The sequence below is a fragment of the Zosterops lateralis genome, assembly GCF_965231275.1.
Source record: "Zosterops lateralis genome assembly, chromosome: Z".
NCBI classification, from domain to species: domain Eukaryota; kingdom Metazoa; phylum Chordata; class Aves; order Passeriformes; family Zosteropidae; genus Zosterops; species Zosterops lateralis.
In genome coordinates, this window is record NC_139800.1 from 43230591 (window position 1) to 43302679 (window position 72089).

A 72089-nucleotide genomic window follows, 5' to 3' on the forward strand; every position below is an offset into this window, starting at 1 on the left:
TTAAATGCTGCCTACATGACCTGGTAGTCCACCTCCAGAACCTGCAATTTTGCCTAACAGATTGCCTGTGGATAACTCTAGACTGGCAATCTGCCTCACGAGCTAAAGAGACATATTTTTCTTCTTTATCCCCTAGTATGGGAATACTTAGATTGCCTTCAGTAAGACTGTTGACAAATTTGAATGCAGACTGATGTCCTGCTGTGCATGGAGAAGAAAATACAAAGTGCTGATACTGCTCTATGTTGTTTCACTTCTCTGTCTGATAGAACAATTCAGATTAAGAGTTTAGTGTTGTATTGTTATTTTAAACTCCAGTATGAAGAGAAATTAATTGTGGAGAGAAGAAGCATTCACTCCATTCAGAGTTGAATTGCTGAACATGAGAGGAGGCTCAGGATGTTGCAAATGTTTTAAGTCTTAAAATGTCTTGTTGCTATCCAGAAGATTTTACTATGCAAATAAATACTTTTCCTGCCTCATGTAATCTGATGTACTTTATTAAATGTCTAAGTTTAACAAAGCTATTTTTATTTTCAGGAAGTCATAGTCTATATGATTTAAAACATGAATGCATGGAGGACAGCCCTGGGGAAACTCAGCCCATATCTGGAAATGCAGCAAAAGATCACTTGTGCCAGTTTTTAGTTTAGCAAATTCTGTTTGGAGAAGCCAGAATGAGTAGTGTTCATTCTCCCAGTTTACTCAACATAGGGGTCTCTCAGCACTAAATGTCCTACGTTTTATTAATGATTTTAGCTTTGTTCTCATAATTTACTATTTCTTATAGTTCTCTTTTCCTGTAATTAATCATTATTAATTGTAATTATTAATTATACAAAAAAACAGGTGTGAATAATAAGATGCCTTCCAAAGGGTGTCACTTAGATCAAGGTCATGAGAATTAGTCTTGAAATACTCTCAGCTCCACCACCAACTTTATCTGAGACCTTCAATAAACCATTTAACCTCTCCACATCTGTTACTCCACCTGTCAAATGAGAATGGCAATACTTTCCAAACTTGCCAGATACGTTTTACTATGAAAGTACTTTTGAAATTCATTAGTAGAGAACATCTCTCAAGAGCCAGGAGTTGCTGCCCAGACCTGGATGGACTCAGCACATGTATGAGGAATGGGCATAACCCTGGTCTGAGCTGGGGGTTTGTGCAGGTCGCTGACCATGGCTACTTTGCACATTGATACTACAGTGATGGCTTATAATCACTAATTGTGGAATTTACCTCATAGGTTTGTAGGTCTGAGAGTTATTTTAAAGGTAAATTTGTTGGCAGATGTCCTACACTAATCTGGCAGAGATTAGTTTAGAAACCCCATAGTAAAAATATAAGCAATTAATTTTTTCCCCAGTGGTTTTAATCAATTAAAATTATCTGGCTCATTCTTTTTGGTGTATCTTGAAAATGAACACAATTTTTAGTATATATACAATTTGACTCTTGATTTAAAGATTTTCTGAAGTTGAGAAACGTAGAGCATTTGGGAAAAGTGGAAAATGATCCTGAGAAGAGGTGCTTGCCAATCTCCCCTTCCCTTCCCTTCCCTTCCCTTCCCTTCCCTTCCCTTCCCTTCCCTTCCCTTCCCTTCCCTTCCCTTCCCTTCCCTTCCCTTCCCTTCCCTTCCCTTCCCTTCCCTTCCCTTCCCTTCCCTTCCCTTCCCTTCCCTTCCCTTCCCTTCCCTTCCCTTCCCTTCCCTTCCCTTCCCTTCCCTTCCCTTCCCTTCCCTTCCCCTCCCCTCCCCTCCCCTCCCCTCCCCTCCTCTCCCCTCTAACTGATGGTACAGTTCCCTTTTGCTAAAACACTGCCAATCTTCCTGACATTAGCAATTAGTTTCAGCTGTTAGGACCTATATTACCCCACTGTGCTACAACACTAGGGGGTAACAGCTGGCTGAATAAAGGATGCATCTAAATTTCACCAATTTTTTAAACTAAAACAAAAAGACAGTTTACATGTGGGCTGTTTTATGGAAAGGAGTCAGGAGAGGTAGATAGTTTCTTGAAGGTCCAGTGAAAGATAAAAAGTCACCTAGCTGAAAGGAACAGCCTAACCTTGGCACTTGGTTTCTTCTTATGTAATTCTGTGCTGAGAACTTACTAATGATGGCCTCTCTGAGCCCCACTTTTTAGCCCATAGTTTATCTCAAGCAGGGATGAGAAAGCTGAGGGTACAAACTCCATTCCACCACTAATTACACATCAAATAACACAAGGGATACAAGATTCAGAAGTGCAATATCTTTGTCCTTCTGTCTAGATGCCTCTAGTTTTTTCGAAAGTGGCAATAGCTGGAATATCTCCATCAAGCAATCTAGGCCTTATTTGGGTACCTTATGATATGGAAGGGAGGAGAATAAGGAGAAAAAACCAATCACGTATCAGTCATCAGAGTAATAAATTTATTTTTATAATTGATCTAAATTTCGTATTATTGGTATTTAGTACCAGTAACTTCTATATAAAGAAGCAGCTGTTATTTCCTTTAATGGGCTTATTTTACTCCTCTGCCCACATACTTCCTTTGCCTCAAGCATGTCTTCCTGGCAACACTGATTATGAATCAGTTTACTTCTGACAACTATTCTGAGTACAGCTTTTAGAAAGTCATGAAATCCTTCCTTTCCCAAGGTGTTTTAGGTACAAAACAAGTGCTAATAACATAAAAAATGATGGTTTTAACCAGCTTGTCTTCAGTGAATAAAGAGAAACTGGTTCATACTGTTATGAAGGCAGAGACAAAGTTATTTTTGTTCAATGCTGTTCACCACAAGGTAAATGAAGAAATTTTATGTGATAGATATCCATAATAATTCTCTGGAACCAGGCAGGCAGAGGACATAAAGCAAGATATCAGCTCCAGAAAAATGTATGCTCAGATAATTTTAAAAGGGAGTATGAGTTGTGACAGCTGCTGGGAGGGCCTAGATCTAATGTTCATTTACTTTCCTGCCTTTGTTTTCCTTCAATAATGAGCATGCAGCAGTACCAGTTTAGTGAAAATTTCCATGAAGACTACTAGTAACTTAGAGGACTTGAAGCCAGTCTGCAAATGTCCCCATCTATAACTTAAAAAAACCCCAAACCAACAAACCAAAAAACATTCAATTAATGAGAGTCACATCCAATTCACCTAGGAAAAGCAGGGGCATAAATTGTCTGTGGCTTCTTTAAGACTTTTTCAACCCAAAAGAGAGTTTGCCCCTATGAAACAGGACAGTAGCTCTTTCTGTCTACGTGCTCTGTTATCCCAAGAGTCAGCATTGAGTTGATCCTGAGTGAAGCTCCGATTTCAGTGTCACCCTGATGTCATCTTAGGCCCTGTTGCTGTTAAATGAAGCAATTCTGCTTCTCCTGTGCTATCCAGCTGCTCAAGCTTGCCATGTTTTGCACGTTTGTAGGCATGAGACATCAACTCTCTGATCTTACTGAAGGAAGATATTTCTTTCTTGAAGGCGCAGTTTTCAACCAGATCCACAGGCTTATTTCGCTTGCCAAATAATTTCTAATTTTGACAGGAAAGACAATGTATTCCTGAGGGCAAGGCACAGTCCCCCTTTTCAGTGGCAATTCCATCATGGAGAAGCTTAACCCAGCAATGATAAGTAAGCATCTTGGACACATTTTGCACCACGAGAACCAATTGGTTTTATGTCTTCAGTGTTTCCTTATGGAACTTCCTTTATCATTATGGGTGTTGAAGTGTAATTTTGTCAAACACAGCCTGCCAGTGTCAGCAACTGGTTAAACCAACTTCAAACACAACTATCACAGTTGCATGAGAACTCTGCACGTTGCAGCAGGGAGTGTTTGGGTCTGTCCTTGTGCCCCTGCGAGAGCATCAACCCTATACTTAGGCAATGTCCAGTTTGTGCTGTGGGGCAAGAAACACACAGACACAGTTCAGACCTTGTGCTGAGCTCAGCACTGACAAGAGCAGCTACCCAATGTTAGAGCCTCATGGTCTAAGTCTCGCCTGATGGCTCAAGATGTTCAAGCATTACCTGTATATAAACACGCAAACACACAAGATCATGAACCGTAATCTAGGCATTTTATTTACCACACATCATACTTTTCAGAGCTTCTTCTAGGACAAGCTGAAGGCAATCAGGCTGTGGTTTTTTTCTTTATGTTGTAGGAGTGTATAACATCAAACACAAGCACACACAGCAATTATTACAGTGATTTATAAACTTCTCACAATTTTCTATAATCTTTCCTATCTTCTTGAGGAAACCAGCAAATTCTCCTCAACTTTATTCTGGATAGTGCATGTCTAACAGATAATTATTGCTCAGAAAATACATTCCATGTAAAATATTTTGTAGCACAGTGATGCTGTATGCAGTTCATCAGAGAATTGTAGCATTGCACTGGGATTGACTTTAATAAGTGACTTCTAACAAAAATTTCTGCTGTGAGAAGCAGAAAAATTGGAGAAGTATCGGTCCCTGCAGATGTATTCGTCAGATCCCAGACTTCCTATTCCAGATACAAAGCCCTAAAAAGTAGTACTGTTTCATGTAAAAAACAGTAGAAAGTAACTTTTCAACTTTATCAAGCCTGACCTATGACAGGATGACATTAGGGCTATCAAGACTTTTCCTGTATGTGTTTGTGAGTGCATACACAAACATGCAAATAACATGCATAGGTATCAGTCTCCTAAAATAAGGGAGGAGGGTTCTAAAACTGGGCACTACAAAGTGAATAAGACAAGGTACAGTTATTTGTACAAGAAGTAGACTAAAATAACAAAGATATGACCTATATGAGTGGGGCCTTTCTCCCTCAATAGTATTGTTACGTCCATCTCCAACACACAATATGAAAAAGAGGACTTGACTTCCACAACATTACCCAAAGTCCTAGACCTTTGCCTTTCCTCCAGATCTTTATATGCCGGTTTTAGGTCTACTGAAATGTCATGGAAAATCAGGTTAAAGAGGCAAAGGCAGGTATTCTCTTCTTACCAAACTAGTGAACCCCCAAACCGCCCACGTCCCCCTCCCCCCCCCCCCCCCCATTTTTCACACATTTTTCCTCTTTGGGGGCAAATTAATTTAGAGATGAGATATGGGAGCTGCTTCTGCTGATATGTCTTCACAAAGCTGTGCAGAGAAGGCCACCCAGGTGCATGAGTGGAGTGCATAGTGAAAAACATCACTTTTAAAAGATAGCCTTATTCCTGTGTCCTGGAGGACCAGCCCCTTGATTCCATTAATATGGAGGAGACATTTCCCCCTATGGAAACTCTGCAATGCCACTATAACGTTTCTCTTTTTCCTAGCCCCCTTTCACATGTCTACTTGTAGCCAGCTGGAAGGTGGTGCTATTCTGCTCCTTTGGCTATTCATGTTGCATATTCTGTTCTGGTTTAAGAAGTGTCCTCTTTGTTGTGATAATGTGCATAGATGCTGATCACCCATACTCCCTTTTCCTTGGACTATCTCTCACCCCATCTCACCCGTGTGCCCTGACATTGTACAGGGTATTTGGTGAAAACCAGAGCAATCTCTGGTTATTCTCTACAGTCACTGTTGTGGACACTCATCACACTTCTGCTTCTGTGCTGTGGATTCAAATGTACACCCTACTCTGCTGACTTTTGAAGTGGTCCTGTTCCTGCAGCTAAATGCAGAAGACAAAGTGAGATACAGTCACTCTGGAAAGCAACTGTGGTGTCAGGCAGATGGCAAAACCTGACTCTCTGGCTAGCTTTCTCTGCCTTTGGGAACTATAACCTGCTCTAGTCCTTTCTGCTGACAGCATCTATTTCTTTACCCTCAGTTGCCTCTAATGCATGGGCCATTAATGCACTGCAGATACGCAGCCAACATTCATCTGCTCACTCAGCCAGACATCTGGAGCTCAGCAGCATTTGACCTCTTCCTCACTCTGGACCCAGCAGCGTGAGCAGCTTTCATTACACTCCCTGGTGCCTTTATGTTGCCACAAAGATGGACACTCCAGACCCTGACGTGGATAACTCAGTCCTGCCTTGGCTCCAGATATTTTCTTCAGACAGTATATATAAGTAAAGGAATCAACAGCTAATTTCATGAAGGGAGGATAGGAGGGGAGTTATTACTATGAAAACAATATTTTGCTTGCAGGGAAAATACTTTGGACATAGGAACTTCAAAGTAGGACAAGAGTGATAAGAAGCAGATCTCAATCAGAGCTTAATTTCCGGTTTTCTATTCAAAACAGTCTTATGTCATAACCAGTGCAATATTTTTATCCTAGCTACATCAGGGAGATTTTATCCTAAACACTACCAATTGCTATGATCAGAATGTGAAGAAATAACAGCACACAAAGTATTTTTTCTACAAAAGATTTTGATCTGCTCTCTTTCTGCTGTTCTGGTAACCCAGATGTGAACATGGATTCTGACAACCTACTATCATGATTACTAAAACTTCTTTCTCTTTGGCTCCCCACTGTCTCTTAATCTATAAAGGAGATCTTAAAACTGTTCAACTTGTCTATCTATAAACCTGGCTTCGTCAAACCTCTTCATTAGCTTTAGCTCAAGACTGCCATTCTGATCTCCCAGTTAAGAGAAAACCAGCTCTCCTCTAGGAATTCAACCTCTAATGTATCTCATCCTCTACACTACCAGGCTGCTACCCTCACAGCATGGTTTTCCCTCTCTGGAAGTGCCCTCAGTCTCTTTCTGGCCATCTCTGGGTTCTCCATGAAAATCACAGAATCACACAGAATATATTGAGTTGGAAGGGACCCATAAGAATCATCATGTCCAGCTACTGGTCATGCACAGCATGTTCCCAAGAATCACCATGTGCCCTAGAGCATTATTCAATTGCTTTTTGAATTCTGTCAGGCTTGGTGCTGTGACCACTTCCCTGGAGAGAAGTTACACTTCCCTGTTCCAGTTCCCAGTCACCCTCTGGGTGAAGAACTTTTTTCTAATACCTAACCTAAACCTCCCCCAAGACAGCTCCAGGCCATTCCCTCAGGTATCCCTGTCCCTGGTTGAGGAGAGGAGAGGAGAGGAGAGGAGAGGAGAGGAGAGGAGAGGAGAGGAGAGGAGAGGAGAGGAGAGGAGAGGAGAGGAGAGGAGAGGAGAGGAGAGGAGAGGAGAGGAGAGGAGAGGAGAGGAGAGGAGAGGAGAGGAGAGGAGAGGAGAGGAGAGGAGAGGAGAGGAGAGGAGAGGAGAGGAGAGGAGAGGAGAGGAGAGGAGAGGAGAGGAGAGGAGAGGAGTAAAAAATAAACCAAAATAATTTCTATCCTAGAGTACTGTTCCTAGCAACAAGGAAGAATGAAGAAATTATCAGTATTCTAGAACTGCCACTAGTCCTCAGTCTCTATATTGGCATCAAGATGCAAATGTAATCTGCATAGTTATAAAATACTATACATGTCTACAGCTAATGAAATAACAGGGACAAATCTGGGCTTCCTGAACTGATTGTGGTTTGCAAGCAGTTCAGCTACAGGCAGTACCTGCTGCTGACAGATTGTTCAACAAAAGAGGGCTCTGTAGGCCCAGAGGCTGTTGGATCACATCAAATTCTTTAGCCAAAGGGAAGACTTTCTGTGGCCAATATAAATAACTTTTCCTAGCTCTTCCTCTGGTTGTTGCACTCACCTGGAAATTCCAGGCAGGAAGCTCTTATGCTACTGGAGGGAATTAAAACACCCCTGTGGATTTACAGGGGTCTGGAGGCAGCTATTGAGGAGCATTATGATCTTTCCAGAAATCCTCTGCAATGTTTTCTTACACAGCTCTTCACGTTGGGGTGATGTCCATCTCCCACAAAACACCAGTCACCTCCCATGCCCTCCCCAGTACCTCCTCCCTCTGCTCATGCTCAGGCACTGGGAATGGCCAATGACCCTGAGGCTGGTCACTGCTACCACTCCTATCTTGGCCAGCTACTGACCAAGGCGCTAGATGATGCTGGGAGCATCCAGTCCTTCCTGTTACATTATGGGAGAGGCAATCATGGCAGCAGCATTGTTTGAGATATTGAAAGTCTGGGGATGACTGTGCAAGGAGGTCAAGACCCTGAAAATTGCAGCACTACCAAGTCCTGCACAGCCCACTCCCAAAGTGCCAGTAAGAGCAGCTGTGGGCTGAGCATGGGTACAACTATGCCTCCCTGCTCCCATGCCATGCAGTTCCCTGAGCACTGCCCTAGGGACTGCCTCAACTGTCCCTCAGCTGGTTTCATTCACTGGGCTCCTTAGGATCAGCTAGAAACACACAAGAGTACTGTCTGCCATTTGGAGCTCTGAGAAGGCACTTCTCATGGAATCAGGCTTGTCGGAGTCCAGGGCATCCCTCTGGGCACTCTGGAAGGTCACAGACTTTGGTAGAGAGGCCTGGGACCTGAGAAAGAGAGTCTGGGGTCTGTGCAGGGGGGTTTGCCTGGCACAGAGCCCAGGAAGACACAGACTTTGATTTTGATCCATGAGAAAAACTTCTAATACAGAGAAGAATTACAAGTCACAAATGTGTAACAGACAGTAGTGTAGTTATCACCAGATAGAAGATTTTGTAGTTTGGGGTTTTTAGAATGTAGGTGCAAGGGGACAAGATGGAAGAATTAAGGTGTTGCCCTGAGTTCTTCTTCTTCTCCCTTGGAATCCATTTTCCGCAGTGATGTGGGCACAAAGTAGTTTGAGTGGGTTGGGTCAAAGTAGAAATGATCAATTCTCCAATTACATCTCTAGCTTTCCTGTCTTTCCTGCAAGGACACATTATTACATATAATAAAGGAGTCAAGAACACAGGTGAAAGCCGTAAGACAACTATGTGTTAGTCCAAATGTCCATCTAAGGTAATCTAAGGGTGTTCAGGTACAGAGATGGGCAGAAAACTAGAATACTTTATTGTGTCAAATGTATGGTTCATAATAACAAACACATTGTTCAAACTACCCTTTAAGTCAGGTGATATCTGTTAAAGCATTAATATGCCATATGTAAAGGCATAAAGATGAGCATAACAAATGAGGGAAATTAGAACACTTGACACAGTGTCTAACTTGGCTTTGAAGCAGCATGTCCACAGTTGCACAGCTGTGCAAGCATTCTGTAGTGTGAAGCTTTGTTGAGTTTCTTGGACAATTTTTTTTGCTCCATACCAAGATGCTATGGGTAAGTACAGGTTAGAAGGTCTGCAAATGGCTTGGTTGGTGCTCTCTGCAGTTGAATCTATGACTATCTTTTTGGACTGATTCATTATACACACATATCTATATATATAACTGTATTAAATATACTTCTTAGATAACAGCCACATTGTCAGTAGAGATGAAACAGATGAGATATGAAGCACAGAGCTGCTTTCTTTGAAAGTAAATCAATCACTGTGTTGAAGATCTATAGAGATATTTACCAGGGTAAAATTTAAAATGGCTTCAGAAATAAAATGAGTGATTATGTATTCTTTCTATTGATTTCTGTATTGCTTTTAGGCTACTGCATACCCAAAGGCATGCAGTGCACACAGGAGCTTGGCATGCTTTGAAGATTATGCCAAATTTTGCTTGCTTTATGCAAGAAGGTGAGTTCAATGATATTGCTTCTGTATGTAAGACAGAAAAAATTTAGTCCTAAGTTCCTTATTTCCTTGGCAAACTGTCCTTATAAAGCATGCTGCCAGTTCTGCAAGCTTTTAAGCAGCAGATTTAATTAGGCAGTTTATATAAGTGGAAGCATGTATTTGTTCAAATGCTGCCCAGTCCACATTCTATGCCACAGCTGAAATTTTCATATGAAGGCATGCTTTAAAGTAGACAGTTCTTACTGAAAGCCCTCCCCCACTACTGTGGCAGTAATGGTGTGGGTGAGGGCCACACAACCAGAGGCTTTAAAATTGTATTTCCATACAGCACCTTTCTTCCTCCTTCTTGTGAGATTGATAAGAGAAAGATAAGGCAACAAGAAGCACCTGCCTTTCTGGTTTTAATGGACTCAGGATATCCACAGTGATTTACATGTTTCATATACAGCTATCTGGCATGGAGTAAGCTGCTGTTAACTCTTTTCATAATTCAGCAGGGGTAGCAGAAATCATCAAGCACTTAAAAAGGATAATTTGTGATATTTGGTATATAGTTAGCATCAGTCCCTATATATTGAAAAAAAAGGGAATTTTGGTTCTCAGCAAGAAAATTATAAAAATCTTGACAGAAGAAAGACAAAACAGTGACCAACACACAGAAAAGATAGAGGAAAAAGACTTCTCTGTACATAGTCTAAGTCTGTTCTGATTATTGTACCCAAGTTGTACCATCTTTTTTTGTTCTCTTTTCTTGTCTCCTCATTTTCTTGTAAGCAATGGTGGAGATGTAGGAATGTCCTTCCCTTTCAGCTTTTGCTGCCTTCAGTGTGGTTGAGCACATTGCTTCTAAATTACTTTAACAAATATATGATATAGCTGGTATAATACATTGTTTCCCAAACCTCCAGCTGAATCCTCATTCCTACTCAATCTAATGTTCTGACTGAACGTGCTCTGGCACTGTGGGTGTTAAGATTTCAAACATCCTTACAAAAAGGGTGTCTGCTTTACAGGAGACAATACTTCACTGTGAGAAGTCACTTATGACAGTCTAATTGACATCAGTGAGAACTGTGTTTCCTGCTCTTCCTGATATTCTGGCTGCATTTTCCTCTTAGTCCTGCTTATAGCTATTAAATTGTCCCAGCATTACCTTACTTTCTGAGGGCATATATTTGCAGAATAATCGTATCACACGTGTGCTATTTTACACCAGCCAGCACTACAGCTTATTCTTCTTCATTTCCTTGTGTATATGGAGACTGCCTTGGAGATTTATTTAAAAACTGTTTAGTTTATCTTAGTGTATTTCTAAATTCAGATTGGAATGAATACAAAATTATTTCTTCACCTGTTTAATAACTTTTAAGGTAGCTTTTCCACCTCTATTTAATAGCCTTTAGCAATTTTCACATATTAAACAATCCTATAAATAAAACAAAAATAAATACATAAATAAAATTAAACACAAAAATCCTAATTTTTTTTTCTTGTTGCTAAAATTTGCAGAGCCCCATTACTTGCAAAAAGGTGGGGGTTTTAGAATTAAATGGAATTTTAGTTTCAAATCTGTTCCAGATATTACATCCGGTCCAAAGCCATCCAGTTCAAATGCTATTGCAGGGGGTTTTTGTTTTGTCTTTTTCTTTAAAATTTTGTCTTTCCGTAATTATTTTCTTTCTTTGATATGGAGTAGAGGAAACAGCACTTAGGATAAGTCCTTGAGAGACCATCTGATTTAACTTTTGTGGTTTGAGTTACTGTATATTTGATAAATTACTTCACCTGTTAGAAAAGTGAGTTTTAAATGAATGGAATTGTACAAGAACAAAATTATGAAATCTGCAGCAAGCTTTACTGGATGTCTTGATCACAGACACAGTGTTGTTTACTCTTTTTCCCACGTTTGGAAGGCTTTTTTTGCACTGCTTTTCTCCTGCATATTTGAGGTTCTGCCCTGAAATGGAGAAAAAACTTGTGCCAACATTTGCATGTTTCTTCTCTATTTTAAGTGTTGTAGTTTCAAGTACTCATTGGAATGTGATTTAGCACATAGTGAAAGAAATCGCAACATGCATCTTAAAACAGAATTTCAAACAAATCTCTCTTAGGGCAATGGAAAGTACATCAAACAGTATGCTTTAAAGTATGATTCATCATTTGATGTAGCTGGTGCATCATATCATGTTTTCCATCTGACAAAAGAAGGTAGTGCACCCTTCACAATTGTGTGACAAGTGTTTTGTCACTGGAGCCACAAATTCCCTCAATTTTGCCTTTTGCCCAGCAGCTAAAGCAAAGCAGTACTGAGAAGCATACTTGTCACAGTTCTGCTGCCCACCTGAGACCTTTCTACGTGGCTTCTTCTCTGAGCACACATTAAAGGCATTGCAAAAGGAACCTCACAATTTCTAGTCTTTTTTTCTTTTTTTTCCTTTGCATTGTTAGTCTGACATAAGTTGACATGTTTCATTTTCTCATACCTAACAAGCTTATAATGATTTAATTATGTATTTTGATGAAATTGTGAGAAGCTGAGAACTTCCTACCTAATGTGTGCTTATCTACAATATTATCAGAAAGTAATATGGGTAAAGTTTTGATATCATCTTCCTCTTTATAACATATAAGAGGTTTATAGTCCCCTTATAAGGGAAATTTTCTTCCTTAATTCTCCATAAGGAATAAAACATACAGTCAGAAATCTCCACAAGTCATTGTAACTGAGTAGTTGTCTATCTAAGTCCCACCGAATGCACCTGAAATAAAGCAGAAATAGGCAAAATTACCCAGAAAAATTACTGCAAAACAGGTAATTGACCCTCAACCTTTCTGCTCAAAGAAATTACTATCTGAACATGCTGTACTTCTAATTATGACTGCAATGAAACCAGACCAAGAACAAATTAATATACTCTTTGCCTTCACTATTTCTATATTCAGTTCTCTCTTCCTCCTTAGTCCAAACATAATCAGTCTTCTTTTCACCTCCGGTCTGCACTGCAGACTATAATTAAACAATGAAAATCTGACATTCATCTAGAGACAAAAATTGTTTAAAGAATCACTTAGTACATGGAAATTTTTGCTTCACTCTTGAAGAATTAGTCCTTAATATTCCTTTGTTCCATTTACTCTTCCTTCTATGCATTTTAACGCTCTTGCTCTCATTCCTATGCTCATTCATTTTGGGCTTCATGTATTGGTTTGACAGAAGCCAGACTTATCTCTGTGGCTATTGGACAATACTGCAGGGTCCAGTGAGACCATTTGTCTGCTTGTATTTCCACAAAGCATGCTTGGAGGAAAATTACTGAGGAAACCACATGCATAATTAAATAACAATGACCAAAAAATTTAAAAATCTGGCATATTCTTAACATTAAAGGGAAATTCCTTCAGGGGCTATTTTCAGCTAGATAAGAATTCCTTCTTTGTCCTCTCTTGATACTGTATCTGAGATATCCTCCACTGATACAGTGTGATATGTTACAGAATAACAAGGCAAACTGCTACAAAGTACTATATATATTATGTAGCCTTTGAAATATTATCCAGGGGCATCCTGAAAGCCACGCTCTTCCCCTTGCCACACAGATAGACACTGCTATGTGTGAAAAATGCAGGCTCGTCTTTCCCTTGTTCTTAAAAGCACTTTTTTTTTTTTTTTTTTTTTTTTTTTTTTTTTTTTTTAATGGGTAGTTTGTGCTGAGTCTCCAAAAACCCTCCAAGAAACTGACTTCAGACTGTACCTCTAAACTTCAAGAGAAAATCTGAAGCAAAGGATAGAGGCTTTTCCCAAGGACAAAACACACAGATTGATGGACAAAAGATCCACACAGCAACATCAGTGCTGGCTCATGTCCAGGTGGACAGCAAAGCAACAGACCACTTAATAAATGCACACTTGGAACAGTAAGGAAGCATTGCAATGACCTTTTTGTTTTTCCTTTACAAACTTACAGGGAAAAGTGTAACAGGTCACTGCCTGCTTGTTTTGACTACCACAGTTCTGGTGCACAGTGAGCAGAGTGACAAAATTCCCATGCTCAGTTATGGAGATGTCTTTCAGCTGGAAAAGGTGGTTCAGGGTGGCTGAGTCAATCTTCACCCACAGCCACCGACCCCAGGGAACAGGGCTGCCACTGCTACAGCAGCAGGTGTAACAGCAGAACTCTTCCTGCTTTTATGGCCTAACACAAAGGATGCCATCCTCTCTCCCAGGTTCAAGAGGCCATCATTTCACCAGCTATTTAAGCCTGACTAATCCTGGATTCAAGCCACAGCCTTTTATGTAGATGAGATGAAAACCTGAAGGATGTACCACAAGAAAAAGGAAAGCATAATTTGAAAAGAAGGTGCTTTTACTCCTCCATCTTGAGGCAAATGAGATTACTGAAGCTAAATGGAAATATTTGTTTATAAAATGAGCAAATTATTTAAACTTATTGCTATTTTTCAAAGTTTAAAAACATGACCTTCCTCTTTTTTCCTCTCCACAGACTTATTCTTGCTGGCAGAAAAAAAAAAAAAAGTCATGGCATACAAGCTTCACTAGTGAATTCATTCAACGGAATTAGGTATTTGGATATCTACGCCACAGATTTAGTCTCAAAGAAGCTTCATATACTTTATGCTCAAAGATGACTGGATTTCTACTATCAAAATATCAGAACATCAAAGCTTTGTAACTGTAAAATCCTAGAATCATCAAGGTTGGGAGACACCTCTAAGATTGCCAAGTCCAACCATCAACCAGCACTACCACTGTAACCCCTAAACCACTAACCCACATCACCCAGCACCAAATCCAGATTCCTCTTAATCACCTTCAGAGATGGTAACTCCACTACCTCCCAGGGCAATCTATTCCAATGCCTGATGTGACCTAACAGGGAATTTTTTTTTTCTAATACCTAATCTGGTCCTCCTGTCTCAGCTGAAGGCCACTTCCCTTGGTTCTTTCCTCTTTCCTTCTACTGCAGGCACAGTAGAAGAGAGCAACCCCCACCTCACTGCAACCTCCTTTCAGGGAGTTGTAGAGAGCAATGAGGTCTCTTCTGGGCCTCCTCTTCTTGTGACTAAACAAACCAGCTACCTCAGCAACTTTCCATAAGGCATATTTCCTAAACCCTTCACAAGCCTTGCTGCCCTGCGCTGGACATGCTCCAGCACTTCAATATCCTTAATACCAAACACCAACCTTGATACTCAATTTGTGTTCCTATTTGTGCTTTGTTTTAAGTAATTATTTTCCCATAAAATTAAAGATCAAAGATTTGACAGCCTACCAAACTTCGGACTTAAGGACTGAATTTTGCAAGTAGTTTGGAAAGAGTTATCTAAAGCTGGTCTCAGTAGTATTGGGTCTCTGCCCTTCCTGTAAACTGGTCAGCCTTTATTTTTAGTTTTCAATTGTCAATATTTCTTTTCCTTTTGCAAAGGAAGTTTAAAGAACTGCCAGTACTTGAAGCTGTATTTACAAGTCCAGTGTGATACAAACAGGGCTGATAATTTTATGCAGCACTCAGACTACTTCAGCTCCTTCAGCTGGCAGACCTCTAAGAAAAAGACTAAATTCCTTATGTCACTGAAGTTGCCACAGGTTTGCTGATCCCATGTTACCTGAAAAACTGAGAACTTAGCTTCTTAGGGAAGGTACAAGCCACATTTCCATATTAAACTTTAATGCTACTTCCAGATCAAGTCTTTGTAAAATCATTTTGTGGTTTAAAAGCACTCCCTGTAAAATTAGCAACTAAATGTTTCTTTTACCAAAGTGCACAGGAACAAAAAAGGGGATTAATTTTCCCCTGTTAAATTAGAACCACCTTGTTTCACCTGAAACCACTAAGAGTTCAACATACATCCTACCCACACAAACAAAATCAATTCATAGATTAAATCTATCACCCGTGTTTTATGAACATCAGGCCATAGAAAACATACTAATACCATGCTTGATCCCTATCCTGATCTTGAAGGAAAAAACAATTGAAGAAACCTTTTATTTTGAAACTGTTAAATAAAGGTGATTAGCACAAGACCAAAACTTGGTATTTAAACCAAAAATACTCTCTGGATGTATTTAATGCTCTCAATAAAGCTACAGTGTATATGAAGTCAACACTACATGAAAAAGAATACCAAGGCAGAAGGCTCTAACAGCTGCATCTCTGGTAGATGATGCCAAAAGCTGAAGTGCTTAGAATTTTGCTACCTGGAATCACTGAAATTACATATGTTCTGCCAAACTCTGTACACATGTGACTACCTTGAGGAGACCTCAATCTTGACTGCAAGATACCAGGTGCTGCTAAGCAGTACTGCTGGTGTCTCTGTACAGGTCACAGACACAGCCCTGCCCAGCAGTGTATGCTGGTCAGATCACATTGACCTCTTGGCTGTGGCAGCTCAACTGCAGCAGATCTGAACAAGCACCAAGGCTTTTCCAACAGCATCTTCTGTTTGCCTACAGAACATCTCTGGGTGTTTTTTTTTTTTTTTTTTTTTTTTTTTTTTTTTTTTTTTTTTTTTTTGATACAGACTAAACAGCTGAAAGAACTATTACCATTACCTTTAAGGCATATTTTTATGACTGATGATACATACTCTAGAAGGAAAGGCACATGCATTTGTTTTCAAAATTCTGCTGTTCCAGTAAACTTAAAAAAATGTAATGTGATTGAACTGTATTATTATTCAACTACAGTTTCTGTTGTAAACAATCACTCTTTTCCCCTCCTAAGCCATTAAGTGAAAAGTCATTACCCCTTAATGACTTAAAAAGTTTCAGCCAAGAATTCAAACTTTGCAAAGAGAGATTGCAACAATAGTTCCTTTTTATTTATTATTATTTGTATTAATTAAAAAAAAATAAAGATATATATGAGCATGAAACCAGCAATATCAAGAAGATATTCGTACCCAAAGTGAAATTAAAAAGGGAAGTGAAAAGTGGGGTGATGGCTGGGTTCTGGAGTGCAAACCAACAGGTAAGCATGAAATAAGGGGAAGAGGAATAGTTATGATCAACCAGCATAAAGCTTTTAATTACCTTAATAGGCAGCTGCTCATTAAGCATGTTTGTGAGATTCTTTCAAGACTGAAGTTAAATTTAAAGAAAGCAAACACCTACAGGACCTAGACAGCAAGCTGTCTGAGATAATTTTAGGCTCAGTAACATAAGTTCCATTTACCCCGGTCTAGATACTCCCTGGATTCCTGTTTAAGATCACATTGAGTAAAAGCAAGGAATAGGGGCCTGTCAGCCTCTTACATAAGTAGCCTTTTTTGTATCATCGTGATTTTCTTCATTTCAACGCTGCAGAATTCAGTTTGTTTTGCTGCCCAGGAATGCACAAGGACAGCAGGAACATGGAATATTAATGCACACACCATAAAGATACTGCACAGGTGTGTCAGAACAATCATTCTGAAGACCAGTAAACTGTATCAGCTATTTTTACAATGTACTTTATTGTGTATGTTACCATACACCAGTTATGTATGTTATTCAGGTGGCTCATTCTGTATTTTTATTATAAGTATTCAAGACATATGTAAGATGAAGGACACAAATACCCATCAAATCGCAAGCCTGATCCTGTAAGCTGACACTTCCATACTATATTTCTACTGATGTATTTTTACTAAAAATAAAACCTTGAAACACATGACAGCAGAATACTCACATGAAAAAATTCTCCACTTGAGCCTCCTCAAACAGCATATAGAAGATCACCACCTACCACTGACATCACTTATGTCTTTCACTATGTATTTTCCATGGTAACGGGCTATACTGCTTTACATCAGTAGTGAAAACTTACCTGGCCTCAGCTCTGTAAAATCAATCTGAAGAGTAAAATCCCTAAGGCTATACCCACAGCCTAAAGCAGCGGCTAGGAGAGGTGAATTCCCGCCAATTTCAACACGTCATGGGATGTACACCTTAATGGTTATATGATTTCGCAGTCTTGCCAGACCTGTTTAATTACTTCTAATTAAAAGTTAGTCATTTCACCTGAGGTAATGCTTTGCCACTACCTTGTATTTTCTCTTTCTGGGATATGACTCTTACACCCCTTAAAAAAAGTCAATGTAGGCAGGCTGCAGAAGGATGGGAAGCCAGACACAGAATATAGCTTGTCCTTAGGGAAGTAAACAATACCAAGGGCTTAGAACAGAACATACCCTACAGACAGAGACATCTGTTTTGTAGTGGAGCCACTAGAATACAACAAATGGCAAGAACTGCAGTAATTCCACTCTATCTCATATCATGTGCCTGCTGCCTTTTAGCTACAGTGTAAGGAGTGTCACTGCAATTCAAAGAGGGTTATTGACACCTGTATTTGCTGCTGGCCGCCCTAGCCATCACGGCCAGAGGCAACAGTTTTAAAGAAAAGAGTATTTGACAAAATGACATGCTTTGTGAGAAAGAGACTGGATGAAGGCACTAGTCTTCTGGTTTATTCAGTCAGTCAGGCCAAATCAGTACACACACAGACCTGCATTTCTGACATCTTGGAGACTGAAAATAAACAGATACAGCGGGACTCATGAGGTGAAACGTATTATTGGACTACCTCACTCCCCTGTAAGGTACTTAGATCCTAGTGCCTGCTATCAATTTCACTAAGATTCTATGTATCACTGCAGGTTGTACCTCCTTCCAATTAAAATGGAAGTGAACAGATCATTGTGATGAATTCCACGAGAACCAAGGAAGTATCCTCAAAAAAAAATGCAAATGATTAGGGCTTACTAATCAAACTTCTCCTATATTCACTCTAGGCAAAATCACTTGCAACTAAACAGCAAGGCCCTTTCTCTGAAAAAAGTTTCAGTCACTCACTGATTATAAGTTAAAACACAAACCATAAATTCATAAACCATATGATCTAAACCAACATCCTTAGGTTATGTTGTGGCTGGGTTCTCTTGTGCTCTGAGAACTCAAAGCCTAACATTCCTGCTCATTCCAGAGTGTGTAGGAGAAGAAAAACACTAGACATCCTCTACCATCTGTAAAACACAAATAATTTATTCAGATAAACCTTTAACAGCTCTCTCAAGCAGAGAGTATCACAGTATACTAGGGTACAGTTAATGACAACTTCAGAAATCATGCTTTTGGTGCATAAATGCCATAAGATGATTTTTCATTACTTCTAAGAAGCTTATGATTGACAATAAACTTAAAAATAAGTATTATCAGTATTAAGTACTCCACTTAATTTTGACATAGCTTTGACAAAGCTCTGGATTGCTGGGAAACAATCTCTGTCTGATAGTTGTCATAATCAGAAAAAATCCTGGCTGAATAAGACAATTCAGCAGTGTACTTTTAAGTTCTGTGAAAGTATTATTATCTTCCACAGAACAAGTGCACGATGATATCCCAGCACTCAATAAAATCAGTGAGCTGGCTGCAGTCTCTTTTTTCCTGGTAACAATACTTCCTCAGGATTCTTGCTTTTTTGTTGGTTTATCTATGTAAGGAGTGTTGTCCTGTAGCAGATCTTTCCTGGGTATGAGTACTGAAATAGAAAAAAAAAAACACCAGTAAGACTATAATCTTATGGAAAACACTATTTTAAATTCTGAAGATGTTTTTATATTTAGAAACAAAAGATCTAGTTACTAAAATGAGGATCTGAACTTCTGGTAAGTGTACAGTAGTATTATGATATCTACCTAAAACAAAACCATACTAAGATTTCACTTTCAGCTGTCACAATAATATTCTCCCATCTCCTTTTATAAGCAGTGAAAATTTTGATATTAAGAAGCCATAAAAATTCTAAAGTTTTGCAGTAACTTTTAGCAGGGGAGTGAATGGCATTTTTTTCAAGCCTGAGTCATATTATCCTTACTTCAGCAGTTTCAAAATTGAATACTGGGTTTGACTTAGCTCTCTCCCCCAAGTCTTGGAATCTAATCTGTAATATTTATCTTGTCACACCTATTTTAAAGGCCAACAGGAAAAGAAAGCACCTAGTGAAAGTTACTGCCACTATGTTGTCACAGAACTGACTATTCTGTGTCCCTCATTACCAAGTCCCCTATCCTATTCAGCTGCAGTCCCATGTTTTCTCTCTCCCTCCTGTTGCTGATACACCTGACTGTCCTAAACCCATCCCTACGCACTCGCACAGGATTAGAGCACAAACTGGTATTTCAACATGAATCCATGTGGCTTTTGCAAGGGAAGTTCTGCCTTACAGTCCTTGCTGGAGTTGTCTGAATGGCGCTTCAGAGGTTACCACAACATGTTTGGATTCCTGAAAGTTCTTCAGTCAGTGCTTTTATAAAACAACAGCCTTATTACGACAGAAGTCTTCCACAGGTAAGTAACTGGATAAATGGTAAGACATGAACAATAAATGATCAGGTCATCCATTGGAGTGATGTCAAATGTGGAGTTCTACAAGTATTTTTGTTGACACGTTACTTACATTTGTAAGTAACCTGAGAAGAAAAGGTTTTTAATGGTATAATACCATTAAATGGTAATACCATCCTGAACAGTTTCATTAAGAAAATGTCTTACAGTGAAAAATAGCAAGACATGCTTAAGGCTTGACTGAGCAAATTGATGGACAAAATTACACCTAGAAACGTGCAGTGCACACAGGTCAAGAAAAATACTAACTTTACAAAGTAAGTGATAAATTCAAAATTGATTATGATCACTCTGATAAGTTTAATGAGCAGAATTTTGTAAAAATAAATACATAATATGTATTTTGGCTTGGCAGCCAAAAATTAAATTTAGAATTAGCAGTGACTATTAGCAGCAATTTAGTTGAAAATGAAAGAAAAAACATTATTGTGCCATATTGTGTGTACAAATGCCTCTTTGCCCACAGTGTGCAGTGAATAGCAAGAATAACCACAGGTATTCACCTGTTGTTTCTGAGAGCTGTTTCATAGGGGAAGTGAATAGAAAAGAGGCAATAAAGAACTTAAAAATTCATAAACAGCTTGGTGAAAACAAAAAATAATCGAAGAGAAGATAATTTGAAGATAATTAAACCAGAAAACACCTCTGACTCAGGAAGTGTTGCCAAGTGTGAACCACTGAAAGAGGTGCAAATTCACTTTGTCTGTTCTGATTCTTCAACTGTTACCTGCCTGGAATCACCATGGGAGACTTGACACTGGTCCAGACTTACCGTTGGCCTTGATCGTAACCGCTGTTTTAAAGTTAAATGTTTTACCAAACCTAAATCTGAAAATTGCTACAAAACTTAACAGACAACACTAAACAGAAGTAAAAGGAAACAATGTACGCAGCAGAGATTTCCTTTATTCTCTATCACACTCAGGAGGCTCAGTTGTATGCTGAGCCTACCTACTACTTCTGTTTTTGACTGCAAGATAAAAGAACTTCTAAACCAAGAATCGGGATTTCAGAATTTGATTGACTTCGCATTGAGGTAATCACTCTGTCACAAATCTTATACAGCATAACCCGAAAATGAAATTGCTGGAAAAAAATTTTGGAAATGAACACTCAATCGTCAAAGAAAAGGCTGTTCTATGGTCAGTGTACATACTGCACTTGCTAATGGTCCTTAGGCAGCTCCTCCCTATTTGGTAGAGCAAGCACCTTCAGCCACATACCATGGCTACTGCCTTTAGATATTTGCTGACTGACTACTCTTTACACACATGCTGACTACCTATCTCATTGCTGACCTTCCTAATAGTTATAGCTAGTTAAGGACATTAGAAGTAATCACTGTCTCTTTTCTACCAGCCTCCATACTTCAAAACACTTGTATGGAAACTTTGTACCTTTGAAGCCTTCACCTGTCCTAGGTAGTGACATTAATGAACAGCTTACATTGACAATTTCAGCAGAGAATAACAGACAGGGTATTTGCCTCACTACTTCTTTCCTTACTTTTCATATTCTATATTTATTTACTAAACCATACATATTTAAGTAACTTTTTAGCATGCAGGCTTACTCACCTATTCTGTCAGAATCTGTGTGAACTGCCTGAATAACAGAAGTTCTGAGAATCACTTCAACATCTGAAGCTATTTTCAGAAGCTAGTGAAAGGAATAAGAAGAGAGGAACAACAAAGTAATTTAAATTATATTTGACTATTTCTGAAAGTATTTTCCATACCACACAACTATTCAAATAATAAAGTCATTTGGTGACTACTCAGTTACTTATGTACAATGTATACATTGCTTTTGCCCTGGGGATCCTGGAGTAACTTACAGATTGATATGTAAGTGACCTTGACATGGAGCACATAGTGAGGGGAAACTCTGGCTCAGTAACATACACTAGTCCATACATCTACATACCCAATTAAAACTGCAAATGAATAAGGTTAAATGCAACTACAAAACCAATTAACTGGTTTCCAATGATCAAAGACACTCACACCTCAATAACATTTTACTTCCCATAGTGAAAGAGCAATTTCATTCTTTCAACAGTACTACTGAATATAGTACTACTACTTTGAATACTACTGAAATAAGGAGACAAAAACAAAGGCAAAATATGACAAGAATTAAGAACACTGAGGTTTCACAGAAGACTGTGCAGAAACAATGCACTACCTAAAGACTACCTGAGGTATTAGTATTTGGCAAAAGCCTAGAATTCCTTCTCTCACTACGAGGGTAAGTTGAAGAACCCTTGGTACCTTTGCTGAGCCATTTAGAAAACTCTAATACTTGTCTGCAAGACATCTGTGTCAGAAATAAATGAAATTGCTCAAGTGAGACATTTCAGGAGACATGCTCACACTAGGAAATGGATCTTTACAAATACTAGAGTTCAATACTTGACACCTACACTGCTTTTCTCCTTTGAGGGCTTGCAGCAGGTATCCTCCAGTTCTCCCAGCTGAAAGCCCATTAGCAGCCAGGCTGCATGCTCCTGCAGCATAGGATCTCCTTATGTCACTGCAAGCTTGACATGTACAAGTACATACAGATACAAATACGTGCCATAGAATACACTGTAGCTTTCTATTCTGGCTGGTCAATATTCCATTTCTTAGTTGCTGTCCAAAGCAGAATACTAACAGCACCACATCAATGCAAGCAAGCACCCAAACTTTCTCAAGTCTTGTATAAAACTTGATTCAGCTCCTCTGCAACCAAGTCAGTGTATATATTCAGTGTGTATATGTAATAAATATCACAGCTTCTGTGATGTTCTAGGAGTGTGTAGCTGGGATGGAATCTAGTATTTTTTTCACTGACAATCAAGTACCAGTTAACCCATACTAAAAAATCACATGTGTATTTTGTATGTTGCCTAGAAAACAAATATAGATTTCAGAATTGCAGCAAATATTTTTCCTGTACATCTATTAAAAAAAACCCCAAACAACTCCAAACACATAATTTAGCTGATCAGACAGTGGTAGTACAAACACTGAATATTATTATAGGAGGCTGATAACAAGGTGAAATTGAGAAAGCAAATGGTCAGAACTGTTACTGTTCAGTGACTGGTATGAGGAAAAGGTTTACATTTTTATTTCTTCAAGGGACAGATGTAGGCACTTTTTTCCAACCAGTGCCCAGTGACAGTGCACACTCTGATAAAAGGCTGAATGATAAGGAATAAGTTATTCACTCTGTGTGGATGTTGATAACTAAAATTACCTAAAATATGTAAGTTCCCCTTTGGTTCACAGAAAGCTTTCAGAAAAAACGACTCAACAAAAAGTGTTTAGGTGGCAATTGAGCAAAGGTAACTAACAGTGAGTTAATAGAATGCTCTTTTTAATGCATGATGAGGAAAGAAGCAGCAAAAAAATGCCTGTAGTATAATTAATATATACTACAACTAGACTATACTACAATCAATCATAATAATTTTGCTGTTTTTTGGCTTCCACAAAGATGGTGACTAACTGTGATCTGTTAATAAGTGAGCATATTGCTTAATTTCTCTCTTTGTTTCTGTTTGCCTACACAACAATGATTAGGTAAATGTAAGTGACCACAGTGCAGGCAGACATTATGAGCAAAGCATATAATATTAACATGAAAATTGCAACTTTAAATATTTTCTCCTATAATTTTATTATAAACTTCAAAATAATCACATTGAACTATCAGAACACACTTTCTACTTACTTATTTTTGTATGTACAAAATTCTGTAACACAGTATTAATACCATTGGAGGTATCTATACATTTATAAACAAAGATCCATGTAGAAGTCTTTCTAAACCAACCTGGCTTTCATGATGTCTCAGTGTGTTTACAGTGGTCTAGAGATCCTTTAAATAACAGATTCATTTCTAAATATTCTTATGTAAAGTGAAAAAAAACTCCAAACAACAGAAAGCAAGAAAATACCTCATTAATCTTCTCTTCAGATGTCTCGTCTCGGTTATTTTTGAATTCTTCATTTATCTTTTGTCTTGCAGCTAAATAAACAAAAAACTAAAGTGTGAAAAAAAATTGTATTTTGAAATTGTCACTGCCCCAGAGTTAAGAATCCTAAGTCCTTTATAGCACCTTCCTGGGACACTCTGATTGAAGTATTTCAATGTAAGATTTCCATGCAATTCACATGATGTCACATTTTAAGTTGACTGGTACACAAATAAAATAAGATTCCCAATTTAGCCTTCTGTATTGCATACATAAGGTAAAAGAACACAATTAATCCCTTGAGGAAAAACCATACATAGAGAATTAATCAGTTACAGCTAAACATGCTCTGGCTGGACTGAAGAGAAATTAAAAAACAAAAGAAAATACAGAAAAAATCTCCCAGGAACATTTAAAAAAGAGGTGTTTCCAAAATATGTGTTGGGTGCTTGAATCTAAAGGATCATTTTTTTGCTTCAAATTAAAGGATATCTGTTTATGGACATGAAAGTTTTCCCAATTACTACCTGAAAATTATGGGAGTAATTTGAAGAAAGATTATGTTAAGAATTCTCCTTCTCTGTATTCTGAGAAGAAAGTTCCATGAAATATAGGTAAGCAAGCACACAGCACACAAAACAAGTATCTCACCTTCAAGGGCTTTGGTATCATTTTTAAAAACTTCTTGCCGTGTTCTGTGTAACAACTTAAAAATCTTCAAAACCTGCCAATACAACATCAACAGAATTTATTTATTTGCCAGCATGATTGTTAAAATGAACATGGTACAAATGAAAATGTTTTGGTTGAAATGTCATGTTCTTTACATTTAGTACAGAATTTGATATGGAATTGGTATCTAAGAGGCTTTACTTAAATTCCTGATTAAAACACTTGCAAACCAAGCAGATGTGATGTCATCAAAATCTTAGACAGGTCTAGGTATTTCAAATTACTCCAAGACGCTGGCACCACAATCCTAAATAATTATTTGGCATGATGGGAATATAATCTTGAAAATACTTGGGCACAAGCATTATTTATTCTGCCAATGTCAAATAAACCCAACAGAACTGGAATAACTCTAAAAGTCAAGTCAGTTGAAGGCATTATCAAGGTTCTATCAGTGGATATTATCCAACTATTGAAAAAGACAGGAAAATAAATGGCTGAAGTATTCTCACATAAAAATCTTCCACAGGTGGTGTAGCAAAACCAATGCAAAGTCCTTTCCTGAAATACAACTGCCAGGTCAGCAAATGAAAACTTCAGTAAAAACTCAGAAAACTCAGAAAAACTCATAAAGTTAATATTTACAATGTAGAGAAGACACACCTGACTATGGATGAAAAGCAAACCCCCTGAGAATCACAGTTCACACTCCCATGGTTTTGATAGATCATTCACACAGGCTGCAATGAATGACAGAAATCCTCAAACCCTCATGAGACTTTTTTGGTGTTTGCCACAGACTGAAAAGAATCTCTGACAAGCACCAGAAAAACACGATCTTGATAACAATATGCCTTTTGAAGCTCCTTCTAGCCCTTCCTATCGTGTTTTGGCATCTCTAGAGGGAATAATTCCAGGTACTCAATAATAACCTCAAACTGTTTTCTCATGATTAGTATTCCAAATATTCTTTAGAAGGATATAGATGAAACACAGGCTGTAACTCAGCAAATACACAGAGCCATGTTGCCTTTAACTACACTGTTCCCTAGATGGGTGAATCTGTGGAAAGTAAACTCACAGAATTAAACCACAACAGATAAACTTCTTGCTTTCCAGATATTTTAATATCCTAAATTTTTTTTACCCCATAATATACATGCCATCTCTGGAAATAACAAGTTAATATTACAAGCAGTTTTATGTTGAAAACACGTATGGTAAAACTTTAAGTTTTTATGGTTATTTTGAACAATTTGATGAGCCATATTCAGGCATCCTCCTACCCTTACAGCAGCCCACAGCTTCCTCACAAGAGCAGAGGAGGGGCAGACACTGATCTCTTCTCTCTGGTATCCAGTGACCCAAGGGAGAGACCCAAGGGAATGGCCTGAAGTTGTGTCAGGAGACACTCAGCAGGGGTATCAGGAAAAGATTCTTCACCCAGAGGGCACTGGAACAGGTTATCCAGGTGAGCGGTCACAGCACCAGCCTGGCAGAGCTCAGGAGGCCTTTGCACAGCTCTCTCGGGCACAGGGTGTGACACCGGAGATGTCCCGTGCAAGAGCAGGAGCCGACTCCACCATTCTTGTGCTTCTCCTCCAACACAGAATATTCTCTGGTTCGATTTCTGCAAACCTCTCCTGGAAACTTTTCACCACACCAGCCACAGAGTAGATGTAATAGACAGATGGTCTTGATCAGGATACATTAATGCAGACACCTCTGACCTCTAAAGTCATCTCCTTTAACAGAGAGCCCCACAAATATCTGTCGACTGTACCCTCAAAACGGGGCTTCGAGACACTTCTGAAAGAGGTACTGACAAAACATTACACCGCAGTAATGAAAGGGTTTATTTAATCCTAGGTCCTTGTTTTTCCCTATCTTACTCTCACGAGACGTGCTTTTGATGTATTTTAACCTCTGCTTATCGCACCTCGCTTCCTTTCCCCGCAATGGCCTTTGCGTGCAAACTGCTACTTTATTTTACCTAGTTTTTTGTCTTTCTTGTCCTTAACTCTATGTCTTTTGGCTCTACAAAAGCTACAAAGCTCCAACCGCCCGGCACGGATAGAATGTGCGCGTCACTCGCCTGCCCGCGGCTCGCCATGGCGCCCGCCGCCCGCACCGGACACCGCCGGAAGTGCCGCACCGGAAGTGACGGCACGTAACGAGCCACCCTCTCCGCGCCACGCTCCCACCGGTGCTGCCGCCAATGCTGTCCCCCGGGCGCCGCCCGCCGCCGCCGCCGCCGTTCCGAGCAGCGTTCGTACCCCAGCCCCGCTGCCGCCGCCGGCCTTCACAAACTCACAGATGGGACTTCCAGCTCAGCGTGGAACGGACCACAGTGGCTCATCTGGTCCAACGTCCCTGCTCAGGCAGAGCTATCCCAGAGTCCATGGCATAGGATTGTGTCCAGACAATTCTACTCCCATTGGGGAACACTCCACAACTTCTCTGGACAATCTTCTCCAGTGCCCGCACATCCGCACAGTAAAGAAGTTCTTCCTCGTGTTCACAGAAACTTCCTGTGCATCGGTTTCTGCCCACTGCTTCTTGTCCTGTTGCTGGGCACCGCTGAGAAGAGCCTGATACCCTCCCCTCACACTCTGACAGACATAGGTGGGGTCCCCTCTCAGGTGTCCCTGAGCTGATCAGGCCCAGCTCCCTCAGCCTTTCCTCCAAAGACAGATGCTCCTCCTCCATTGCCCTCTGCTGGACCCACTCCAGGAGCTCCATCTCTGTTTTGCACAGAGGAGCCCAGAACTGGACACAGCACTCCAGATGTGCCTCACCAGGGCTGAGTAGAGGGACAGGATCACCTCCCTTGACCTGCAGGCAATGCTCTTCCTAATGCACCCAGGATCCTACTGGCCTTCTTGTCTCCCCAAATAGTGCCAACCCTCGGTACGGCACGGTCTGGCAGGAGGAGCTGAAGGGGGTCCATAGCAGGCAGGCAGTGCTGCCCACGGGCTCCACTGGAGCTGTCGGTGCCCCGGGGACCCCTGCCCTCCAAGGGCAGCCGCGGTGGGGACCAGGGGCTGTGCTCCCTGTCCAGCACCCCCTGCCAGAATCTGCAGATTGCTGCCCAGGGTAGGACAAAGACCAGTGTGTTCTACTCCTTCTTCTGAACAAAAATATAATTGTTTCAAATGGGTAACTGGACAGCCATCAGTTTCTGTGCAACAGCTAGAATGGCCAATAAATGATAATATCTGCTGCTGCTCCAAGTCAGTTTTTATTTTGCCAGGCTGTTTCCTTGCTCTTGCAGTTAGAACAGGCAACAGCAGTTCAGAATCCTTTCTTACCTAGGATGCCTTCTTCTTTCCCAGTCCATTTCTTCACCACTTCAGAAGAAAAGTTGTGGTTACAGTTCCTTGTTTCTGTGCTTAGCAGTAGTATCTCAGGACCCCTCCACTTTCTAGGTACCCAGCTCTACCTAGAAGACGCTGGCTGTACTTTTCAAGGACACTTTTGGTTCCCAGGATCAAAGCTGCCAAGCTGGCAGGCTTTTTTCTGCTGGTGTTATCCAACAGGCGTTTTTTTCTGTTCAGTAATTTCTCCTCTCTAGTCAGGTCAGGTCAGGCTACATCAAGTTCCCCACAGCCCTGGCTTGCCTTACTCACACGCTCACCGCCACGTCATGGCCATGCCTGGTACATCTGTAAAACTGAATTGCCATTCTCTTGAAAAACAAGCAAGTTTATTGTTCGCTAACACATCATTCAGCATTAGCTGAAGGCAGCATAAGGATTTTCTGTGTAATCACTAGACCTCTAACTTCAATACACAGTCTGTTTAATCGTTTAACTGCAATTACATTCTAAGCTAATTGAAATATGGGAACACTAAACTATTACTCAAGAATTTTAATATTTTCATTAATTCTTACTTGTAAGCATCTGTTAAATACTTTTTTTTACTATGTTACTCATAAACTTGATTTGTTAGCAGAAGTGATGTTTATTCATAATTTATTTCCAAGAATAATTATTGCAGATGTGAATGAATTAGACCCTTTGAAAAGAGGGTCTAATTCATCCATTGTTTTATTAAAAATAATATAAAACTTGCTGTTTAATGGTGAGACAAAAATATATGCTGAAGTCAACTGTATTAAAAAAAAGCTTTTGCTTTTTCAGAGAAACTTCTCAACTTGTCTCTTTATGTCTTCTCTTAACATAGAAATATGCTTTCTTCACAGTAGCCCATGGAACTACTTAAAATATATTACCATATAATTGGATCCTAAATAATATACCATATAATATGGATCCTAAATAAGTTTTTTATGTTAAACTCCTGAGTCCGTTTAGCTAGTGATATCAGATCTTCTATTCTTTCACAAAATACATTTAATTCCTGAGAAATTGGGGGAATAAAATTAATCATATATTTGCTGAATAACCATGGTTTGACAATAATATAATTCAAAGAAATTTGTCCCTGAAGCATTTCTTTTAATGGTCATAAAGGTTCAATACCACCTGTAGGATATACATCTGTCAAATATTTTAATCGAGAACCATCATCTAAGGAAGTGAATAAAATTTCATTGTTTAATGTGCTTTATCAGAACTTTTTTTAGGGTATTTAATGATAAACTATTTCAGAGTTACTACCAGAAATACATGAAAAATTCTGCTCTTTTTTGTAACATGTTCAGGTAATCAGCTGTGAAACCGTATTAGGTTTAAGCCGCTTAGCAGTATTTGTTCCCTGAGTCTTTCCAAAATGGTTTCCTGTAACATTCTTGTCTAGAGACAAAAAAGATATAAATATATATATATTAATATCCTCCTAGACAAATCTTCAGGGAAATCAATCTCTTTTATTCATGAAGTTTAGAAAATCATAGAATCTGGAATGGTCTTGGTTGGAAGGGACAATAAAGGTCATCTAGTTAATGCCCCCGTCAATGGGCAGGGACACCTCTCACCAGACCAGGCTGCTCAGAGCTCCATCCAGCCTGGTCTTGAACACTGCCAGAGATGAGGCACCCACAAGTTCTCTGGGCAGCCTGTTCCAGTGCCTCACCATGCTCACAGTAAAGACTATCTTCCTCATATCCAATTTAAACGTCCAGTCTTGCAGTTTAAAGCCATTCCTCCTGTCACTACATGCCCTTGTAAAAAGTCTCTCTCCATCTTTCCTGTAGGCTCTTTTCAGGTACTGCGAGGCTGCAATCACATCATTCTGAACTCTTTTCTTTTCAAGGGTGAACAATTCCAATTCTCTCAGCCTGTCCTCATAGAAAAAGTGCTCTGTCAGTCTGATCATCTTGATGGTCTCCTCTGGACTCACTCCAGCAGCTCCTTGTCCTTCTTGCTGGATGCAGGGTTCCAGGTGTGGTCTCACCAGAGCAGAGGGGCAGAATCCCCTCCTCCCCTGCTGCCCACACTGCTCTGGATGCAGCCCAGGATACGTTTGGCTTTCTGGGCTGGGAGTGCCCATGGCTGGGTCATGTCCAGCCCCCAAGTCCTTCTCCCCAGAGCTGTTCTCCATCCCCCAGCCTGTGTTGATAGCAAGGGTGGTCCCGAGCCAGGCGCAGCACCTCGTGCTTGGTTTTGTTAAGCCGCATGAAAATGAAGCTTTGTTGTTACTCTTTAAGGTTTGTGTTAGTTTCCCCCCCCTGCTTTTTCATTTCCCCTATTTCATGACTAGTGCCATAGATATATAAAAAAGCATTTATAACTAGATGTACAACTGTGTAACTTTGTGTTGCCCTCTGCAAATTATTGCTTGGCCATATTGATTAGTTTGTTTCGTGGTTACGAAATTACTTACGTGCAGAAGGGCTGACACATCAAACTGCCCTTCTGCAGGATCCTCATTCCAGGAGCATCAAACACCTGCAATCTTTGATGGAAAAGCTAACGGCAGCCCAGCCTGGTGCAGTCTGCAGGAGCTTGTCCCAAGAAATCACCCAGATATTTGGACCCAGATATTCGGACTGGATTGGATAAGCATTACTTCTGCCTACAACAGCCCCTCCGGGACTGCACTACTTGCGCAGACTCGCGTTTCCCTTCGCCGCGTTGATCCCTGCGCGGAGCCTGCAGCATTTCCGCCCCCGGGATCCCTCCGCGGCTCCCAGGTCAGCGAGGGCGCGCCAGTGCAGTGGGCGGGGACCAGCGGGTCAATGACAGGCGATATCGCCAATCAGCCGGGCGGGCACGGCCAACTGCCGGTGCTGGCCCAATGAGCGCCGCGGGAGGCGTGGCCGCGGGGGAAGGCGGGGCTGAGGCCGGCGGGAGCCGCGCGGGAGCTGCCGCCATGGCTGACGAGATCAGCAAGGCGCAGGCGGCGCGGCCCGGCGGGGACACCATCTTCGGGAAAATCATCCGCAAGGAGATCCCCGCCAACATCATCTACGAGGATGAGCAGGTGCGGGCTGTGCAGGGGTCGGGGGCGCCGCGGAGGCGCTCGGGAGCGCGGCGGGGCGGGCGGGCGGGGCGCCCCCGCGCCTTCCTGAGCCGTCCCTGGAGCTGCTGCATTGGGCTCCTTGCCAGGGGTCGAGGGTTCTCACAGCTGCTGCGGGAGCGTAGTCGTGAAACCTTTACCTTGACCCGCAGGCAGCCGAACAGAGCACCGCGACTGGCTGCTTTTGGTCCCAAAGTACCTCTCCATGGCCTTACACAGGCTGTGCAGCCCTGCCCGCTGGGCTTTCGCAGTGAACCTCCCAGGGGGATTGCTGGTGCATCACAGAGGGTTAGGGCCGAAATGAAATAATTAGCTTTAGGAAAATGTAGTGGTTATAACCAAATTGTAAACTAACTAGTATTTAGTATAAGAGCTCCTGCATTTCCTCCCCGCCCCCTGCCCGCCCAAACCCTTTAGATTGAATTACAGGAGCCCCATTAACAGGGGCTTTTGCTTTTGAAATAAGGGTTTATTCTCAGTGTCCAATACGGACTTGGTGTATGGATGCTGTTTGTCAGATTTTTGTGCTTATAAATCATGCATAGCTTGAAGCAATGTTTTCTTAATGGATGGCAGAGTTGTTGCAGTTACCATCTGCTCTGAAGAATATTGGAAATGTTCACTGCTTTCTGAAAGTCATGCTGTTCTGTGTTTATGGGAAGGTGTGTGTTCTTTACCCGGGTCAAAGCAGTGTGAATTTTTTCTTCAGCTGCAATGGTTGCAGCAGAGTAAGCTGAGCACTGCTTGATTAAGAATCAGGCCACTGACTCCACTGAGTGTATAACCCACTGTGACAGCCATTTGTGAAGAGTATTTTCTGGAAGAGTCATTACTTGCAGTGTCTCACTTGATTTTTACTTCAAAGTGCACAGAAATATAGAACTTCTAGATTTCAGCTGACTAGTGGGTGATCTTCAATTAATTTTGTTGACTTTGTGGAGGTCTTTTTAGAGGTGGCAGGAAGTGTTAAAAGGAGAAGAGTAAGGAAAGCCACTAGTCAATAACTGACTTTCAGAGAAAGGGAAATACTGAAAAGTATAAAGTCTCTGTGGGATTATGCCTTATCCCTGTTTCTCCAATTAAATCTAAACTTGCTGAAATGAAGTTTGGTTTCCCATGCACTCATGAATTTCTGTGATGGTGCTTTTTCTTTAATGCTACATCTGCTTTCTGTACCATAGAAAACTATTTGCTTCCAATCTTTTGCTCCTTAAATTCTTTGACGAGGTTTGGCCATTTGCATTCTGCCTCTATGGGACTACATATAATAGAAAAGCTGCTTACAACATGGTCAGCTCTAATGATTTGTTTAATTGGGTGCAAATCATCAGTTGTTTACTTACTACCTTTTCCTGTTTGGAAGAAATGAGCAGTTCGTCAGAAACTCAAAACTGGGTGTTATCTTCTTAAAGATAGCTTTAAACCAGACAGATGTGGTGTATGAAAGATTGGTGCAAGTTGAGTTTGGGCTTTTCACCAGCTTTACTCTTGACAAAAGCCACATTTCTTCTTAGAATAAAAAAGCAGTATAGTTGCAAAGAAAATTAACTTTATTGATTCACAAAGAAAAGTGAATAGGAAATAAGTATTTCCTATTCCTATAAGATTCCTGTAAGAATCTAGGTATGTGCTTTTAAGTATCCACTGTCTGTGACTTAACCAATAGCTACCACGTGTTTTACTGTTAAACATGACGGGTAAGTCAGATGCCCTTGGATTAATGGTGGTAGGAGGAGGGTGCCCTCCTGGAGGCACATTTGCCTCCTGGGCATCTGCACATTTGTCGAGGTTCCAGTAGCAAGTCTCAGTTCTGTGGTTGGCCATTTGTACAAGGACACATAACTTCATTTTCTCTTGCCTATTGGTAGTTCTTAATTTGAGATTTAGGTGATGCATGCAGTGTCTGATTGGTTGTAATTTTAGTATTTAGTCAAGATTCAGCTAGTCACTACAGACAGATGTTCATATTTCAAAAACCTTTCTCTCAATTTCAAAATTGAGCCTTTCTCTCAATTTGAGAATGTGTGAAGCAAAGCCACTGTTAAAGCATTACTCTGAAATACTTGGTGCTGTTGAGAATAGAAATTTAATATGGCCTCAATCACATAACCAAAGGAACTTTGGAATTGCCTTACTGTCTTTGACCAAGGAAGAATTCAGGCATAACTGGAAGATGATTACCAACTCTTTGCCATTTATTTTATGAAACATGGTGTTAATAGGAAAAAAAAAAAAAAGCATAAATGTACTTTCTATAGGCATGCATGCCAACAGCTCTACTAGTTGTTATGCATATGTTGCAATAATAAATCTTAGACCTGATTGCATATTGCTTTGCTGAGGAGGCTGTGGCTTTTAAACAGTACTTTACAGAGCAGTGATTTTTTCAGCAGATCTTGGCAAGTAGTGTTTTATGTTTATGTTTAGAAATTAACGGATGTAGAGTAATTAACAAGAAAAAATTAACTTCTCTGCCTATGTTTAGGGTAGCTGGTAATCTGCTGAAGTATGTATTTAGTGGGGCATATTGATTACTGAAACTCTTACTTTTCTCCAAAGCAAATTATCTGCTTAACAAAGTTTAAATTAACAAATTTTATCTGTTTTCTGTTCCTCCAGTGCCTCGCGTTCCATGATATTTCACCCCAAGCTCCAACACATTTCTTAGTGATTCCTAAGAAGCCAATTGTCAGGTTGTCTGAAGCAGAAGATTCTGATGAATCTGTAAGTATTCTGAAGGTTTTCTGTACACCAAACTGTGCTTCTCATTACTTCATAATGTACTAGGCTGTCTCCCTTTTCCTCTTGATATTTCAAAGAGGCAGAGTAGTTTTATCATACTAAAATCCTTGTCCTCTAGCTTAAAAAGATAATGGAGTTAGGGTTTTCCAGTAAAATTTCACAGAGAAAGCAAAGTATATCCCTGTGTGTATTTTCCATGCAAAATGGATTTGTTGTCTTATAATCCTGATGTCTGTTTTCACTGTTTGCATGCAATAGTACTTATTCTAATATGGAATTGGGGGTTTTTAGCAGGTCAGAGATGAAGAAAAGGAAAGTTAGCTGAGAGGTGCTGGATATTTCATTTGTAACTAAAAACATCAAGCTCATATTGTCTGAAGAAGTAGTGGGGGCTTTAACCGTGAAGTAAGTTTAGCTTCTGTGACACATTTGTAGTCTGTTACAGCCTGGCTTGAAAAAAATCAGTTGTTCTATTTTCCCCCTATATTATGCAGAGCCAGTCTTTATCATTTCTCTTGGAAAGTGTCAGTGCAGGCAGACAACAATTTGAAGAGCAGGGGCTGAATTTCTGAGAATGAATTTCTGAGAATTAACTTATTGGTTTATTGGTTCTCTGCTCTCATTCCTTCCCTTCCTGCCCTTTCCCCTTTTTTGTGTGTTTTGTGTTTGTTCTTTTTTGTTTTTTTTTTTCTTTCTCCTCCAGCTTCTCGGGCATTTAATGATTGTTGGGAAGAAGTGTGCTGCTAACCTGGGCCTGACCAATGGATTCCGGATGGTTGTGAATGAAGGGCCTGAGGGTGGGCAGTCTGTCTATCATGTACATCTCCATGTTCTGGGTGGTCGCCAGTTGGGCTGGCCTCCTGGCTAAGATCTGTACACCACAGGAATTAACTGCATGCATACAAGTTACCACCAAGTAGATTTAATATGTTGTCCATCAATCTAGCCACTGTTAATGTATTTTTTTTTTAAATGTGTGTCTACAGAGGGTAATAAATGCTCTGAACAGTATTCGCACAATAAAGATTAAGCATATGGGAGTTGTCTCTGTCTGGTGTGCCTTACTGATGGAAAGACTTCTGAAGTTAAAATTGTGTTCTCTGGCGTTTAAAGCACGAAACATGCTTTGGTCTGCTAACAAGTCTCTAGGTACTGATTTGCTGAGGCATTCAAAACCTAAAGGTGCAACCACGTATCAGACTTTCATGTCTTTTGGAAGGAAATCTTCTAGGCTTTTTGAATGTGGTATGTAAATATTTGTAAAGCCAGTGTAGGCTGCTGCTGAAACTTTTTTAAAAAGTGAAATTCCAAACATGCTGTGCAAGGGCTTTGTCAGTACAGTGCAGTATGTTGGGGACAGACATTTTAAGGATTCATTATTCCAGTGAGAATGGGTAAAATGATAGTCTTAATGGCAGCTGCTATAGTTCCATGGTGCACATATATATCTTTTAGATTCCAGATTTTAGTGAGCAGATCTTCTCTTTCAGTTAATGGTACTTTCTCTGTGTTGCTGCTTACAGTTTTTCATGCTACACAGTCATCAGATCTCCAAGACAATACATTTTCTTTAAGTTAGGGTTCACACACATATGTCGGTCACACACACAGATGTGTCTGCCAGGGTAAATATAGAACAGCTGTTCTTTCTGATAAAATTAAGTCACAACTAACTAGTTTTTATGATGAAAGATACCTAAAAGCCTCAAATGCCTTGATAGAAGCTGGTTACTTGTGACCATCAAAAGTGTTAAAGAAATGTGGTATTGTGTGTAAAGTGTATACAGGTAAAAGCAGTGAATTGTATTTTCTGTTCAGATAAAACCTGCAAGTTTGGTAAACCTATTTGAGTTCATTCAGCCGGAAAATTCACTGTAAGTACTTCAGAATATTCTGAATTTTAGAGTTTTACCCTAAGACATTACTTAAATAGGAAAATCAGCTAGTGCTTCTGAAGGAGGTTGGTCTATAGTTGAGACAGGAATAGACACGTTCTGTAGTGGCAGCATAATGGCTCTTCTCCTGTGTAATTTGCATAGAACTGAAGAAGAAAACCACACAGTCGCCAGAGGTACAGTGTCCCTGAGCAGAAGCTGAATGCATATCGCAAGAATGAAGTATCACTAGCAGACACAGTGGGGCTGCAGTAAAGGTTTGTGGCTGGGAAACTGGCAATCAGAACAAGTTCAAGGAAGGCCCTTAAGGATAGTGAGATGAACTGTTGGCATCTGGATGTGGGAAAGGGCATGTGGTGTGTGTGTATTGCTTTGATTTCACTCATTTCTGTTGTACATGTGTCCTTTTTAACAACACTGGCATATGTAATTTGAGACATGGCTGATGAAGTTTTCTCTGCTGAACCCTGTATGAAAGTAACCAGTAAAACTTCTCTTGCTTTACTTGGAGTCTTCGATATATGTGGTTTGGGAATGTAAGAAGACTTCCAAGTGAGGGCAGAGCCATGAATCTTGCAAAAGTAGCCGTGAGGCCAGCTTGCTAACCAATTTAATTGTTAGGTTTCAGATGAGTACCTTTTGGATTGATGCTCAAATGATGAGTAGTTTGATATGCTCGATGTGGGAAAAATAAAATTGAAGGAGAATTTTTCCCTAATTTGTGCATGTAGGAAGTCTGGGAACTTCATGTAGGAACTCCTTGCCAGTTTGTTGCTAAAAGGCAGACCAGCCTCCTTGTCATCAATTTTCTTCTGCTTGCATTGCTTTTACTTCTGTGGCGAGGTGATTACTTCAGTACAGCTGCTCTGTCCTGTGATTTCTAAGGGCATTTATTTAACAAGGTGAGATGTGTTAACTGCGTCACAGGGAGACAGCAAACTTCATCTTGGCAAAAGCCGGGGCAGTGGACATAAGAAAGTAGAGATACAGTACATATCGTTTTACTCTACATTAGTAGAGTACTCTACATTCAGGTAGATCTGAAACACCCAGTGGAAGATCTTGATCTCTCAAGTAGTCAAATATTGTTGACTGAAAAAAGCCTGTGATCATTCCAAGGATTTCAGCTCTATGTAATCTTCCTGGGCTGAAGGTAGGAAGAATTTACCTGACTGAAGTACAGGCTAATATATAATCTGTGTCCACTTAATGGAATGATTGAGCTGGGCAACATCTATTGTTAATCTCTGTAAACTCCCCCAAGTATCAGGAAGTTGTTCCAGTTTATTGGAGATAAGAATGGAGTAGAGTGTGTTTGGAAGCAATGGGGAATTTTAATGTAGCTTGTCATTTCGGGAAGACTGTTTTATTACTGTAAGCTGTAGTGGTCTCTGGTGGAATCTGTGTCTAATCTTCCAGATAATACCACTGTTACATCACTCTTAATCAGAGACAATGTGACTTTGAGAGAGAGAGTTACCCTGCATGTGTGAAATTTATGTAATTTTTTTAAATGTCAGAAACTGAGTTTGAAGTAACACTTCCTAGGTACGAAAATTTGCATTCTTTTGAGTACTGTGTTATCCAGTCTACTTGTGCCAAGCTGTACACCTGGACCCATGGAGTTCTTGAAAGTCACAGTAAAAATTGCAGGTTTGGATAAGTCATCCTGACTGAGGCTGCAGTTGTCTTACTTTTGCCTTTCTGTTTGCTGTTTTCTTGCATGTTAGAACTAATTTTAGTGGATCACACTCAATTTTTGTGGAATTTCTCTCGGGAACAGTGTGTTATTTTATTTGATTATGTTGCTGTGGATTTAAATACAAAGTTCTGTCTTGATTTATTTTCTGCTCTAGTTACTAGGCAGAAAAACAGCCATTGCAACAATTCCTTTACTTCTTAACAGATAGGAAATGTCTGGTAGACTAGGCAAAAGTTTATCTTGTTTTATTGTAATTTCCAATTAATTTCTTTCCTTTTGAGAAACTGTATGTACTCCAGCTACTTCACGGCTGAGCTTGAAAGAACTGGGGAAAATCAAAACCTAGGCTAATGGTGTTGGGCAGAGCTGTTTGCCAGTTTTGGCCATTAGGTAGGTGCCCTATACATATCTGTCATCAAGGATTTCAGGAGGAAATGTGGTTTTTCATTGGACTGTGATGTGGTTACACATGACACTTGACTAGTTACTTTCAGGTAGGAGAAAAAACTTGAATCTGAGTCTAAAATTCAGTCTTTTAGGTAGAAGTTGAAGAGGGAGCGATGATTTAAGAAGTCACTGCTTTAGTAACTGGGTTAGGACCATGACTCTTTGGCAATAGAAAAGTTGAGAAATACTCCTTTTGAGTGTGAAGCTTCAAGACAGCAGACTGCCCTGAGAAACAGAAGATCTTGAGGGAAAAAAACATCTAGAGATTCCAGAAGAAAGTGACCATCTCTTCTCTACTTGTGCTAAAAGTGAAAGAGAACTGGCAACTCTGCGTGCAAAGGATAAAAACTCTTAAGTGGGGGTGTTCTGTATGTTGGAAACCCAGCAACACCTATGAAGATTGTTGTACATGATGGTCTTGGAGGTCATGTCCCATCTTGATGATTCTGTGATTCTGACATGTTACAGAGTAGATGCGAATATGGTTAATTTGGTCTTTCTAAACTTCCTCAAAACACAGTCTCACTGGAGAGAATGCTTTTAGGATGTGGATTTGTACTGCTGATTTGGCTGAAGGTCAAGGACCAGTCAATCTCTTACAGACTTCAATATCAGAGAAGACAGTTGAGAATAATTATACTCAAAATCAACCAGGTATTTTTATTTTTTTGTCACAGTAGCTGTACTTCTGTCAGATTTTCACAGAGCAGAGTCATAGAATATCCTGAGTTGAAAGGGACTCATCAGGATCATGGACTCTTGGTGCTGTGCAGGACACCCCAAGAATCACCCCATGTGCCTGAGAGAATTGTCCAAATGCTTCTTGAACTACACAGGCTTAGTGCTGTGAGTACTTTTTGAGGCCTTTTTCAGTGCCCAGCCACCCTCTTGGTGAAAGATCTTTTCCTGGTATCCAGCCTATATCTTTCCTGACTCAGCTTTATGCCAAATCCTCAGGACCAGTCACTAGTTGTGAGAGTGAAGAGATCGGTCCCTACCCCTCTGTTTAACCCTGTGTGGACGTTGAAGACCTCAATGAGGTCTCCCCTCAGGCTCCTCCAGGCTGAATAGATTGAGGGACCTCAGCTGCTTCTCATACAGCTTGCCTTCCAGACCCTTCACCATGCTTATGGCCCTGCTTGGGATGCACTCCAACAGCTTTTTCATACTGTTGCACTCAAAACAGGCCCCAGCACTCAAGGTGAGGCTGCCCCAGTGCTCCAGGGCAGAGCAGGGCAATCCCCTCCCTTGCCTAGCTGATGCACCCCAGGACAGGGTTGGCCCTCCAGAGTGCCAGGGCACTGCTGACTCTTGTTCAGCTTCCCACTGACCAGGACCCCCAGGTCCCTTTGGTCAGCACTGCTCTCCACCCCTTCGCTCCAAGGTCTGTCCATATACCCAAGGTTTCCCCATGCCAGGTTGTCCTGGGTTGACAGTGCTCTCTATCCCATAATCCCATATCGTGGACTCCCTTGTTATGTCTAAGAGGTGTTCCGTCCCCTTTAGGGGGGGCGGGCACTGGCCTGCTGGCTTGCTCGGCTGCTGCTTTGGCTTTGCTTTGGCTTCCTGCTTCTAGGCGCTTGCTGTCTCGCAATGTTCTGCTAGTTTCTTGCCCTTTCGTTCTTTTGTTTTTTTTCTTCCTTTCTTTCTGCCGCCTCTGTGCTCTGTTTGTTTTTTTTTTCCTTTTCCTCTTCTCCCTTCCCCCCCCCCCCCCCCTTTTAAGATTTAGGACCGGCACCCGGAGCTGATCTGGCTGGAGGAGTCTGAAAGAGGATCGCCGGGGCTTGTAAAAGAAGCTGCGCGCCCTCCCCCTCACAGTAACCTGAGCTTTTTCTGTTCTTTTTTTTTCCCTTGTGTGGGGGGGGGGGGGTGTTTATTCATTTGTTAATAAACCGGTTTTTTCCACTTTGTGTTCAAGAGATTCCTTCCCAAACCCAGGGTTGGGGGGAGGGGTGGTAGAGGTTTTGTTATTAGGGGATTCCTTGAAGGTTTTCCCCTAATTCAACCCAAACCAGAACACAGGTGCAGAATATGGAACTTGCCCTTGTAAAACTTAATACAGTTGCTGATTGCCCAGCCTTCTGATTTGTCAAGGTCTCTCTGTAGGGCCTCTCTCTGCACTTGAGGGGGTTGACAGCTCCTCCTAATTTAGTGTTGTTGGCAAACTTACTTATTCCTTCGAGTCCTATGTCTGAGACATTTATGAAGATGTTGAAGAGAAGTGGGCCTATTGAATTTTGTCAATGTAAAAATTCCATTATTATGAAGAAGAAAATAAATTTTCTAGAAACTTAATAAAACATCATCTTAATGTTTGAGGGATGGAAACTATATGTGCAAAATTCCTATCCTTCTGTGTCATAGATGAGGAGAGCATTCTGCCTTGCTTGTATTTTGTAGAAAACTCTAAATGGCCTCAGCATTGTATCCTCTTGCAAAATACAGGTCTGTCAGTTCATTCATGAAATACACATCTTCAGGTACTTTATTTTTCTTCTCTGAGAGTGCCAGTCTTTAAGGGCTGTTTTACGTAAGAATGTATGATCAGTATTTTAGATAATGTCAGTTAGCACTTTCTGAGGCGTCTGGTTGGACCCCCAGGCTTTAGTCTCTTACAAGGTCATTTGTCCTTGCAGACTAGGGATACTGCTTTATATCCCTATGTTTCTGTTTTATTCTTGTAGTAAGATCTCAACTACAGTGTGTGGCATGTGTGGAATAGCAATTCCAGAAGCACAATTTCAGGAAGAAAATATCTGTTGGGAAAAGGAGAAGGAGAGTTATAGGAAAAATACTCTCTTTTTTTGTATGGCACTGTATATTTCTGATGTTTTTCTCTCTGGGCACTTTGCTAAGTGCTCAGGTGTAGGAATCTGGAATTAAAGTCGTGTAGCTCCCAAGAATGGTTGCTCCTCCATGGTTTAGCTCCATGCTAGGTAGGGTGCCCTCCTGTCAAATAACTTGTTGGCAAGCCAAGGGAAGCTCAGTACCTTGACTTTCATCAGAGCTTATCCACCTATCCATAACATTTCTGTACTCTTGCATAGAGGTGAGGTTCCAATGAGCTGTGGTGGCAAACCTAACATTGCAATACTTTGGATAGGTCTTCTTTTCTGTCATCTGTTGATTGGAATGCATTCAATGATTAAGTTGCAAGTTGTGTTGCTACTTAGTAATAATAGTAGTTATTTTTTTCTTCATAGTATTTTCTGGAAAAGGATTTAACTTGATTTCATTTTTAGTCCAAAAGCTATATCCCATAAATTGTGTCTGGATCTTAGTTTGGTTAGAACAGTTTGATTTTTGCTTGATGGAATTAATCAGCTCATTACTGCCTTTTTTTGTAGTTAGAAAAAAAATTTGTGTGATTCTTAATATTGTGAGGTTTTCTGTCATTTAGCAGCCCAGCAGCATCCACAAAATTACTTCTGTTTTTATTCACAGTTGAGAAAAACATGCATTTGCTTTTCCAGCTGTGACATGACAACATTCAAGTTTTGAATTGGAAGATGTGAAGTAAGTGAGAGTCATGGTACAGTTCATTTTCTGCTCTGAGGCACCTTGTTGATTTCATCTTGGTCCCCCTGGAGACTCTACTTATCATTAAGTCATAAGCTAGCCTTGGGCCTTCCTCTGTTATTTCTGCACAAGCAGAATGGAATTGCAGCTTCATGGCCAAACAAGGCATTGGACTGTATCCAGTGGTTAGAATGCTTATTTATATTCAGTGAAGCTTAGCTTGGAGAAATGTGAAAAATACTGTCATTGTGGTCCCAGAAGATGAGTCGAACATTAAAATGATTATCAGAGTAATGTCTTGCAGAGGAAGATGGGAACAACAAGAGGGTAGAATTATATTCCTGTATTTGAAACTCAAGTCCTCTATCTTCTAGTAATGGCACTTGGGATAGAATATGGTGACTGTTTTAAGTGCAAAGTAGGATTTAAGTGCAACATAGGAGGCAGGGGTAGACATTTTAAATTATTAACATTTTCCTTCAGACAGCTTTTCAGAAGAAAAGATTCTGACTGTGTGGTATGTGTCCTGATCTTGCTGTGGCAATAGTATGTGATGCCTGACTATGTGTAAGTTATGCTGTAATCAAACTTGATCTCTTTGAAAGAGTATAGGTAAACACAGACCTTCATGGAGATAACCAGATAAAATAAATTGGTTCCTTGAACATTTAAGCACTTGTGTTTCAAGGGTGATGTTCTGTCTGGGGTTTTTGGACATGGGTGAGCTGCACATCTCTGTCATCTTTACTATCATTATCTTCAGACTTGAGAGACAGGCCATGCGTGTTGCAGAAACCATCTGCTTAAGTAGTATCCTTTGAATTGCAGAAAAATAAAAAAAAAATATGAAATTCTTTCAGACCTTTACAGCAGCACATTTACCTTTGTAAAGAGGTTTTAGCTTAGATTGGTTATGATTACTACTTCTTCATCAGATGTTAAGAAAGTGGTTTCCTGAGTTTATCCATGTATTATTTCTGGAAAAAGAGAGAAAATGTAGCAGAATAATGATCCTTGTCTTTATAAGAACAGACTTCTTGAGTCAGCTTGTAGATGAGATCCCATGAGAGGTAGCTGTGGAGAGGACTAGGAGAGCTTTTTGATTGTCAAGAATAGCTTCTTTTGAGCACAGTAACAGTATTTTGAAGTTCACAGACTGAGGGGATGTGTCAGGGGGTCCACATGGTTGAATGGGCAGCTCTGGCTGAACTCAGGTGCAAAAAGCGCTTGTACACCAGTGGAAGGGGGTATGGGCTGCATGAAAGAAAGAAGATTCTCATGTCATGTAGAAGAACCAAACTGAGGTGGAACTAAAATTTGTGATAGATGAGAAGGCAGCAAGGGCTGTTACAGCTGCTTAAGCAGCAAGAGCAGTCTAAGGAACATGTAGACCTGCTAAAAAGATGAGGTGGTAGACCTGGTGACACAGGAAATAGAAAAGGCTGCGTAGCATTTTTTGCTCTTTCTTTTATTGGTAAGGTCTACTGTCAGGTCTCCTAAGCCTGTGTACACAGAGGCCGGGTTTGGGCTATGGTGAAGAAAGATTGAGTTAAAGACTTCTTGAGCAATCTAGACTTACGGAGAAGGTCATGGGACTGGGTGAGGTGCATCCAGTGTGGCTAAGGGTACTGGTGAGTGTCACTGTGAAACCTTTCTCTGTGACATTCAAACAGTTATGATGGCTGGGTGAACTGCGTTATGACTAGAAGAACACATCACAGCTAGCCTGAAGAAAGATGAGATAGATTTGGGGAATTTCAAACCTCAATTGCAGTCTCCAGGATGATCATCGAACCAGTCTTCCTGGAAATGATTTCTAGACCCATCAGGAAAAGGTGATTGGGAAAAACAAGCACAGAGTTACCTATTCAGATTGTGCCTGACCAACACTGCCTTATACAATGGTGTGATTAATAGTGTGGGTGTGGAGAGAAGAAAATAAGTGACAGCCTCTTTGTATATGAAGGGGAGAAACATGACTGCATTGGTAGAATTCCAGGTCAGTGGAAAACTATCTGGACTCCTGCATTCAGAGAGTAGGGATTCAAATAGTAGCTGATTAGGCATAATGTTCCTCAGGGTTTTGAAATGCTAACATTTACTGTCTTCATCAATCACCTAGAAATTGAGATGGAGTACACCCTCAGGGCATTCACAGGTGACTTAAAATTTGGAATGGGAATGATTGATGAGCTGGAGGTCAGAATTGGTATTCAGAGGCACAAAAGGTTTAAAGAACACACTGATGGGTACCTTTTGAAGTTCAACAAAGATGCTGAGCCCTGCACCAATCTCATGCAACAGATACACTGGGGATTGACTTGTTTTCTTGCAAAGCAGGATCTCAGATGTGGACAAAGTGTTGAAAAAAAGTCAGCAGGATTCCCTTTGGATCCATGAAAGCTAAGCCCACCTTGTGCAGCATTAGAAACAGCTTAATTGAGGGAATTCAGTAATCTCAATTTAGCATTTACGAGGTAGTGCCTGGAGTGCTTTGAGCAGCTTGGGCTCAATAGTACAAGAAAGATGCAGATGTACAGGAAAGAGCTTAGTGGTGAGCCACTGAGACAGTTGCTGAAGTGCACAATATTCAAAGAGAGTCTGAAAAGTTGTGTTCTTTTGTCTTGAACAAGGAATGGCTTGGAGGGGGCTTTATCTTTGCAAGCTTTTAAATGGGTAATTGTAGAGAATTCAGGCTTCTGGAGGTGCAGAGGGAAAGGGTAAGGATCAGTGGGCTGACGTTGCAGCAGGTGAAGTTCTGGGTAGGAATATTAGGAAAGATATCACAGTGAGAAAGGTTAAATGCTGGAGAAGATTGCTTAGAGAGACTGTGGAGACTGGAGATGCTCAAAGGTTGACTAGACAAGACTCTGAGCAACATTATCTGACTTAAAAGTTGGCTCTCATCTGAGCAGAAATGTGAACTAGAGAGTCATGAAAGATCTCTTCCAACATTGTTCTGTGGTTCCATTAGCAGCAGCATAAACACCTAAAAAGAATCAAAATAAAGTGATGGAAAGAAAGCCTTGAGGCAAAAGCCCGAAACAGTCAAAATTACAGAACTGAAATTGAAAAAAAAATGAGGAAGAAGAGTTGGTTGTATCTGAAATCCTGTAATTTTGAAATTGAAATGCAATGAGACTTTATATGTTTGTATAGAATTTATGACATATCTTATCCTTCTGTCTTGAGGCAGAGAGAAATGCTGTATTAAGCTGCTCATTGTTAGCCACAATTAATTATAAGTCAATGTCTGGAAACAATTAGAATGTGGAACACATTTCTTGCAGGCACAAAAAAAAAGAAGAGAACCCAAATAAATGGAACAAAGGAAAATTAGAGCTCTTTTGCAGTTATGAGCAGATTGGATTTTCTGTATTGAAAGATGCATGATTATTTCTTGTTTTACAGGATATAAATTTTAAAAGAGGCATGGATAATGTGTCCCTACTCCCCTTGCATTCCCTCATGGTTTGCAGCTATCTTGGGATGTTAGTCAGCCACTGTTAGTTCCCATGTGAACTCAGAAAAAGCAGATTAATTTGATATTGTATTAATGAACTATGTGGTAGTGCTTACAGACAAACAAAAAGCTGTTCTGTAGGAGGTCTGAAGTTCAATCCCCAGACTTATGTTTGTATCTTAGTCCTCTTATATCTTCATAAGAAAAAGTGAAAAAATGTAAAAAAAAAAAAAAAAAAAAAAAGTGAAAAATTATACTTGTTACTTACCTGCCAATACTGTAAATCTTGCGGCAAAGATTAACAAAGTTAATTTGTTTAGTTGGTGCTGTGATGTAATCAAACAGGAAAAATTATCTTATTCTCTGTCAACTAGATTTTTCTAACTTTTGAAATTACAATACAGGAGGATCGAGGAATTGAAAAATGACAGTACTTTGTGGGCACAAATGTTTAAAATTATCTTCATGGCCCTGGCAAGAGGTGACCTGCAGCAGTTAGCTGTCTAATCTAAGCACTGTGGCCAGACATTAAAATCCTTCTTTTAAAATCCTTTCTTAAAATCCTTTTTTTTTTTCCTAAGCAAAATAAGTTATTGATGTCTAGCACTACAGTTTCATGACTTGCTGTGGCCAGTCTGAACTTTTTGTAGCTCTCATTTGAAAAACACTGGGATAGATATAAACAAAATAATTCTAAATTAGGCTTTCACAAGGAAATTTTTTAGTAGTAGTTTATCTTGGACTTCTAGAATGTTATGAAATATATCTGATGTGTTTCAAAAGATATGACAAAATGAGGTTTAAAAATTGAATAATTTTTTAAAATTTGATCCATTGTAAATGAAACAATAAATAGCTGAACAAAATAGAATGAGAAAGACTGACAATCAAAAATTTAATAATTATGAAGTGTAATGGAAATGAAGAAGGTGAATCTCAAAACAGGTAACAGGATAATGGGATGCTGAGAGAAAATTAAATAAATATGACTTACTGACCATGACTTCAGGTCCAGATACTGAGTATTGCAGTAAGTGTAATTTTTATAATTTTTATGTGTGTTTTATTGAAGTGTTTTTCAGATGCTCTTAACAGACATTTACCTTTGTAATTTACACTGGTTTCTGTGGGACCCACATTCACCCCTTCCTGAGCAGGTGTAAAAATTCCGTATGTCCTGTCTGACTACATCAGGGCATATTAAAATACATAAAAAGCATTGCAGTAGCAAGAAATACTGCTTTCCAATGAAAGACATCCTGATTCTAGTGTGCATTCTGTAACTGAATTGACATGGGCTTTGTAAGCGGGTGCAGCGAAGAATGCCACACCCGGGTATCCACAGCGCAGCGCCCTTGTCTCTTTGTTAGAAGCAGCGTGCTGTCTTTTCAGCGGCAGGATCCTGCCTTGGAGCGGCGGGTGCAATTCCCGAGCCGATGGCCGCACGTGTGCTGCCCGGGCTGGCCACGCGGGGGCAGCCCAGGACCGCGGCTGGGCTCGGCCCCTCTGCTCGGGCGGCTCGGCTCCCCGGCATGACGGCGGCTGCGTGCTAATGGCCAAAGTTGTAACAAAAGAGAAGAGGTACGGGCTTTTAAATGGCTGCTTCTCTGATGCACATTGTTTCTGGCTTGCAGAACAGCATTCGTCACTTCAGGGTGGTGTAGATTGCCTTTTTCCAGAGTTTTAGTTTTTAATTAGTTGGCTAGAATCTTAAGAACTGCAATGTGTTAGTTTAGGAAGAAAGTCTTGCTGGTGTCCTTGTGCATCATGCATTGGTTTCCCCTAAGAATTCATTACATACACTCATGTTTATATGAACTTAATATTTCTGGAGGGTTCTTTCCAAGAATTATCAATGTAAGTGCTACAAAGACGACACATATTTCATACTTTGAAGGTGGCATGTGTAGATACTTATCTTCACATCTATTGTATAGTCACTGCAGGGACTATAAAACATAGGTGGTTGCATAACCTTTACAATAGAAATCCTGCCTTTGTTGTCTTGTGATTCAGACAAGTACTGGATTGTTGCAGTGTATCATTACATTTCTAGAACTATATGAGAACCTTTAGTGGAAAAGGGTCATTGAAAATCTCTGAGTAATAACTCAAAATAGCTAACAACCACTTAGCTGTAATTATATAACAATGAAATCTTTTTTTCAGAAATGCTTTGGATTTATACACAATACTATAAAAGACCCTACTGAATAATGCCGTACTCACTTAACATTGACTGAAAACACTTACCAGTATTTTTAAATCACTCTTCAGGTAAATTGCATTTCAGTTTGGAGGGGCATTAAGGTACACAGTGGGGATTGAACACCAAATGTTTTCAAGGATATTCTGAGTTGCACTGGTTCTTTCATTTTGCTGTGTTTATTTTGTTTGTTGTGGTTTTAGTTATATGTTTTTCCCCTGCAAGAGGGATTTTTGTATCTGATTCACGAGCTCCTTCCATATGTTTTCATTTAAACTACAACTGGTGCCATGCATGCCTCAAAAGCTTACTGAAGCAGGAAACGATCCTGTGTATGTCATGGACAAACACTTAAATTAACCCAGAGAACTCACAAGGTGAGGTCCTTGAAAATTCTTGTAGTCAGAGGCATCTGTTTGTTTGCAAGAGCATTATGAGTATGTGTGGCACTGAATAAATCAATCCAGATTAGGGTAAAAAAAAAATCCAGCAGTGCTATGTTTCAGTTATCTTTTGATTTCTGCAGAGATATGTTGGAATAGAAAGCATGGTAAAAAGTGTGTTACAATTTTAAAATAGTTGTGGTATTAAGTAGTGGAAACTAATGAGAAGGTTTTTACTTCAAGTTACTCTGCTTCATCACTGTAAATATCCTTTTCAGTCTACAAGAAAAACATCTGTTTTCTCTAGTGTTTTTCCTAGTAGCTGCATATATGTGTATGTCTGTACATTGCTGTTGTTAAAACAGTGAAACGAACAACACAGAACTTACTCATGGAATCATAAAACAGATGAGACCCTTAACACAGTATTAATCTCATTTCAGGCTTTAGGCTGCTAGTGATCTAAAAAGGTGAAAACGAAGTAGAGAAGTATTTTTTGAATCTTAACATCCAATTCAAAATAATTTTGAGGACATCACTTTCAAGTGGTAAATTGTTTTAAAGACTTTTGATGTGTAATTCCAAATCTTTTAGGAATACCTCTTTCCAGAAGCACATTGTTTGAAGGGTTTTGTTATTTAAAAAAAAAAAAAAAAGGTAGTGAAAACTGATTGATATAGTTTGGCTCTTGTATTGGGTTGCATCCCAGGTTTTGGTAGGGGAGCTGTTTGTGGGGGTCCTACAGAAATGGCTTCTGTGAGAAGCTGCCAGAAGTTTCCTTGTGTTCAGCAGAGCCAATCCCAGGCAGCTTCAAGATGGGTGTGTGCGACCCCAAGCCTTTAGAGGGGCAACACGTTGTGACGTGGGAGTGGACCTTGACAGAGGACAGCAGGCAGCAGCTTGGTGAATCATGGAAAGCTCTTTATTATCTGACTCCAAAGGCTTATATACATTTTGTACAGAGGGCCAAGATTGGCCCAAAGAGGTTACAACCTCCTGACTCCATTGGTCAATATGACCATCAGTCAAGTTCTCTCTCAGAGAACAAGAATGCAAAACATAGAGATAAATTCTAAGAATACATATTGTTTACATGAAGCAGCGTGAGAAGCTGCTGCAAAGACTCAAACACTTGAAAGCAAGAAATGCAGGGATGACAGGTGTGCCACTGGCCAAGGCTGGGCCAGTTAGAAGTAATGGTAACACTTCTTTGATAACTTCTTTAAGAAGAAGGAAAAACCCATTATTGCACAGTTATAATTGTGGCCAGAGAAGAGCTAAGTGAGAGGATCAAGAGGTTAGTGCAGAGGGATGGCAGGAGCTGCTCCAGGCACCAGAGCTGAGATTCCCCTGAAGCCTCTGGTGCAGACCACGGTGAAGCAGCTGTGCCCCTGCAGCCAATGGAGGTCCATGGGGATCCACCCACAGCCCCTGGAGGAGCACCATGCCAGAGCAGGTAGATGTCTGGGATCAGGAAAGCTAAGGCACATCTGGAGCTAAATTTTACAAAGAGTGTGAGAAATACTAAGGGCTTCCACAGGTACGTCAGTCAGAAAAGAAAGACACCACTCCACACACTTAATAAATGAGACAACTGACATGGAGACACTGAGGTGTTGAAGGACTGCATTACCTGAGTTTTCATTGATAATTCTCTTCCTGCTGCCATCAAGTCCCTGTATGTCAAGGGTGGAACCAAGGGAATGAAGTCACATCTCCCATACAGGATCAGGCTCAAGACCATCTAAAAACTTAAAAATATGAGGCAGAATTAGATGTATCCTAGAGTCCTGAGGGAGCTAGCAGATGTAATTGCTAATCCAAGAGCTCAATGTCTAAACAGAAAGAAATACTGAATGCTATCCTTCACGAGTCCATATTGGGATCAATACCGTTCAGTATCTTCATATCAACATAGACAGTGAGTGGGAGTAAGTACATCCTTAGCAAGTTTGCAGATAGAGATGGAGAGAAGGCCAAGTGGAAGGTCCTGTACCTGGTTTAGGGCAGTGACCAATATAGTATTTGTTGGGAGGTGACTGGATTGATGGCAGCCCTCAGAGAAAGACTTGGCCATGTTGATAGATGAAAAATTTAGTGTCAGCTCGCAATTTGCACTTGTAGTGCAGAAAGTTAATCATATCCTGGGCTCCATCAAAGTGAGCATGGTGAGCAGGGAGTGATTTTTGCCTTGTGCTCTTGTGTGACCTCACCTGGAGTACTGTGTTCAGCTCTGGGGTTCCTACTACAAGACATGGACCTGTTGGGAGTGGGTCCAGTTGACAGCCATAAAAAGAATCAGGGCTGCAGCATCTCTCCTGTGAGGAAAGGCTGAGAGGGATGGGGTTGTTCAAGCCTGGAAAAGAAAGGGCTGCAGAGAGAACTTACAGTAATTTTTCAATATAAGAAGGAGATGAGTTAGCAGACAGAGGAAGGCTTTCTGAAATTGAAAGAGGGTAGATTTAGATTGGATATAAGGAAGACATTTTTTGTGGTAAATTTGGCAAGACACTGAAACAGATTTCCCAGGGAAGTAGACACCCCCATCCCTAGAAGTCTCTAAGATCAGGTTGGATGAGGCTTTGAGCAGCTTGATCTGATGAAAGATGTCCTTGCCTTGGGCATGGAGGTTGGACTAAATGAAATATTAAGGTCCCTTCTAATGCTAGCCAGACTATGATTTTGTGTTATTTGCTGGGAACAACTCAGTTTCCTACTTACATTTTGTGACTGCCCATCTGAAAAGGTACAAGATTATACTTGCTTTTTCTCATTGGAATATGCAAGTCATATGGAATATGACTGTGCGTCAGTAGATGATTCTTCTTTCACAGGCTAGGTTAGATGCTTGCTTGATTTTATCACCCATACAACAAAGATCAGCCCTTTATGAGCATTTATAGGAACAGAGTTTAATCCTTGAATTAATAATATATGAAAAGTCAACATGAGAGAATCAAGCATGAGTCAGAATTAGCAAAAATGTTAATGGCATCGTATTCCCACCATGTTGCTCAGTACGTGTGGGTTGTGATTGCCTTAGCTGGAAAAGTGTCAGCTCTGGTTTCCTCAGCCTTGCAGTAGTACTAGAAGGAAGTCAATGTATTAGAGTTACTGTCTAAGTGTCCTGGGTTGCAGTGTAGGATGTACACAAAGCATTTATTCTATCACCATCTTCATGAACTGTTGAAAACAGGTGGGCTAGTGTTTTCCCAAGCCCCCTGCCTCTTCTGCTAATGGCCTTTGGAGTGTCTTCTGCTAATGGCCCATTAACGCCTTTGGGGTGTTTTCTGCTAATGACTTTTGGGGGTGTCTTCTGCTAATGGCCCATGAGTCACAGGTAACTCCCTCCAGGGGTTATCTCTGTTTAATGGGCCATCAAGGACCCATTGCACACTTCTCATGCTATTGTGAGATGCTCTGCCCAGGGGGAGGAGCCAAGCATTCCCACCTGGATATAAGCTGGTATGTGGGACAGTGCGAGAGCACTTACCCACTGGATTCCCAAAGGAGCAGGGCTACCAGACCTTTCTACAGGATCACTGCTTCAGGAAGAGCACTTCACCTGGACTGCTTCCACCATCCTGCTCAGGTTGTATTCTGACCTTGTCAGTGATCCTTTGTGTTATTGCATTTATTTTATTTTTGTTTCTACCTTTTTACCTTTCTTCTTATTAAATTATATCTCTGACTTGGAGCCTCTCACTCGTTTTGCTTTCAAACCACAACACTAAGAAACATATTTTTAAATAAGCTGTTTAATGAACTGCAAATATAAAATGTTGTTTGTATTTTCTTCCTTAGATTTCTACTTTAGATTGACTAAATGCAAGCTGCTGGGGAAAAAAACCAACAAAACAAACCCAAACAACACACTGGCTTAGCTTTGGCACTTTCAACCAATCTAATAGAGACATTATTGTTCAGCTGCAGCTCAGTTTATTTTTATATTTTTACAGAGAAGAGATATGGATGAGAGATGGGAAGTGGAAAATTAATTTGATAACAGTCACTTTTAATTTTTTTAGGATTTCTAAAGGCGTTATAAGGGCACTGAATCCCTAGGGAAATAAAATGCAGCTTTGAGATGTTTGGCAATCCAGGCAAGAGGGGTCTCATAAGAGGCAGTGCCTCTGTGTGCTGACCTGAAGAAGCACTGCTTAAAGTTCTGGCTTCTCTCCCATGAAAAAAATAAGTCAGAAACCCACAGATGTATTTTCTGTCTTTCTGGAATGTGTAAGTTTCCATGTTGTTGCTCATTTCTGTCTCATTTTTGAAAAGCCCTGACTTTGTCTGTGCTCTAGTGGTTTCAAGAGTTGATGGCTAAAACTTAAAGACACCAGACTTCCTTTCTTTCCCTAGACTTCCACCACTGCTTGCCATTCTTTCATGTGTACTCTGAATCAAGGAACGTGGATTGTACTAAGCCTTACTCCTTTATAGGAAACTGTTTCCTATAAACTGATTAAAATTATTTTAAAGTGGAAATATTTCTGGTAAGCTTTTATCACTGACTGATAATTTCAGGAATCAGTTTTTCACTAGGCAGCCTTTGGATTCAGTATATATTTTAATATATAAAATACTTCTTCTTATCCTTGTAGGTCCTTCTTATCCTTTGAGGTAATTTTGATATCCAGCTATTAGCTGATTCATGAGTTTTGTATTTGAATATAGCAGAGTGCTTCTGTGATAAAATAGGCTTCATTCTTCCTTCATATCCTGTTGCCAGCTTTTATGAGGTTACGTCTGTAAAAGTGCTACAAAAAATGGGCACTTATGGGTAGAAAGGTGATTTGAGCTTAGAAAAGTTCTTTGTAAGATATTTAGAATGTAGCTCTGCTAATACGTGAAAATAACCAACACCCTAATAACACTTGATCCTCACAGGAAATGAGATCAGAAAGGAGGCAGAATTAGCTTTATAAGATATTTGTCTTCTAAGAGGAAGTTAGAGACTTACAATAACAAGATTGTTAGTAAGGTTACGGCTTTTTGCCTGTTACTACTGTTGCTGCTTTTTCCAGAAAAGAGCAAATAGGTCTTGTAAATAGGACTTTTAAACACACATGAAACCTATGGGTTATTTTCTGTTTATTCTTATGCTGCTTTATTATGAGCATTAATATATCCTTATCCACCAAAGTATCAGGTATTACTGTGAAAGCTAGGTGTGTAATGTAATATTACTTGCTTCACTGCTAATTTCTGTTTATATAACTAGAATTAGTTGGGAGTATTTTAAAGACACTGGCCAGAATATTGAGCTTAACTGAAAGATTTTGGTTAGCTATATTAAAATATATATATTCATGTGAGCTTCTCTACATTGTTTCCCAGTATACCTGAGCATTAGAGGGCATAGTTAGTCAATACTTCAATTCTCAACCTTGTCTACTACTGCTGGCAATGTAGTGTCAGTGATAAAATTCGCCAGTCTGTTTGATAGAGGTGAGTTGGTTTTGGCTATCTGTTCAGGGATGTAGTCACAAAAAAAGTAGGAAAAGCAAGCAAATTCCTCTGGGCTTGAATGTAGTGAGTGGAAGGGTCAGGGCAGCATGCAGAAGCCTGTGTCAGACTGAAAAATGTCCTTGTGAGGTAGTTTATGCAGGTACTCCATCTAGCAATATTTGGGATGAGCCAGAGGTGGGGTTGGGAATTGGGAATGCATATCATGAGCAGGCTCTGACCTAAAAACCAGCAGTTAGAGAATCTTGGTGGTACTGCTCTGAATTTGAAAATAAGGACTGTCTAATTTATGGAAGTTCTTGTTAATCTCTGGTGAATAGCAGAGAATCAGAAGGTTGCAAAGTGCTCTCGAGTCATTTTAGCATCTTTTCTCAGTGTGTTTGGTTACTATTTGGATGATTCTGCATCATGCCATAGAGGAGCTGTGCTGCATCTTGCTCTCTTTCTAAGGTCACCCTGTATCTGCCTGTGTTGTCATTGTTTTGACAGCAACTTTCTGAAAACACATTTTTGTAAATGAAGTCCAGTGATAATAAGAAAAGAGATGGTGACTGCGATATTCCAGTAAGACTAATGGCAACTGCATTTTCTAATCTGGGAAGAAATTTATTCCCTTTTTATGCTGGCAGAAATGGAAGAGTTCCATAATTGAGAGAAATATTCTTTCTATCTGTATGATAGACCATGACAGGTGCTTTTCTACAGACACAAGTGAAAGCACTAGGCAAAGGCGATGAATAAAACATTAAAGCTCAGGTTTACTGTGTGGTTCTGATATGAAAATTTGTTCGTTGTATTTCATGAAAATAAATTAATACACAGGAAGAAGAGCTGATTCCTGATTGCTCATACACGCTGCAATCTCAAGGTGGAAATAAACAAAATAATTAGACAAGCTTTAGTGTTATGGGAAAAAGGGTAACATTTGTTTATCAGTATTTCAGCTATACTCCTACCATCCTGAGAGCTGAAATTTGCTGTTAGACAAAAGCTGGTCTCATCCTTCTGACATGTTACTTTGAGGGGCTCCATAGACAGTGATTATTTGTTTGTACTGAACCCACTGTAATTAACTGCCTTGGTTTTGTGATCCAATTCTGTGTGCAATATACACCAGAATTCTGCAAAACAATTTTTTAAAAAAATTGTTTCCTTCTGTTAGTTAAGCTGTTGAAGTAGTCCACCTGGTTTCCAATGCCTAATTGCAAGAATTGTGTTTGTTGGTTTATTGTGCTAAATAGATTGATGCATTGATGATTGTTTTGTTGGCTCTGGACTATTTCCCTTTGTAAGGCTGTGTGTTGTTCATACAACATCAAAAACAGAGTCAGCCTCCACTGACACAAGGTAATTTCAGCTCACATCCCAGTTTTCCTCTATGGAAAGTTTTGCATCCTTTACAAACAAGAGATAACCATCACCTGAGTTATGTAATTAGTTTGTGCCTTTAAACTTTTGTTTATTCCCATTTGTAGAATGGGAATAAGTGGTTAGGATAGATAGATAGATAGATAGATGGATAGATAACCTAATTAATAAATAATTTGGTTATATAAGCATCTTATGAATGTTGCCATGACACTTCTATCAGAACTGTAAGATATTCCTTTCAGTTCATTATTCTTACTATAAAAATGAGAGTTTGACTGCATTATGTTTTTCATACCCCTGTTTTACTTCTGTGAAGACAGTATTTTGCTCACAAGCAGGAGACCAAACTCAAACTTTTTTTTCATTGCTGATTTTTTTTACACCATATAGTGGTCTAACATACAGTGACACATTTAAAATTGCTTGAAATCCTCTTAAAATGGGAACTCTAAAATGAGAATAAATAATAGACTATCTTTTTAAGATTTGGATGTGTCTTCTGTACTTATGCATAAACTGAATTCCAAATATGAGAATAGTTTTATTATTATTTTTTTCTTTTTTTGTAAACTGCTCCATTTTTTTCCATTTTAGGAAAGTCTGGTGTTTCATGAGAAGCTGCATGATATCCACTTAACATAAAAATTAAATTAGTCTTTTAAGAAAGAGAATTACGCAAAAGAAAGTAAGAGGATTTTGAGTTATTGTGTTAAGGGGTGATTCTTTGTAACATTAACCTGGTGGTACTCAAACTGATGAGATTTTAAGGTGCATCTGTAATATCCAAGTGTTTTCTCACAGAGAAAAAGGAATACTCACTCAGAACACAGTCACCTTAGGACTCTTTTTATTATTACTCTTTCACATTTATTCAGTGAGCCTAATATAGCTCTGTGGTCCTCCTGTCAAATGTAGGGGTATGACCCATTTTTGAGAAACATCAGTCAGAAATTTTAGGAACTCAGGCAAGAACTGATGCTCATCCTTACTTTGACATACTGTTCCAACACAGGAAATGGCATGGTGACTTTTAAAGAGTGTAATAGGTAGAGTATTAGGACTTCCTGTACTTTGTTTTCATTAGTGTGTGGTGGTGCATTTGATAGTTTTCTTCTTGTTTTCTGTAATTCTGTTATATTTCTATGTGAGTTGGTTTGTTCTGTGTAACCCCCTCTCACTACTCCCCTTTGGTTTCTCCCCAGTTACAGTTAGTTGTCAATCTTACGTTATATAACTCCCAGGTCCTGTCCCTCCCTCCGGGGCCTCTCCCTGTGCCTGGAAAGTTCCAGGGAGAGCGTTGAGTGATTGGACAGGATCCTGGCTTCCCCCTCCAACATTACCCCGATTGGTTACTGTAGTTATCAGTTATGTTCCGGGCCGCTCCCCTGTTGTCTCTGATTGGACCTTATCTGAACCCATCCCCCTGTATCACCCCCACATAAAAGTTGCTGCACAAGGGTGCTCCTTGGCATTGCCGAGGCTGCCATCCTGGGCTTTATTTGCTCCCCCTGTGGGACAATAAACCTGTTTGGTTCACCTCAGCAGTGTCCCCTCTCTTGTTCCTTTGCCATCGTTGCCTCAGCTAGGAGAGCTTACAGACAAGCCAAGACTCACAGGGTCCGGAAGGTGGTGTGCCCACCGAAAGGTACCTGACTTGCTGTGGTGCCAGGGCTGGCCGGGGGAGGAAACCAGAGCACCACGACATTAGTGGAGGCCAAAAATCTTTCACTCTAGCCTACTCACAGATCCTTTCATACCACTAATGACAGTGAAACTCCTGCTTGTATTTTATATGTTCCTGAAGACAAATACTTAAAACAGCTCTAAAACACTGTCCCAGTCAAATCTTCTAAAAGATGTTGGGTATCTCCACGTAGTAGTAAATTAGATGAGATTTGGGAAACAATGGGACACAATTGAGAATTCAGTTTGTAATACTGCAGCTGTTGTAAGCATTTTATTTGCTTCCTAATTTTAAATCCTACAGTCATATATGTTTCTTCCAGGTATTTTCCAAGACATCACAGTTTGTGTTACATTAACCCTCATTTCTCTGTGGATCTGCCATGTCCATATTTTACTGATCTTCTTTCTCAGTGTGTAACTTAGTGCCTGGACTAACACTGATGAGTCTTTTAAGCAGGACAGTCATGCAGAAGAAAGTAAGGGATGTTTGGGTGTTGAGGTTTTTGTTTGTTGGTTTGGTTTTGATTGGAGTTATTTGTTTTGTTTTTGTTCTGTAAAAAAAGCTCTGAGTTGATGTCAAGGCACTGAGATGGCCATTCTAAGTTTGACTCAGATTTTCTATGTTCCTTTGGGAAAACCACAGACTCTAGAGATGCAGTTATGAAATTTGATTTTAGCCAAAACCAACAGTTCATGTGCTCCATGTCACATGCCAGCTACCTCAGGTGTGCTGGTACAAGTCCAGAGCAATTTAAGCCTGTTGCCCATCTGAACTATCACAAATTTTACCTGCCCCTCTTTGTGCCTTCTTGTCCTTTTTCTTGTGCTAGTAACTACGTTGTTTCTATTGCACAATGAACTAGGAGGTGACTAGGGTAAAATATTTTGCTATTGCCACCACTAAAATACATGTTTTTTACCCAACTTGCTTCCTGCAGCATCTTAACTACACAGAGCCAGTGCAGAAGACAAAGTCAGAAGATGGGCCAGGAAGGGAGCTTCCAGGATTTTAAATGCCTGAGGCTTGTGGCACCATACTGCAATCTTTGCCTGAGCTGTAGACAATAAATAATACATGTTATACAAGCTGTGTAATTTCCTGTTTTTGTAAAAACTACAAAGACAGAAGCGTTAAAACTCACTAGGTGATATGTATTGGTAAAGCAATGTCAAGGTGACAAATTATAGCCTATATTTCATCTGTTCTCTGGTTTATGAAACTTCCATAAACTTTCATGTTTATGAAAAGCTTTCATAGAATCATAAAATGGATTGGGTTGGAAGGGACATTAAACACCATATGGTTCCAACCACCCAGCCATGGACAAGAACACCTTTCACTAAACAAGGTTGCTCAGAGCTCCACACAGCCTGGCCTTGCAGGAATGGGGCGTCCACAGCTTCTCTGTGCAATCTGTTCCAGTGCCTCACCACCCTCACAGTGAAGAGCTTTTACTAGTACCTAATCTAAATCTACTGTCTCTCAGTTGGAAGCCATTGCCCCTTATCCTGTCACTTCATGTCCTTGTAAACAGTCTCTCCATCTTTCTTGTAAATTCCTTTCAGGTGCTAGAAGGCTGCAATTAGATCATCTTGAAGCTTTTTCTTTTCAAGATTGAACAATCCAAATTCTCTCAGCCTCTCTTCATAGGAGAAGTGCTTCATCCCTTTGATTAACTTGGTGGCCTCTTCTGGACTCATTCCAACAGTTCCATGTCCTTCCTGTGCTGGGACCCCAGAGCTGGGCGCAGGGTTCCAGGTGGAGTCTCACCAGAGCAGAGCAGAGGGGCAGAATCCCCTCCCTCCCCTGCTGCCCACACTGCTCTGGATGCAGCCCAGGACACGTTTGGCTTTCTGGGCTGGGAGTGCCCATGGCTGGGGTCCTTCTCCCCAGGGCTGTTCTCCATCTCTCAGCCTGTGTTGGTAAAAGCGGTTGCTGTGACCCAGGTGCAGCACCTTGCACTTGGTCTTGTTAAGCCTCATGAGGTTCCCATGGGCCCAGTTCTTGTGTTTGTCCAACTACTTCTGTACAGCACTTGGACAAGCTTGTCTGGTGTCTACAATGTTTTCATAATGCCAGATTCATGTGAATAGTTGGGGTAGTCATAGGCTGTGGATTCCTTTCAGACTCATTTTCTGTTTTGTGTGTTTATTGTCACTTCATCTGTCATTAAGTGAATCATCTTTTGGGTGATAGCAGAAGGGAAAGGGGAAGAATTACATCAACTTCCTGGATCCTTGTTTTTTTTTTTTTTCTGAAGAAAGTGAAAACTTTAATCTGAGAAGAGTTGGGACAAAAGCACTGTTGTCTGGTGGGTCAAGGCACGTGGCTGGGTAAACTAGAGTTAACCTAATATTCTCCTTTTGTTTTCTATGGGATTTTGACTAATGTGCACCGTCGTTTTTGTGCACCATCTCCAGCCATACTGGTTAGGACTTAACTCTATGTTAGTAGGACCTATCTCTCTTCATGCATTTATACAGTGTGCAATGCAAGAGGGTGATGGTATCTGTCTGTCTGTCTGTCTGTACACATTGCTATAATGAATACCTGGTTGCTTCTTAGAGACTCAGTCACTATTTGACTAGATGATGACTGGTAAAGTAGTGTTAGTGTTAGGTTAAATTAAAATCTTAATCCCTTGTAAAATATTTCCATGCAAGGTCAGGCATAGGGACTGCATCTGAGTAATTCTCTACCTCAATTACTTGACTTTCTTCATTTAAATAACTTTCGTTATTTTCTTAAGCCCCATCTGTTCTTACTTCCCTTATGTAAGATGAAAGTGCTTTAATTGATTTTTTTTCCTTCAGAGCTCTAGTGAAAAAAATTAGCGAACTCTGCTTTCCATTGAGGAGAACTGACTATGTGCAGGACCATATGCAGGTCCTGATCCAACTGAATGTATATTTCCTAAGTCAGGGGTAAATTGCACTTAAAATTAAAGAAATGCCTTTCTGGTTTGAAGTTTTAAATATCAGAGTAATTTTACCTCAGAAACCCTTATGCTTAAAAAAGAAAATTTTATTTTCCAAAGACATTGGTTAGTTTAATCATTGTGAACATTTTTGCTTTCATTTGGTAGTGTGAAAGAATGTGTCGCTTAGCCTTTTTTCTTTTTTGCCTCAGGGAGCAAAAATGTAATATACTGTACATCTTGAGGTTATGTCTTGCCTGTCAGAATTTGTTCTAGTTCACTAGTTTGCCTGATGCAAAATGGGGTCAAACCACATATAAATGAAAAGTGTCTCAGTTGCCAGCTGCAGTAATAAAACTAATATTCAAAAGAAAAGAAATGTGAGAAATCAGACTAGATTATTAGTATTTTTGTAGCTCCTTGGAGTTGATTTCTGAATAAAGACAAACCTTTTTTAAAGCATATTGCATAAAAGAAAAAAATCTCATTTTCATTTGACACATGGAACAATCTTGGCTGTTGTGGCCTCACTGTTTGAAATGAGCAGGGTGTGTTTCATTCTTGTCCTTATTGGCTAATGATGGACAGAAATATAGAAACAAAAATGTTTATGGGCTAGAAAGGAGGAAATAAAGTTAAGATATTTCTCAAACAGCATAATGCTGGAGACATACTTGTGCTTGCCATACTTTCTCACTGAATGTGAGAATTTCTGGATAACTGTGAGGAAGACATAATCTTCTTTCTGGCTTCTTGACATCCTTGCCAAGTTAATCCAATCTGCACTGGTGTCTCCACACCTGTGGAAAAATTTGACTTTTAGAGAAGGATTTTTGTGTGGACAAGGTTAACAAAGGTTAACAAAGCAAAGGTTGAAGAGAGTAAATTATTATTCTCTGACTTCTGACTGAGAACTATTGTCTGGCCACTTGAAATGACATCCTGATGTCTTTCAAATATAATAATAGAAATATAATAATAAAGGCACAAAGACAAAGGTTCTTTTTGAGGATTTTATTTTCAGAACTGACAGTGAACACATCTTACATGCATTTGTAAAGAGAGGGAAATATAGTTTTTATTACATGTAGGTAGAGCAATGCAACCTGTGATGGAGCTAATAATACTTTCCTGTGCACCACAACTGCATTTGTGGACAAAGTCAGCAGCAAATTTTAATTACAGTTTTTCTTTTTCCAGTGATATACTATATTGTTACTCGTCTTGCCATTGAACTATAAAAAATAAGGCTGTAAAAGCCACAGTAATTTACACAACTCTGCAAGTTGTTCCTAGTGCTGCATAATATTAATTATAATTTATCTAGGAGAATATAAATTCAACCCAATGCTCCACAGCTTCTTTGGGGACCAGGTTCAATAGGAGACAGGAAATATATAAGAGGTTTGCCTTTCCCACAGAGGGAATTTGGCAGGGAGAGAACTGCAGTGGCTCTGCCTGTTTTCTTTTGAGCTAGTTCTGGCTCACTAATGAATTGTCTGATTACTGACTCCTGTGTGTTGTCAGAAATGCAAAATGAGCAAGAATAAGATGCTTGCTACCTGTTCTCTCTGCCCTACAGAATAGGCAGACTATTTGTGGATAGAGGCAAAAGGGTGTTGATTTTATGAGGGGTAGATGATCTGAGCTTTGTTTCTCTGGACAATGTCTGTGTGGTGATGTCTTGTGTGGCTTTCTGCTCAGGTCGGTGTGCCCTCCTCCACATGCTGCTGATGTGCTGGCACACATACTAATTAGTCTGCACCCAGCGAGTTGCAGTGGAGGACACTTCAAGAGACTCAATAGCTCAATGCTCTTAGATAGCTAATAAAACAACTTCTGCAGGTGCTAAAACGAATTGGTGTGAATTCCAGATGCTTAGCAAACACAGAACAGAAAAAACAGTAACAGAAAAGAACCCTTTTCTGATCTCTGTGTTGTGCATGTTTTTCTGAAAGGATATTTCACAAGTCCAGATTCATACATGTACATGACTCATTATTTTTATGAAAAAAATGTGAATAAAATCAATTTGACCTCAGTGTTCTGAAATGTCTGACTTAAATGTGAGCTGGACTGGATTTGCTTGTTTTTTCCCAAATAGACCATTTGAGATTTCAATGACAGTTTTCTGGTCTTCATTCCTATAAATGTTTTCTATGGATATTTTGGCAGCTCTTCAGGTTATATCTTGGTTTAACCACTAATGAACCAAGTAGCATGAACTATTTGCTCACTTCCCCACCTGCAGGTTGGGAGAGAAAATCAGAAGGGTAAAATCTGAAAAACTCATGGGTTGAGAGAAAGATAGTTTAACAGGGATAAAAAAAAGTTGTTTACTCAAGCAAAGCAAACCAAGGAATCCATTCAGTGCGTCCCATGGACAGGCAGGTGTTCAGCCATCTCCAGGAGAGCAGGGTCCCATCGCAAGTAAGGATTACTTGGGAAGAGAAACTCCAAATGTTCCCACTTCTGCGATCTTGCCCCCTACTTTGTGTACTGAACATGATGCCACATGGTCTGGAATATCCCTTTGCTCAGTTGGGGTCACTTGTCCTGCCTGTGTCCCCTCCAAACCTCCCATGTATCCCCAAATTCCTTGCCATCGTGGCCATGCAAAAAGCAGAAAAGGCCTTGGCTCTGTGTGAGCCTTGTGTTCTGTTCAGCAGTAACAAAACCATCTCTCATTATTAACCCCATGTTCAGCACAAAGCCAAAACAATGAATACCAGCTGCTGTAAAGAAAATTAACTCTACCCCATCTGAAACCAGCAGAGAGTGTCTTCTATGTGATGATCTTGCCCAATTTTTTTTTTGGAAACTGCAATCATTAAACTTTTCTAAACAAATTGCCTAGGTATCCTCAACACATCTAAGAACCAAGTGTGTAAGGTCATCCTTTTTCCATCTTCCTTGGGATTTTTCTATTATAGTGCCATTTCTTCAGCCTAGAGGACTGTTAAACTTTTCAGGATACATTTATAGTTTCAAGTATTGGAATAGTCTGTTATTCAGTGTTCTGCCTCTGGAGTTGGTCAATGCTTGTGAAAACATAAAGAAAGGCAGGGAGAAATGTAGAGATACTTCCTCAATATATTTTTCCAGTATAGACTTTCTGGCCCAGAAGTAGGATTTGGGTTTTTTGCCTCCACTTAAACTTTTCTCCCAATGTACTTGTCCAATTCCTTTTTGGATTTTAATATGCCTCAGATATCCACAACATTTTGCAGCTGTAAATTCCAGAGAGAGGAAGGAGACCATACAACTTGTCCCAGATGCATGGATTTGCAGCCGTTAATCCCAAACAGAAGACAATACTTCTCTCTAGTCTATGGTTAGACCTTTAATATTTCCTTCTGAATGGGATTAGAGTCTCTTTCCTGCCACATCCAACATTTAAGGAGCAGATTGAATCAATTTCAATAAAGATAATTTTTAGGTTATAAATTTTACCTATATATGACATAAAAGAAGTATAAAAGAAACTGGGCACCAGCCATCTATGAGCTGGATATTGCCTAAATTCCACTTGCAAATCTAGTCTATAAACTTGAAGAAGACATTTTGACCTACGGAATGTAATGTCTCTTCAGACATATTGCGGGTCTTCAGAATTACTCTTATATTAAGCAAGATATTTACCTCTGAACCCTCTTTTCCTTCTGTTTTTTAAGGGATGATTTTTCACTTGAACTTATATTAACTTTCTTTGTGTGTTGTTTAGTAGTATTTAAAAAATATAAACCAGAATTTTTTTATCTACTTTCTTGTTGAGAGCATCACAAAAACTCACTATGTCAGTATGTAATTTCATTATGATTCCATATAATGAAAATTGCAGTTGAGACAAAAGGGAACTTTTGAATAACTCAAAAATAAAATCAAAGGCAGACAGTTTCTTCTGTAAATAAAAAAAGTAAAAAGCTGGTAGGGATAAGATAGAGGCCAGTAAAATAATGAGTTGCTATAAAAAGATGTGAATATTCCCTATTCAACACAATATAGAACCCTAAGGGCGTCAAATTAAACTACAAAGTGTCAGGTTCTGAAAGTTGGGGGAGTTAATTGCTTATGAGAGGTATTTTATCACCTACCTAGCAGACCTGTGTCTTTGTATTTTGACTTTGGGAGAGGTTAAGAAACAAATGAAAGGCTATGAATTGACATAACATAATTTCTGATCACATAAACTTTTGCATTCAAGAATTGTGAAAGACTGAAGCAAAACTGCTGAATAGCTTTAGGGAAGATCCTGAAACTGCTTACATTTGTTCAGATTAGCTTTTCCTCCCTTAAATGAAGGAAATTAAACACCCAACCACATGCTTTTGTAATATTCTGAGATCTTGTCCCTGTGTACATAGTCACTAGTATCTAAACCATGTAGCAAAGTGGTTCAAGTTTGGCCTTTATATGCTTTGCATTCATTGCACTGCTTGCATTTGCTTCTGTCTTGCAGGCATGTTTGTCCAGTTCTGTGTTTGCTTGGGAGGATGGCTTTAGGTCAGTTGCTGTGTGTTGGACAGTCTTCCTGGTTTTATATGGGTGTGGTGTGAAAACAGAAGAAGCAGTATGATAAGCTGCTGCTTTTTCAATTTCACTTTTTGTTGCAGTGAGCATTTTGGGTTTTCTAAAGTTTGTATAATTTTTGTATCTAAGTTTCTGTAATGGTTCATTCCTACCACCCCTCCCCCGCTTTCCTCAATCACCATCGTTAAGCCTCATTATAGCCCTGGCTCTGCCCATTGTAGTCCCTTCAATAGCCCTGGATCCCTCCATTGTATTTTCTCAATACCCTAGCCCAGTGCTTTGTCTCTGCTGGATAGCCCTGGCTCCAGTCTTTGAGAATCTATTGTATCTTATCATGGGCACTTGATGGCCAAAGCTTTGAGTTTCTCCACACCCATCTCATCCCTAAATGGCGAAGTCACACCCCCTCTTACCTGTATATGGCCATGCCAAACCCCCTCATTTCCATGAGTAACACCCCTGTTCATAAGAGCAGGAGAGACCCAAAATCATGACTCATACTCTGGAGCTCACTCACACACACACACTCAAGCCGGGAACACCTGGGCTTCCGCCTCGCATAAACATCTTCTTTACCACTGAGTGTGAGTCGCTCCTTTCTCCAAAGCAAGCACTCTTCTGCTTGGGATCCAGACCTGCCTAAAACTTCACCTTATCACGACAGAGCCCAGCTATCCGGTGGGCTGCTCTGGGAACCGTTGTGGCGGTGTGGGATGAGTTCCGTTTGCATGGCTGGTTTGGATAAGTTCTGTTATCAGATTGTTTGTTCTCTGTACCCCCCTTTCCTGTTTTTCCCTGTTAGTTTCTGCCTTGTTCAGTTAATTGTCAATCATATGTTATATAACCACTCGGTTCTGCCAGTCACTCTGAGGCCTCTCCCCACGCCTGGAATGTTCCAGGAGAGGCTTCAGGTGATTGGTCAGGGTCCAGAATTCTCCTCCCAAGGTTTCCTAGTTTGCTGTTTGGTGTGTCTGTTATGCCCCGAGCCACTCCCCGACTGTTTCCCATTGGTCTCTTGCTCTACCCTCCCCTGAGATCTGCCCGCCTTTAAAAGTTGCTGCATCCAGGTATTCGGGGTCTCTCTTGAGGCACGACCCTGGGTACAGGAATAAAGCCCAGTTGGTTTACCCTCCGAGAGTCCCATCTCTTGTTTTGCCTGTGCCTTAGCTGTGGCTCTGCTCCGAGCTTCAAGACCCCAGGTGTTGCCATGGTCCCAGGGCTGGCCGAGGCGAGCAGCGCAAGAAGGCAACCACGACAAACCGTGATAAGTTTTTTAGTCTATGTTAATGCATTTATTTACTAGGATCCTTACCCTGTAATATAGAAAGCAGATGCTATAAATCCTGTGCTCAGTTTTGTTTTGTTAAATGTTAGGTCTTTGGAGTATGGCCTGTGTACTCCTGTATTTTATAGATTGCCATGTATAGTCTTAGTGAAATTGAAATCCATTATTTTTAATGGAAGAGGAAACTATGAAAAAGAGCTGTGAAGAGATCTGTGCACCTGGAAGCACTAACTTTAGCAAAGTTCCCAATGACATTAACATTTCTAATATCTAGAGTTAATGTTCTTGCTCAACATGGGTTTCAGCTGATATTCTCTGGTGCTCACTTTCCAAAATGAATCATCTTTGGGGCTTGAAAGACAATTACTTTGTTTTCAAGGAGGGGTCTCAACATCTCAAAAACAATTTTACAGACAGAATAGATCTATTGATGGATGGCTATGGATCAGTTTCATTTTCTCTGCTGTATGTTTCTTTTTTCAACTGCAAAGATGCTGCTCTGCTCCAAAAGAACTTGATTTTAAACAATCTTTAAACATTATAATTGTAAACAAGCAGCTGTATTCTTTAGAGCTCTCAAATTAGTTTAAGTGTTACTATGCTTAAAAGGTGCATGTGTATCTAATCTGCATAAAGCTGCCCTTTTCCTCTCATTGTCTTCCAAGAAAAAGTATGTCTGCTGGAGAAGGTAGTGACAAGAAGTGCTGCTTCAGCTGGATAAAAAGTGGGAAAGACACATGAGCTGTGGAGTCTGCTTTACTCTTGAGTTGATTGCATCTTCCCATAAGTAAAAAAGTCCTTTAAGAGCCTTTAGGAAATGCTGTACAATCTGGCTGTCTCTCTGCCTGAAAATGAATTATCTTTTGTTTGGACAGGTGTAAGGAGAAAGTTGCCAGCACACATATACCTGAGAGGCATCCGTCTGTCTTGGGGATTGACTATGAACTTTTAGGGACTAAAGATGTGGTAAAATACTAAAGAACAATACTCTTTCAAGTATACTGAGATATCTCTGTAAAAATAAACTGGTTGTCTTTCTTTAGGTATATGTGTAGGTATGTGTTACAGAAGTATATATAGTAGGTTGGAACCCTGGGTACTGAGAATTTTAGAATGTCTGTGTTGACAGGCAATGACCCCCAAGAAAACACTACATTTGACCTCAGGCCTTGGAAAGGGCTTCCAAAATTGAATAATAGCACTGGGTGTACAGTCTGAATTGAAGTGTGTTATATCACATGGTGGAAAACTTAGAGTTTAAGATTTTAGTATATAATAATATATATAAAGCAAGATGGAGGTTTTAGGGCGTAAGCTAAGTCCTCTTTTCTCACCTTCTTCATGGGTTTGGGTGGTATTTTGTAATTGGATAAAAAAATCTGTATTGTGGACCATGGGTGGTTGGTTATTGGGTTAAAAGTAAAAATAATTTAGGCGTAATTTCATAATTGGACAGTTTGGTCTTAAAAGACCTCATAGAGAGATAGAGATGGAGCCATTTTTTACTTCGTTAGGTAGAATTCACAGCTTTTGAGACTGTAACATAGATGAGAATTAATAAACATCTGAGTCCAAACATGAAACACTGTCTCTTGAGCATTTAATCTTGGCTCTAACAGAAAAGAAGATAGGAAACCCACAAAAAACACTCTGTTGGAAGGCTCTACGGTTTGACATCACTCCATAAACATAATGTCATATGGGGGATGATTTATTTAGGCTGCCTTCGATCTCATTGGTTCTGGGTGTTTTCATAGCCAAAATACCCTAATATCTTTTTCAGCTGCATTTATTCTCTAAAAACTGTCTTTCCTTTGTTTACTGAATTTTTAATCTTACAATTTGGAAAGCTGGAAGTTCTTCCTACTGAAAGAATCCCTTATATGATGAATACAGTGCTACTAGTGTATAATTATACAGCTTTGATAGCATAACTTTCACTGAGTCTTGATTTTAGTTTTTGATTTTCTCCCTTACTGGTCTTTGAGCATCAGATGCTTGCCAATCCTTTCGGTGAAGAAATTTTTCCAATCTAAACATCCCTGGTGCAACTTGCAGCTGTTTTCTCTCGTCCTGTCACTTGTGACTGAGGAGAAAAGAATGACTCCCATGCCACTGTGACCTTCTTTCCGATAGTTCTAGAGAGAGGTAAGATCTCCTCTGAATCTCCTTTTCTCTAGAATAAACACCCTACAATTTCTTCAGCTGGTCCTCATAAGACTTATGCTCCAGATCCTTTATCAGCTCTGTTGCACTTCTCCGGACTTGCATGAGCACCTCAATGTTTTTGTTGTAGTGAAGGGCTCAAAAGACATTCAACACATCCTGGATCCAGGATTGGATTATGGAAAACAAATGTTTATGTTCTCATAAACAAATGTTTATGTTCTCATTATATTCTCTCAGAGTATCAGCTCTGCTCTTGCTGCATGGATGTACAAGACAGTTTTGAGTTCCATAGTGTACATAGTATGATGTTTGTTTCCAGGTAAACTTCACATTCTGGTTGCCTTTGCATCTGCTGTTTTAGCATTTTATTGGTGAGCAATATGATTTAGACAGAGAGGAAAACATCCTAATCAACTTTCAGAGGCTTTAGCGCTCTCCTCTTTCAGTCATAAATCCCTGTGAATACCAAGTGAAACTGCATTTATTGTCTATGTATATAATAGCACCCTCATTCCTTATACTGGATGTGATGATGCACTTGCAAATCTGTGCCTTCCTGTGTCTTGTTTCTCTTGATGTCTGAATTTACAGAGACTGGTAGTGTAGCTAGGAATGCTCACAAAGAAACCATGGGATGAATATTGGAAGCAAGGAGTCTAAGGCACCTGTTACTTACAGTTTGTCATGTGAGGGGTATGTGTTTTTGTGGGGTAAAATTCTGTCCAAGAGAGATGTTCAATTCCTGTCCCCAGCCTGTTCATGACTACCTCTCCTGGGCTGCAGTCTGCAACATATTTTCACCAGGGCTTTGGAGTTGTGGTATTCAGGTTTTAGGAACTGTAAAGACCCATGTCGCTGTAGAGGGAATAGGACATAAGGATTTAGAGAAAGTAAAACTCTCTTTGTATACATAAGTGAAGGACATAATTCTTGGACCTGGAGAAACAGGTGAGTGGGAAATGACTGGCTTCTTCAGCAAGATGAGAAGCCATACCAGCATAACTGAAAAAATCATTCAGGAAAAAAGATCCCATCTCAAATGTCCTTTATTTTGGCATGTCATTTAACACTGTGATTGTGACATGAAGTAATTTTTCCATGGCAATAGGCATATGAAAACTTGTTCTCTCAAAAGCATAGAGAAAACCATAGTGTGCCTTGTACTAAGACACAAGATCATACCGTGAAGACACTGGGCAAACAGAAAACACGTCCCAAAATGGTGAAAATTTGGGAGTTTCCTAACAGGTTTCTTTAGCTCACTATATCAGATCAGTAGCAGAGAAATTTCTGGTTTGTCTTTAAAGACTGTAACTCAGTATAGTGAGTGAAGGGACTAGTGTATAGATGGCCCTGCTCTGCCTGTCATGAATATTTAGGATTTAAAGTGATAAAAATGTAGCTGTGAATGGGTTCAAGAACAAGGAAAACACACGTGTGAATGGCATACCAGATCTCTTAGAATTTTTATCAGTGACACTGTGCTTGTGCTTGTGAACGCTTTTTAGTCAATTTTGGAAAGAGAGTTGTAATAAAGACTGTAAACCAACATCTGTCTGGTAGCTGTTTTTTCCTCAATGGTAAGAGTTTTTTTATTGCTGTGTTATCTTGGCAGATAGAAAACAAATCTTGCTGAAGTTTACCTCGAGTTATGTACTGATGTGTAGCAACATTTGACTGTCATTAGACTAATATTTTAATACTACTTGAATGCTGAGATCATTGAATCTGTGTAGACTTGGGCAGTGAAACTATAGACCATGCAGATACCTCAAGGGATATTTAATATTTGACTAGATCTAATTACTAATTTTAGTCTTTTCTTTAAGGTCTGCCACAAGAGACACGGACTTTGCTTTTAGGTGCTTGTTTCTAGAAAGATAAAGGTCAGATGAGTGTAAGCCGAGAGACACAAAGGGTAATGATAACTTAAGGCATTTAATATATATTTTAGAATGAGTACCACATTGTTACTGTGTTCTTTGAAATACCCTAAATTTTCCTTTGCGCTAAAAAGTAATACATCACATGAGTGAAATCCAGGTTTATAATGTAATCTTCATTATGAAATATGCCTTTCTCTTGTTGGTGTTCATAATAGTCTGTAGCATTGAGTGGCTACAGTGTTCATCCTGTCCAGGAAGGTTATAGATGCCAGCAGGGAAACAGAGGAGACAAGTCTCTGTTTTGTTAAGCAGGAGAGTCCATTTTATTTCCCCCTCCCCCCCGAGCCAGGAAGGGAGGAGAAGCCAAAAAGAGAGAGAGCGAGAGGGAACCCCACCCCCATCTCCCCTTAGGTAGAGGGTCTGGGGACAGGGCAAAGGGCAGGTGAGGGCATTGACCTGAAGCCAGTGGAGACACACTGAGGGGGAAGGAACCACATGGCCAAGGTCATTGGGTGTGTGGGGGGGGCAGAACTGACCAAACCATTGTGTACAGAGCACAAGGGAAATGTCCCCTCAGGCAGGAGGGGTAGTGGGGTCTGTCTTGCCAAGGCCAGACCCTGGGGATTACACTGAGTGGCTGAAGGGACTTCACAATAGTCTTTCTATATATGTTGGGAAAACAAGTGCATATGTGCTGCTTTTTCTAAATACCATTTCCTAGTTTAGTATGGTAATTGTGTGGAGAGCACTGATTGATCATACAAATAAATATCAAACCACGGCTACTTTTGATACAGAATATGTCCTTGTGGAAGAACTACCTGTAGGGCAGAATTGCAAGCATTGAACATATTTGTGAAATTCCCAATTGCATTACCAAAAGTACTGACAACTCTTCTTCCTTTGCTGATAAAATTATGTGATTGAGCACTTTCTTCCAATAAAGATGAATTTGTAATCCAGGTTTTGAATGGAATTAAATGTTTTCCTTTTCTGAACCTATAGTTATGAACTAGATTTCTTTTAATAACTAGCTTACTGAGAACCTTAAAAAAGCATGGTACTTGAGCAGTGTACAATAATTTAGCCCTTTAAGTTCTATGATAATGTCAGCCATAGAGCATAATTCTGAAAAACGCAACTGTTCTACATGCAATCAATAAAACTAGACTTTAAAATTATTCAGAAAAATACTTATCTCTGAATGAACCCCAAGGATACAAGCCTATTCTTTCTCCTCAAAAAACCTCATATTAGTGTGGATAATACATTATTTGATTACTCCTTAAATATGAATAATTATGATTTACAGTGGTTTTCTCATCATCCTGTGACAGTAGAAATATATGAATCATCACACCTGCACAGTCCAGTTGGGGATGTTTTTGGAATTTGGTACTTAGTGGTGATTACTGCAATGACTTAGAAAATGAAGGGACTAAATTTTGCCCATCAGGTTTTCCATTGCAAACACAAAGATCCATCTGTGAATCCTAAGTAAGCTTTTGCCATTTTACCATCTTAGGAGGTTCAGTAGCCAAACCACTGGTGTGTCATTAATACCTTTCTAGCTACCAGTGCAAAGCACAGCACCATGAGGTCTGTTATGGGGAAATGAATTCCAGCTCTGGAAGATTTAATGTAGTATACTGTGTAGAAGAAGAAAATACAGTTTTGTCCTTGTCTTTGATGGACAATATTTTCAAGTGTTTTGACAGTTTATTATAAGATAGAGAACGCTCATCAATCCATCCATCCTTCATGTGTATGCCCAAGAATAGACTTCTTGCAGCGAAAGACATTGTGAGAGTCATTATGTTATAGAATTCCTGGTCAGAACAAATGATCGCACCCAACTTGTATATTACAACTCCTGTAATGCTGTAATTTGAAAATCTCCCACAGAACATTATTATCTGTTCTTTTTTTTTCCATTTACATAGTTTCCTCTGAAAAAAAGTGGTCAAAACCACCAAAGACTTACTTTTTAAATAGCTGTATTTTTTAGTGGGATAATGCTGGAATGGGAAAGATTATGTGCCTTATGCATTTATACAGCAATGAGGTACACTTTCTCATTAACGATAGCTCATGAAGATTTTTTTCACCTTTCTCATCAAATTGTGTAAATTTTGAATGAAAGGGTGCATGGGATCCTACTGTCTTGAAATTAACAAAAAAGGAAAGACATTTTGCAGCGTTGTCTGAAATTTCTCATTTTCTACTTGACTCTTGAGGCACTATGTTGACTGGCTCATCAAAGAGATTTTCTTCTGTCTTTGTCCTTCCTTTGAAATTACTCATTCATCATCAAATCTTAATGCAAAATGCAACTTGTCACGGTGCACCGGTCTTCTCGCCCCAGCCAGCCCTGGCACCACGGCAAGTCAGGTACCTTCTGGTGGTCGCACCACCTTTCAGACCCTGTGAGTCTTGGCTTGTCTTCCGGCTGAGGGCAACAATGGCAAGAGAATGAAAGAAGGACACTGCTGAGGTGAACCAAAGAGGGTTTATTGTCCCACAGGGGGAGAAAATAAAGCCCAGGGTGGCAGCTTTGGCAATGCCAATGCCAAGGAGCACCCGTGTGCAGCAACCTTTATTTGGGGGTGATACAGGGGGATGGGTTCAGCTAGGATCCAATCGGTGGCAACAGGGGAGCGGCCTGGAACATAACTATAACTACAGTAACCAATCGGGGTAATGTTGGAGGGGGAAGCCAGGATCCTGTCCAATCACCTGACGCTCTCCCTGGAACTTTCCAGGCACAGGGAGAGGCCCCGGAGTGAGGGACAGGACCCGGGAGTTATATAACATAAGATTGACAACTAACTGTAACTGGGGAGAAACCAAAGGGAAGTAGTAGGAGAGGGGAACATGGAACAAACCAATTTACAGAGAGATACAATAGGATTACATACAACAAACAGAAAACTGGAAAATGCACCACCACAGCAACTGAAGTTCAATATGCAATCAAAGGGAAAGCTGAGTCTTCACTGACTTTGTGTACAACAAAATTTGAGAATCTATGACTTGAGAACAAAGAAAATATTTGTCAGTCAGGCACAGAACTGTACTGTCCCAGTTTCCTCATACCAGTCCCAAACCAGTATTCCCAACAGCCTTCCCACTTTTTTTGGTGCACACCCTATTACCAAACTAAGTTACGACCTATTTGTTTCTACCCTTCTCTTTCTTACCATACTCTATTCTCTTGCAAAGCATCCCTGTGCTTACTGGCCATGTTTATGGCATACTGGGGAGCATAGAGTATGATATCCATTCCTGCAAGTGTGGTCATATCAAGGAGAGAGGCTGAATCAACCACTGTACCAAACATGAGGAAAAACCCATCCCCAATATCAGTGAGTGTGTAAGTTA

At 40.0% G+C, this 72089-nt stretch overlaps 2 protein-coding genes across 2 annotated transcripts; one reads left to right on the forward strand and one right to left on the reverse strand.

Annotated features, from left to right (window-relative positions):
* Positions 1–18599: 18599 nt before the first annotated feature.
* LYRM7 (LYR motif containing 7) lies at positions 18600–26771 on the reverse strand. Its single transcript, XM_083884165.1, has 5 exons — positions 26707–26771; positions 24591–24663; positions 23922–23992; positions 21550–21631; positions 18600–19106 (listed from the first exon to the last, which is right to left on the reverse strand). Exons 1-5 carry the CDS (start codon positions 26722–26724, stop codon positions 19030–19032), a joined length of 321 nt encoding a protein of 106 aa, XP_083740291.1. The 5' UTR covers positions 26725–26771; the 3' UTR covers positions 18600–19029.
* A 4078-nt stretch (positions 26772–30849) lies between these two features.
* HINT1 (histidine triad nucleotide binding protein 1) lies at positions 30850–34819 on the forward strand. The gene is made up of 3 exons (XM_083884489.1): positions 30850–31001; positions 33657–33761; positions 34483–34819. The coding sequence occupies exons 1-3, from the start codon at positions 30891–30893 to the stop codon at positions 34645–34647; spliced, it is 381 nt and encodes a 126-aa protein (XP_083740615.1). The 5' UTR covers positions 30850–30890; the 3' UTR covers positions 34648–34819.
* The last annotated feature ends 37270 nt before the right edge of the window (positions 34820–72089 follow it).

Excerpts from the sequence above, each read along its gene's own strand:
- HINT1 (XM_083884489.1), top strand. The coding sequence starts at position 30,891 with ATGGCTGACGAGATCAGCAAGGCGCAGGCGGCGCGGCCCGGCGGGGAC. Across the intron at positions 31,002-33,656 it reads TCATCTACGAGGATGAGCAG|TGCCTCGCGTTCCATGATAT; the intron begins GTGCGGGCTGTG and ends CTGTTCCTCCAG. Across the intron at positions 33,762-34,482 it reads CAGAAGATTCTGATGAATCT|CTTCTCGGGCATTTAATGAT; the intron begins GTAAGTATTCTG and ends TTTCTCCTCCAG.
- LYRM7 (XM_083884165.1), bottom strand. Across the intron at positions 23,993-24,590 it reads TGATACCAAAGCCCTTGAAG|CTGCAAGACAAAAGATAAAT; the intron begins GTGAGATACTTG and ends TTGTTTATTTAG. Across the intron at positions 21,632-23,921 it reads CTGAAGAGAAGATTAATGAG|CTTCTGAAAATAGCTTCAGA; the intron begins GTATTTTCTTGC and ends TCCTTTCACTAG.